Below are 72,089 nucleotides of genomic sequence, written 5' to 3'. Positions count from 1 at the left end.
TTTGATTTCCTGAAGAGGTCAAAACCCCTCTCTCTCTCCAAAGTTGTCCAAAATCATTGTACCACCTTGAAAGCATAACGGCTGTCTGTAAAAATGTTGGCCACTTTGTCTTTGGCTACTCACAGGTTTTTTGCAAAGCCACTAGCTCAGCTATTCGAGCAGAGTGACCCTCTAATCTTTGTTGCAACAATATTGTTTCCTCGGTGCAGTGCAGACTGCTATTCCTGAGATCAACTTTCCTGTTTGATCTCTTCCACAGGAGCCATCCACAAACAGATGCATGTCAGCATTGGGTATAGGAGTGTCATTTAAGTCCTCCCTAGGAGAAAGCACATAGTTAGTTACACACACACAATCATGCTCTTCACTATCCCCAGAAGTAGGCAACAGAGATGCAGGATTTAGAATAGGACAGCAGATCAGAGAAATAGATGGATCAGAAAGAAGTGTAAGTTCATATCTAGTTAGACGTGCAGTCAAGAGTGGTTGAGTTTTCATTTTAAGCAAAAGAGATGATACAGAATGAGCGACAGCTACTGTGAGATCATGCCCAAGCACCAACGATTGTGCCAGATTAACTAGAATGGCAGCAGCTGCAACTGCCCTTAAACAAGGTGGAAAACCTTTTGCAACAGAATCAAGTGCTGTGCTGTAATAAGCCAGTGAACAATAGCTGTCCCATGTTTTTGTGCAAGTACTCCTTGAGTGAATCCATTTCTTTCGTGACAAAATAAAATAAAAGTTTTATTATAATCTGGTAACTCCAAAGCTGGGGCAGTAGCTAAAGCTTGCTTCAAGTTCTGAAATGAATTTTCCTCTTCACTGTTCCAAAGGAGAGACTCTGGTGTATCCTGCTTTAAAAGATTTGTCAAAGGTTTGTCAATTTCTGCGTAGTTCTGGATCCACTGTCTACAGTATCCTGTCATACCTAAGTAAGACCAATGCTGTCTGTGAGTAGTCGGATGTGGGGCCTTAGATACTGGATCAATATGAGATGGTAACACTTGCCTGCTACCCTGGGATATTGAATAACCAAGATAACGTACCTGAGATGACCACAGTTGTAGTTTTCCTCTAGACACTTTGTGTCCCTTTTCTGCAGACATAGTCAGAAGATGCAGGGTATCCTGCTGACATTGCTGAAAGGAGTTTGATGTTATTAGTAAATCATCTACATATTGTACTAACACAAACCCACCCGGAAATGTCACATTCTCCAAATCTTTTTTTTTTAATTTGAGAAAATAATGAAGGAGATTCAGTATATCTTTGTGGCAACCATGTCCATGTATATTGGTGTCCCTGACAAGTGAAAGCAAACAGAAACGGACTGTCAGGGTGAATAGGTATAAAAAAGAATGCAGACCATAAATCTATCACAGAAAAGTAACTAGCTGTAGGTGGTACACAACTCAGTATTGTTGCTGGATTTGGAGCAACAGGAAAAGTAGGTAGTGCTGCATTATTTATAGCCCTTAAGTCTTGTAAAAATCTATAAGTATCATTTCCTGGCTTTTCACTGGAAAAAGAGGAGTATTACAAGGGCTTTTAGCTGGTATTATTATTCCTTGCTGTATTAGAGACTGAAATACAGGTTTGATCCCACAAGTTGGCAGGTACCTGCTGTAGTAACTCTCCATCTGTCTGTATGCTTCCAGCAGGCTTCCTCAGCTTCTGCTAAAACTGTCAATACTTCCCCCTTTGATTCTGTTGGAACATTTAGGTACACCCCTTCTGGGGCGCAGTAAATAGTACAACCCAGCTTACATAACAAATCTCTTCCTAGTAGGTTTGCTGGTGCAGTAGTACTCAAAAGAAAAGAATGCTTTTCTTCAATCGAACCTAAAGAAATGGGGATGGGTTCTGAAGCAGGATATATAACCATAGTATTTGTTACTCCAACTGCCTTTATCTGAAGTAATTTTTAGCACTGATCTAGTAACTCCAGTGTCCACCAGAAATGGGGTTTTCTGTAAATTTATTTTCATCTTAACGTAGGGCCCATTTTGCTCTATTGGCAGTAGAGGGTTAAGATTCACTTCTGTATTATTTTCTTCACCTAGTCAGTATGGAACTTCCTTACTCCTTCCAATCTGAGGAGGTGGTGGAGGAAAAACTGTATTATTATAATTTAGTTGCCAGTCAGTTCAAGTGTCTTGGACTCCTTGCATTTGCCTGTGTGGACACTCCCCTCTCCAATGTCCTGCTTCTCCACAATTAAAGCAAGATGTATTAGATGAAGCTGGAGGGGCACTGCCAGCTCGTTGTTGCCAACCAGCTGCACCTTGATCCCCTCAACTAGCACTTTTGCTAAATCCTCTAGCAATTCCTCTACCCCTTCCCCTGCTTCTACCTCGACCTTTTGGGTTTTCCAGCTACCCAATTTGTAAAGTTAACAGCTTATCCTCAGTATCCTTCCTTCATTTTTTCCTGATACTCTGTACAGTGATTTGCAGCACTTAATAAAGACTCTAAGTCCTTTTCTTGCCAGTCTATGAGCACTTGCTTTATTTGATTTTGTACAGGGGCTTGCAGACCCTGCACAAAGGCTGCTGCAATAGCTGGCTTAGCTTGCTCTTCTGGGTCTGGTATTCCTGAATGTCTAACAAATACTGTTTTAAGGTGGCTCAAATAGTCTACAGGGGCTTCCCCTTTATTTTGTTCACATGCCTGTATTTTAGACCAGTCCTAACTTGACACACATCCGTAAACTTGTTTAACAATGCTGTTTGTTTATCTGTTAATGCTTTCCCTTTGAGAGTGAAATCTGTTATTTCAGCCCTTTCTTGTAACTGCTTTCTTATTTCATCTGAAGTAACTACCCTCAGCAGTTGTATAAATCTGTCAAAGTCAGATTGTAACATTCTATTATAGTTTTTAATTCTTCTTTGAATTTTAATGGATCTTCTCTAATATTTGGAAAATTTTTAGACATAGTATGCAAATCAGCAGGGGTCCATGGACGATGAACAAGTTCCCTATTGTTAGCCCCCAAAATTTCCCTGAGAGGTGCCAATAGGCCCCCTCCAGAGGTTGTAATCTCTTGTTAAACCCTGTTATGTGAGCGTGTATGGTGAGATACAGGAGTGTCAAATACTAATGTCCCTGTTGGGGAAGTAGAAGCTATCTGAGAAGGATAGGAAGAAGAACCCCCCCTTGACTGCAGATGCCTGTTCAAAAGATGAAAATTGAACAGGGGAGCCAGTCTGAGATGTACCAGTATCATGCAAACTGTGTGTCCAATGGACAGTAGACCAAAAGGTAGGGGTTTGAGAAACAACAGAGTCTTGTACAGGAGGTACCCGTACTGGTGCATATGGGGGTGGGGGTGCAGTAGCTACTGGAGGATTATCATCCTCTTCAGAAGTTTCTACATTTTTGGCCATCCTCAGTTTGTTCCAAACCTGTTAAGACAGGATAAAGGGATCTCTTTTTACTGGTCTGTACTACCTTTTTAACCTCTTTTAAATGTTGCAACAATTTCTTATTAACATCCTGCAACCCTCTTAATGCTGACTCCTTTTTCCTTTTAAGTGCTTCACTGTACCAAGAATAAAATGCTGTCATTTGTTCCCCACTTACTTTGCTTTTCTTTTCTTCCAAAATACCTTTCAATGTCAGCAATTTAGTCTTATCATAAGTTCCATTTATTGGAAATACCCCACCAGCACAATTCTTAGTAAGCTCAAACCAGTCATGCAAATATTTACAACTTTCCTTCCCATAGTTAAAATACATAAAATATGCAGGTGTTCCCTTTTCAGGGATTTGATCTTGTTTGCTTATCTTTGCTCCCATTTTTTTATTTTATAAATCAGTAATAATAAAAATGTTAGGCTTACCTTACAACTCCTGGATCTTGGCAGTTCCAAAGACAGGAAATAACTGTAGTAATCCACACATCATACAGAGAGGGAAAGGTAGGAAGTCTGTCGGCATGCAGCAGCAGAGGAGAGGTTTCTATCAGCCTTTTCCCACAGCACCCCCTTGCTTTTGTCCCTGCATGAGCTCAAAAGTTACAGCTCCAGCATTGCAGTTGGGATAACAGGGTGGATAGGTACTGTGTCCAGAACTGACCACTCTTTCGGACCCTCTGTGGGTACTTCCACACAATCACACTGTTAAGTCCCAGCATGCTTTAGGCTCATGAATTTATTTTAACAATGCATACCTCTACTGCCTATCATGTAGTAGGCTCATGAATTTGTTTTAACAGTATATAGTCTACATCCCAATCATGCTATGGGCTCATGAACTTGTTGTACAGTCTACGTCCCAATCATGCGGTGGGCTCATGAACTTGTTTTAACTTTACAGTTTACGTCCCAATCATGCGTTGGGCTCATGAACTTGTTTTAACTTTACAGTCTACATCCCAATCATGCGGTGGGCTCATAAATTTCTTTTAACTTTATTTTTAACTTTTAACTTTCTCTTTCCTTTCTTTCATACATTCATACATTGACAGAAATAAAAACATCCCTCATACTTCTTACCTTTAAATCCTGAGGGTACTGCCCTTGACACAAGGTGCCTCCTTGTGTTAATTTGTCCTTTACTGTATGTGCACATACATTTACTATACTCATTTACTGTGGGGTTCTCCCACTATTACTGTACACCTTACAACCACTCAGTCAAACAAAAACACAGTCATGCACTTATACTACAAACACAGTTATGCACTTGTACTATAAACACAGCCATGCACTTGTACTATAAACACAGTCATGCACTTACATTTGCTAAAATTGTCTAAAAAAAAAAAAGAAAGAAGAAGAAAAAAAAAACACAAACCAACCCTTTTCCCCTTACAAAACAATTTCCCTGTCAAGGCTAGTATGTTTACACACCCTGAATAGCTGCACATCTGAGTCTGTGACTATTCCATACAAAGCAGTGTGAAATTCACAGAAAATCTGTGATGGGCCCTATTCCAGAACTGCCCCACAGCAATACCAAAGCTCAGATCCAGAGAACAGCACCAAATTGTTTTAGTCATAAATAAATAACATTAAGAATTTACCTTATATGCCTTTAGTCAGGAACAACACTTCAGGATGTGCAAACAGAAATTTTATTCTTACAGTGCTGGGAGTCAGTCTTCATAGACCTTGATGACGCATTCTCACTTTGCATACAAAAATTTATTTTTATACATTTTCTTATCAAACTGTTCATGCAATTTCATTACATTACAATGACTGTGTCCTGTAGAAAACTTTGCAAATGTCCTCATCCCTCGTGATTTTCACCTAAGATGTTACGTGAACATCTTCCTATACATGATCCACCTGCTTTCAAGGGGTCTTGTTTCTGACCTTAGATGTTTGAAACCTGCCCTAGCAACAATGCAGTCCTAGCCTGGAGGAGTCAGGCTAACAAATTATTTTTGTAGTAACTGCAACACATACTATTCTCTCTTATTACATACTAAAATAATGCAGTTTAAAAGACGGCAATACTGTGGCTTATGAAGCTGTATTTTTCCCAGCCCTGCATACAAGTTATATTTGCTTTTTAACAGTCATATTATAGAATCATTAATAAACTGAAATTAATATACATTTTAATAAGCTGGTCTTGTCCCATAATAGTTTCCTCCCTCTGACACTATCAGTGTCATACCATCACACATACATTCCCTGTACATACATGCTGTATTCAATAACTGCAGTCTATACAAATAGCCCCAAATGTATTCACCATCCTTGGTAACCATTATCTTAACTTGGCATATTATCAGCATTAATATCACATTTACCCCCTTTTGTTACAATGTTTCTTTGTGCCCCTTTTACATCCTTTGTTAGCATGTCCATTTTTTTAGTTATGTGTATGGGTGAATTTTGTGACTATGATTAATTATTATTATTACATCAGTCTGGAAGTATTTATGTTTAAAATGTTTCTTTGTGAGATAATCACATTTCATTATCTGAATACGTTTTCTCTGTTTATCCTCCCCTCTTACTTAAGTCTGCCTATTATCATTGTGTTCTGTGCATATTCTCCCCATGTAATTGCATTTTAATTCTTGTAATCAATTTGTTCCTCCTTCATATAAGTTGTCTGCACACTCTTGCATAATAAGTTTGCCTACAGGCAAGCCATTTTGTTTATATTGTGTGCTTGTGCTTCCCTGCACCTTTTCTTGGCTGCCAACACTGCTGCTGGCCATAAAAAGGTGCTCCTACTGCTCATAGCGCTAACATGCTTAAATTGTGTAGCCTTCTCGCTAAGCCTACATGATCGTGAATGGATCCAAGGGATATTCTTCTTTAACTTCAAAAAATGTAGGGTAATTCTTATTATCTATTTGTGTTAACTGCTCAAATTAATGGTACTAATATTTTGAAATGTGTCCCTGATTGTTTCTGATTATTTCTGGATTTGTCCCTGATTCTGGAAGTTAAGAGTTAATACTCACTGGGACTAGCTCTTGTAACCATAGGCAATTTCCATACTCTTTTACTTCTAGACCTCATGCTTGTAAATGTTATTTAGTAACATGGTCAAAGTCTGGGTTTTGTTGACATTTAGTCATCTTTACTCAGATTTATGACTAATCAGAGCACGTGTTAACAAATGACAGCATAACTTACATTTAGATGACTGCTTTTATTATACAATAGTAACAACATTTTGTTAGGTTTTGAGGAAAGCTTGTGCATGAAGCCAATAAAAGATTAACTGATTAAATATTTTATTGTATTGTTATTTTTATTTAGGACTACTGTATTATTTTATCTGCCTTGGTTAACAGTTGCTTATTTAGCAAAGGTGCAGTACAAGTTTGTATTTTATTTGTCAGTCTTCTAGAATTTCCTCATTTGTTGTATTCATTTTGTGTGAATGTGCAATGTTTGAGTCTGAATAGGATGATGTAAATAGGAAGCACCTTCACGGCCAAGATCCTGTTTCTATCAGATCATTATAGCTGTAAATGCTAGAGAAAATGAGCCTTGAGTGGAATTATAAGCAGTAAGGAATATTTAAATATTTTTGTTTTGTAGTGTTAGTTGCATAATTGCAGACAACTTTCCATTACCTGGAGTGTTACCGAAATCAGACATAATAGTATCAGTCCTGAAACTAAAACAATTTAGGTGTGAATCGGGAGAAGTACAAGTGAACTGAAAAAAAATCACTGTTCCTCATTAAAATAAATTTTTTTTGCAAAGGGCAAAATCTCCCAATCTGAAGGATGCACCTACACATTTCCACTACTTATTCTAACTCTAAGATTACTGTACCTCAGAGAAAAGGGTATTCTCTAAAATAAAGCGATTTAAGAGTTAGTTAGTGTATACTTCCCTGTAGCAGCACTTAACATTTTCTCTCAGTTTTATAGCTTATTTCTCACTATGGGCTAAAGTTCATGATTATCTATAGTAATTCATGTTTTGCAGTCACAGTTTGTGAGTACCTGTAAGGTTAAGCAGCTTCCCAACAAGGTAAGCCCACTGTACACATGCATTCCTTTTTAGGGATGTCCTAGGAGCACTGTTTGGGTAAGTGACTTACTTTGAGTCACACAGTAGGCAAACGGAGGTGGAGAGAATCAAAACCTGTACCCTGTAGTACAGTAAACAGCTTACCAACAGTTTAGAGCCTCAATCCTCTGCACTAACACTTCTTGCTGTATGAAGTAGGATTTCTCTTCTAAACTATAGTATTTGAACATGTTGTTGTCGTCGTAAATGGCTGTCTCTATCCTTCTAATATGGTACAATACTCATTGTGTAGGGGTACCCCTCACCTCCCAGTCCCATCCTTAGTACTGTCACCTTCATGCTCAAACATTTTCATGCTATCGCAATTCTTAAATATGGTGCTTATATTCCTATAATGTAGGTCTCAGCTGATTTAATTGAGTTTGTCTCTGATTTTAGGTCTGCCTGGCATACAATTTGCAACTGTGTGATGACCGAAGTCAGTAAATGATGCCAGTAATAATAGATGGGGACAGTTTAGTTTGTAGAAAATGCACATTAATGAAAACATTAATTCAACACCTACAGCTTTTTAAGTCAATAATACTAATAAATAAAAGCTGTCTCTGATTTGGAGTCTTTCTCCTAAATTATTTTTGGCTTTGTCTCTGATTATTGAGTGAAGAGGTTGAGAGACATATATACTCATTTGCAGCTAATTTTAATATTTTCTAAGCTGCCACATTATCATGGCTCTGTATGTTGGATATGACCTGACTGAAGGGTCTATATTGCAACATCAAACGCTTAAAACAGCGAACGATTATACATCGACACATTTTCAGCGAAGGCTGAAAATGTCGAATCCAAAGAACAGTGATTTCTTTCCTAGGAAAAGAAATCGCTGTTCCAACCCACGCAAAAAAAACCCAAAAAAAACACATTACACACTTCCAAACACATACACACATACCTAATCCTAATTATACCCCCCCAAAAAACAGTAAACAACTAAATACACATATGCACATAACCCAAACATACATTTAACGAAAAAAAAAACAGTAAACATTTTAAACCATATGCACTTACCTTAACCCGCACCCTAACCCTAAGGTCAGTAACTCTCGCACATTTACATAAACAGCTCCAAACACATACACACTTACCTTAACCCTAATTCTACCCCCCAAAACAAAAGTAAACAACTGAAAACACATACACACGTAACTCAACCATACATTTAACACAAAATATAAAACAGTAAACACTTTCATACATATGCACTTACCTTAACCCGCACCCTAACCCTAAGGTCAGTAACTGTTGCATAATCAAGCTTGAGAGCTATACCGGACAAGGGACCACACTACACTTCAGAACACAGCAAAACAACCCAGGGAAAGAATTCGCTGAACAGCCGCTTCGCTGTTTTGCCTGTTTGCACTACATGTGTCGATGAAAACGCATTCGACATAATGCATTTTCATTGTACTCATAGGAGCCCCTGACTGAATACATAACATACTGGAACACAATGTTGCAGTAAGAGGGGAACCAGATGCTGGGAATTACTCAAAGGTCTGATGGTGACCTCTCATGTGCACATGGCTTTGGAATATGCCCCATGTCTCTTGAATCAGATCTTTCATTGTTCTTGCAATGAAACCCTTTAATAATCAAGCAGACTGGATGCAACTAATGTATTCTTTTTATGGAAACTGACTGGATTATCATTGTCAGCCATGTTATATTTGACATTTCGGGGAAAAAAATTAAATTTGCAACACAGATTTTGCTGAACTTTTTTGTTCCTTTCAAAGTATCATTTCAGTTATATAAACTTAAACTTTGGAATGTTTTTCATGAAGTCTTCACTATATATATATATATATATATATATATATATATATATATATATATATATTTATCTGTGACAAGTTTAGGTGCTTGCCGCAGGCAGGGATGATATGTTGCAACAGTGGATTAATTTTGTAATGATTGTCATTGTCGAAATGGCACCCCAACTCCATGTGCAAAAAATGGGAAAAGGGATTGTGGATGGATGGATCTTGCATCTGGGACTTTTATCATTCTGATAATTTTATTCAACATTTGCATGTACCTTTAGGGAATTACTGCAAATAAAGCTTTCTTCTGTGATAGGTCTTCATCCTTTACCTGTCTATTGGGGAACTGGCTCAGCCCATTTTGCAGCAATAGTGTAAAGTCTTTTGGCAGTATTTCAGTCTGAAACACATTTTGTTGCCATTTTGCATTGTACAGCTGCTAGCAGGCTTAGCACATCACCTTTGTCTTAAGAGAAGTTACTTCTAATGTCATTTTATTGTTGATGTTTAGTCGAAGAGTTGAGCTAGTGTGGAAGGAATAATAATGCTGCTGACACATTCTGATACATAGAAGCTTTACTATAAAAATTACTTTTGTTAACAGAAAAATAAAATTTAGGCTGAGTTCTTAAAAGGAAAATAAGTAGTTGGCAGTCCTTGCAATGCAAATGTTTCTGTAACCTGCAAGTACAAGTAAAGTCTATGTTTTTATAACCCATCCAGGGTTGTTTAGAACTCAAAATTAGCCTATATAGTCTCTAGTTTAAAAGTTACAGCACCTCTGCAGCTGTGTGATGTCACAACAAAATTACAGTCTCTGTTGTTGGCTAAAATATAAAGATCACTATGACTTTCCTTTTGCAAACCAATCTCTCTTACTTGACTTCCAGACAGGGGCAGCAGCCCCCTCCCAAAAAACTGAAAACAAAATTGTATTACATTAATTCAGGAATTCAACGATTATTTTTAAGGAATAACTGACTTTCTGACTTTCTGTTTTGTTTTGGCTCCTCAGAACTCTATGCATATACATACTTGGCGCTTCAAGGAGATCTGAAACAAAAACTAATTAACTTAACCCAGAAGCAGTTTGGTATTAAATCTACCTGACCATTAGTCAGGTTTGGTCAGTACCATTTGGCACCGACAGAAGTGTCTCTCAAAGAACATCTCACTGGGCTGTTACATAAAGCAGCGAGGAGACCTTCTTACTAGCTTAGGCTGTGTCAGGTTACTTAGACAGCCAGAGGCAGGAAGAAGAAATTAAGCAACATGAGAGGAGACATGAGTGAGTTGAGCACAGGAATAAGTTTTTATTTTTATTTTTTTTTAAGTATATATTATTTACTGCTTTTTTTTTTTTTTCAGACACTGTGCCTGCTACTGCTAGCATGTAGAAGGAAGCAGATAAGTACTTAAAGAGTATGTGTGTGTGTGTGTGTGTGTGTGTGTGTGTGTGTGTGTGTGTGTGTGTGTGTGTGTGTGTGTGTGTTTGTGTGTGTGTGTGTGTGTGTGTGTGTGTGTGTATATATATATGTATATATATATATATATATATATATATATATATATATATATATATATATATATATATATAAAAGCCGAAAGACACATGCATACAATATATGAAGGTATGGGGTGCATTACTGCTCAACTGTCCAAACATTTACATCATATTTTGGTGTACTATTTGTATATATGTATGGGGTATATAAACGCTGAACTGTCCCTGATTTTGCTTTATATTTTGGCCTTTTTTATTTTTTTTTGTAAATGTGTGGTCTGGCAAATCAGTGTGGATAGCAGCATATCTTTTAACTGTCCAGAATTTTGCAGAAGGTCCAGATTTCTGCTTCATATTTTTGGTTTATTTCTCATACAATTTGTGTTTTTCTGGTAAATGATTGAAGATTGAAGTCACTGAATAATGACAGACATATGAGTTTCAAACTTCATATCCTTCAAAAAAATACATGCTAATTCAAAACCTGTTATTCTAGCTATTTTCTAAGTATGTTAAGGTAATATCTGTTTCTGATTTTTTCCTGTGCCCGCCTTTATTTTTAACTTTCTCCTTAAATTTTGAGCTGAGATGTTGAGAGTTTTGGTGTTTGGGCATTTGTGTGTGTGTGTGTGTGTGTGTGTGTGTGTGTGTGTGTGTGTGTGTGCGCGCATGCGCTGATATGCGTGCATGCACATATGTGTGTGTGTGTGCGCTTGCACTCATATGCGTGCACGCACGCATGTATGTGTGTGTGTGTGTGTGTGTGTGTGTTGGGGTACAGATACTCTCATCTGCCCTTGACTTTGCAGAATGTCTCTGATGTTTTGCATTATATTTTGGTCTGTCCCTTGTAAAATTTATGCTTTTCTATGGCAAATCAGTGAGAATTGCAGTCAGCAAATAATGACGACAGACATTTGTGTTTCAGAATTAATAACCTTCAAAAAGCATTCTAATGCAAATCCTGTTATTCTAACACGTTTTTAAGTTTATAAGTGCAGCAGCAGTCCAAGCATAGTAATTTGTCTACCATTAGTTTTGGCTTTCTCCTTGATTCTTGAGATAAGGGTCTGAGACATATGTGAGGGGGAGGTGCACTTTTTCTGACAACAGTGAGCTGAGATGATAAATTTCTGTATGACAGTTATTTATATTTTTAGCCATTCATTTGAAGTAACCAAACACCTGAGATATACAGTTGCAGTCAAACAAAATGGCTGTAATGGATTGTCATATCTGTTTTCGATTGTCATATCTGTTTTCTTAACTGTCTCTGATTTTACAGAATGTCTCTGCAAATGAAAGTGATTGACACTGTTCATAGGTTCATAGGAGGTTACTAGACTAATAGCTCTAGAGCCCTTACAAGCTAGCCATATTTGTCCCATGTTACCCCAATTGTCGGTGGTTAGTTGAGTGAAGTTCACAGAGATAAGGGTCTGTGGTACTTAATATTAACTTCCTCTATCCAGGAGGGACATGGGCACCACCCCAGGACTGTATATGTGGTCATCCATCCATTGATCTGAGTTGCATTTAAAGAGGGTCAAGGAGGGGCTCTGTTTCACATGAATTGGAAGCTTGTTCCAGAGAAGTGGCAGTCTCTAGGAGAAGTATCTATCTCTCCAGCATGTTGTCATTCATTCAAGTTTATCTATCATTATTTTAGCTTTGCAGAGTAGTGAGCATTTGTGTTTAGCCATCCAGTGACTATTTTGAGACAATTGGATAAATGAAGTGGGCACGTTCAATAAAATCACTGTAACTGATGAGTATTGGGACTGTCATGTGATGAAAATGACTGATTGTTGGAGAGGGGTTGTAGTGTATCTAAAAGAAGCAAGTTGGCAATACTTTTTCACTTTACATAACAATCAGACATCAGCATTGTACTCAATAAATGTCTGTGGTGGTCTGGGTAGGATGTGTATGACAGCAGCTGATCATTGGTAGAGTATTGCATCAAGTAGCATTGCCATTTAGCAGTACTTGGTTCTCTGCTTAAATTTTAGGTTATGATTCCTTCTATGTGGAGTCTGCATGTACTCTTTATCTCTGTGTGGGTTTTATCTATGTGCTTTTTGTTTCTTCTCCTAGACTCCCAGCTGCGTAATACAAGCCTCTGACCATTTGTACTTTTACTTTCATCCTAATCTAATATCAGAAGGGAATACAGAATGTAACTATATCTCTTTGGAGGGGCAGGAAGACATGTAATATTCCCAGATAGGATTTATATATCCTTGCATTTGTCTTCCCAGTTTATTAGGAAAGTAATTTTTTTTAGCTTTGAACATTTCAACAGACCATTCTGTCTCTTTTAACCCGACAAATCAGCCACAGTCATTCCTCCCCGCCTAAAGCTACAGTATTTTATAACTTTACCAAGCTACCTGTGTCTGATCTCATACTGTAAACATATATCAGCTGTGCAGTGAATTCTACCCACCACTTTTCTTGCTAGATGTGCTTAGTGATTTACAGCTTCTGATTTTCTGTTTTATACCCGTTATAAGGTAGGAAGAATCTCCATAGCTGCTCCTTGCATCAGTCTTCCTGTCAAAACATTTATATCTATGTAGGTCTCCTCTCTTTAGGGATTTATACCTCTAGACTGTTGTAGGAGCCAAGAAATAGCCAGTATTAGTTACCACCACAGTGGTTTACTGTTATACAATTATTATCAGAGCTCCTTTTCTCCAAGATCTCATTTCTGAACAGCTCATGCATTTGCACCTACCTTTCTGAGGCAACTGATGGGCACAGGCCTTGTCTGATTAACTCCCAAGAAAGTGGGAGTTATATCCTGCTTTTCTCCCTTTCCACCACAATTCCTCAGCTACCCCTGGACCATCCAGTATATCTGCTCTGCACTGATCTCCACCTATGGTCACACCCAAAGACATGCCAACCTTGTACACCACAGTCCTCAAAGTCAGCACTACCATATTATTGGAAGTCTTAACCTCCATATACAACTTCATTCTTTATTTGTTTTTCATTTTCAAATAATTATAGACAATAAAAAGGAAAAAAAAACAAATATTACTATTTACAATCTGATCATCATTAATCAGATCTCAAGTTATCTTCAGTTTTATATGATTTATCTTAACTCGGAATCAATATACATATTGCATTTCTTCATACATTTGAACAATGCTTTCAGTCTGACCCAGTGTTTATAGTTAAGTTTATTTACAGTAGATTTTTGTTCTTATGACACTCATTTCTATATGGCATACAACACTGGTTAGTTCTATGAAGCTTTTAAAAGAAGGGGGAGTTTCTTTCTACTAATTCTTTGTCATAGTCTTTCTTGCTACTGTTAATAGTCCCCATACCAAAGAGTGTTCTGATGTTTTGATACAGTCAGGTAATGGAGAATTAATCAACATTAAGGATCTTCTAACAATGCAGTTATCTGTCCATCCAGCTTTAAAAATGATTATGTATCCTCTTAATATTTTTTATTTTTTTCACAATTATAAAAATGTGTTTCTAGTTCTACTTTTAATAGTTTTATTACATCTCCAGCATATAACTTACTCAGTTTTATAACGTTTATTAATTTTATAATCTGTAATATATATTTGATGTATATATTTCCATGTAAAGACTCTTCAAGTTAATGTTGTAGTTGTTGAACTTTACTGACTTTAAAATCAAATTTCTGTTTTTTTTCCAATAAACATCTTTATTAAATGATCACATATAAGACTATACCATCCACTTTGAATTATAGGTTTCTGCTTGTGCTATGTATAGGAGCCTTAAATGTATAGCTCTGAAATACCCCTTCAAATTGGGTAATTCTATTCTGCCTTCTTCTATTGGAATAATCAGCTTATCCCACTTGACTCCTGCTGTCTTCCCCTTCTCAGATAAAATCCTTCAGCTTTTTTATTGCTATCCACAACTTCCCCTCTGATTGATAAAAATATACCTGACCTGCGTATAAGACTAAAGGGACTAAAAACATTTTAACTGCTTGTATATTACTATCCATATAACAAAGCTTCCAGTTTCTCAGTTTTTGTATTATCTTTTGTTTAATCTTTTCCCACATATCCTTAGCTGCCACACCGGAATCATTTTTAATCCATACTCCTAAATACTTCATTTTATCATGTCCCCATAAATATGGATATTGCTGAATGAATTTGTGTGTGGGTACATCATTTTCTGCTATTGCCTTTGTTTTAGCTTCATTAATTTTATCAAGAACCACTTCTGGTAAAGGCAATGTATGACTTCAGAGTACAAGACAGCAAAGATGTTTATTTAATTCAGTTAAGCGCTTTCATTCTTATTTATTTCAGAACTTCTTCATAAATAGTCCATAACATGTATTACTGTACTTAAATAATAAACTCCTAAAACATGTGACCAAATAAAACCAATAAAATTCCAAAATGCATTAATATAAAAGCACTTTGCAGTTAACTTAATTAATTACTTAACATTAAAATGCTTCAAATTTAAGATGTAATTTAAATAGCAAGCATCATTCAAACCAGGTCAATTCATTGCATCTAACTAGAGCTGCAACTTAAGTTCACAGGCTTCTAAATATTCATTTTCCCTTGCAAATCTTTATTCATTTGTTCAATGACATTAAAAAGAAATTTGTGTGATTCAAATTTAGCAATATGTTTGTATAAAGCATTAGTACTTTTCTTATTCTTAATGTCAGATATATACTCCTATACATACGATTTTTAAAATTTCTGCACATTTTTCCTACATAATATGCAGGACAAGCCACACATTAAGCTAGATATATCACATTTTTAGATTCACAAGTATAATGGCCATGAACTCTATAACTAGATCCTCTGATAACAAAACTGTCACACCCCCATGACATAAGAACATTGAGAACAAGACCCACATTTAAACGCCCTTCTCTTCATTTTGTTAAGTCCACCATCAGATTTTTGTTGGAGTCTAAATAATTTTTAATTGTCTTGTCCCTTCTGTAAACAGTACATGGCTTATCACCAATCCTTTTCATAAGACCTGGGTCCATTAGGAATGAATTCCATTTTTTTTAAAAAATGCAACTTGCTATAGCTTTACTATCAAGAGTAAAGGTAGATATAAATAATTTGTTGTAATTACCAAAGCTAAACCCTGTACCATTTTCTAATGAATCCATATTTACAACAGTAGTACCTGAAAGAATAGGTGTACAAATGCCCCTTTCTCTTCTGACAAAAACTTAATCCTTAATACTATTTAAGAATCCAATATGATAACCTATGTTTAAAAATGTACTCATTTAAACTTCATATTCTCTAAAAAATGTTTCTTCTCCCAAAATCATCCTAGCAAGCTGTACAAATTGGCCTTTTACAACTGACTTCTTTTGATGTTCTGGATGCCAACTTGTAATATAAAGATAGGAATTTTAAAAAGTATTTTTTTGATAAATATTAGAAATATATTTATGGTCTACACTATCCTTAGTAATTTTGACATTCATAAATGTAATACTATTCATGTCACATGTAACTGAAAATTTCAAAAATTCAACTGTGTTATTAATATACATAAAGACTTCCTTTTCCTTTTATAGCTTTTTTTTGGTTTCCATATTTTTCTGCTTTATACAGACTTTCATAGAATTTCTGAAATATTTGTAATACATCTACAGAATGTCTTGTTATCTTTCTTGTTATAAGCTCCCTAAGCTTGAAGACAGCCCTTTCTACTTTCTGTTGCCTGAGTTGTTGCGCTAAATGTTTTGTGCCTTATAGTTATTATAAAAAACAGTTGCTTAACTGCAGTCTTTCTAAACTCATGCATATTATCAAGGTAATCCCTTATTTTCTGTCTAGCATTGTGCAGTCACTTCTCTTTTTGTTCCATGAGATTCCCCCTATTCTGCAATAAATAATTCTTGTTACTTCTTAACCATATCTCCCTTTCTTTTATTTCCACCATATTTTTAAACTCCACTTTAATTTTTATCCCACTTACTAGCTATATTTTCAGAAGAAATTTCTATCTTTTCTAATAGCTCCTGAATAATTTCCACTACCCATTCCTTAATTTCATCTCTTTTCAACAGATAGGTAGGAAAGTGCTAGTGTCTAATTTTTATTTCATTACCCTGTGTTTTTATTTTAGTTATTATAGGTGCACGATCAAAAATAGTTATTGAGTGCATAGCAAGATTTTCAATTACATGCACATGTTCCTGTGAAATGTAAATTCTGTCTATCCTAGCCTTTTTTTGCATCTTGGGGAATAATAATAATCGCACCACCAGACCACTAAGATCCAACAACAAAAATCACTTGCAGATTACTAAAGTCAATAACTCTGCTGGTGAAGCACTATTCTATTGCACCATAGCCAAATTATGGAACTCCTTCCCACCCACAATTACCTCCATACAATCAGGCACCCACTTCAAAACTTTACTAAAAGCACACCTAAAAACATGCTGGCTATGCCCTTGCAAATCCCACTCTAATATCACCCACCCCTTCCAACCACTACCTTTCTTTCCACCCCACTAACTACCTTGATTATAGCAAGCTCGGATGCTCATAAGCCTACTACTTATTATACAGCAGAAACGTCTTATTGTAACAATTGTTAATGTCTGTTATGTACTTTGCAGATAAAGATTCTAGTTGTCTACTGATGTACTATGTTCTTCATCTGTAACTATGTTTTTACTTAATTTCTATGTTAATCAAATTGTTAAAAGCTATGTAAATCCAATGTAATTGTCTATATATTTTAACTGTGGAGCTTTTCTCCCTGGGCCTCCGCTGAAAATGGACCTACGTCCAGTCGGACACTCCCAGTCAACAAATGTAAATAAATAAATATGTAAATTCACTCCAAACTCTTAGTACTGAATTCACATCTTGTATGCCAAATATTTTCATACATTTCTTCAGAAATCTACCCTCCTTTGTTATATTTTCCCTCCTGGGCCCCCCAGACACATCTTCATTGCAGCAAATCAAGTTCCAGTCCCCAACTATAAGTAATATTCCTTGTGGAAAGCTGATTATTTCTCCCAGAATTGTATTAAGCTTCATTACAGTAGTTTTAGGTGGAATATAAAAACATGCCAGTGTAATCCTCCTTCCTTGCCAGTAGCACCTTATTACTACAAATCTACCATTATTATAGTTTTTATCCTGTTCTATCACTATTGGAGCTCCTCTTGCAATTAATATTATTACTCCTCCTCTTTTCCTTTGTTCTAGGTATTTCATTGAATAGTCACCCTGAAAACATTTCTTTATCAAATTTACATGTTCAGTTATTTCTAAGTGTGTCTCCTGTAGCATAACTATTGGCACTCTACATTTTTTATTATAGCTCACTACTCTTTCTTTTTTGCATTTATTTATGAGACCACTGACATTTAAAAACATTACAGAAAGCATCATTGTGATAAAAACGTATTATTCCCACCTTTTATGTGTAACAACTTTTTTGTTAAATGTCTAGTTCCAGCTTTTGTGTTACATGCCTACACTGTTTGTCAGGTTGATCTTTATACAGCTGTTTCTTGTCATATCCATTTGAGCTTATTTCACATTTTACAAAATGTTTTTTTTTATTGAAAGCCCTCCAAAAAATTAAAATACATATATCCCCTAAAACCTATTAACTTAATACTAACACCCAAAACTATATATGTATCCAAATATTGAAGTTTTACCCTCCTAGTAGGAGCAAGTGTCCCAGACTGACAGCCACACTCATAGACTTGAGTTAACCTAAAAGAAAGGTTATCCATGCTAAGACACATGGTGCAACTTGTGCTTCCACTAAGTGCTGTCTGGTTTTGTCTTATCTTTATAGCTCTCACAGCTGGGAAAACACTTGAATGCATTCAGAAAACATTATCTCATAGCCATTACACTTAATCAAGTTGTCTTCATGGAGACATGAGGGCCAGATACAGGGCTGCTACTAAGCAAACATTTATTTGCTAGAAAAAAGATTTATAGTATTCAATGTTCTTTTTCATTTACTTGCTTTGTCTTAAAATGTGTTACTAGATCAAGCTAAAGGCCTCAATCCAGTCATTCCCCTATGCAAGCATAAAAAAGTACATCACTTTTTCTTTTTGTCATGCTCTTTTGACCAGCTTTTTCTTCATTTTTTTACATTACAGTGCCTACATTTCTTAAAACTGAACAAGGAGAAAGAGAGAAAAGGGGGGAAATACAAAATAAGGAGCATCTGTTTACATTAGTATCCCCATTGCAATTAAAAATAACAGAGAATACTTTACTTCATAGCATGCAAAGAAAATCATGCACTATAAAATATTACTATTAAGACAAAAATTTGTTTTACTTGCAGTTAACTTTCTTATTCCTCTTCCACTCTCCTAAGTATTTTTATGAACATTAATGACATGAAGTAGGATGGGGCAGCCTCAGTGGTGCAGCGGTTAGCATTATCGCCTCACAGCAAGAGGATCCCATGTTCGATCCTCAGCTGGAATGCCTTCTGTGTGGAGTCTGCATGTCCTCCCTGTGGTTGCGTGGGTTTCCTCTGGGTGCTCTGGTTTCCTCCCACATCACAAAGGCATGCTGTAGGTGGATTGGATACTCTAAATTGGCCCAAGGCGTTAGTGCGTGCATGTGTGTGGCTTCTGTGGAAGGTTGGGCGCCAGGCTGGCAACTCAACACCATAAAACTCCACTGCCAATCATGAGCAGACAGGTGATCCACTGTGGCAACCCCTAACCAGGAAAAAGCCAAAAGAAGAAGAAGAAGAATGACATGAAGTAGGACATATACTTTAAAGTCCACTACAAGTTTAACAGAGTACAAAAAGTCCAATATTTCTAGATTTTTTTAATTCTGTCATGTTTTACAAATATAATTATTGCTTTGTAATCCCACATTTACCAATTTCCAAGTTACTATTTTTATTTCTGTTCATCTCCATCTCCCAGATCCTGTCTCCACTCCATTTCCAATGTACTCTTGATTCTTTTACTCAACTGTTGTGCTTTTTTCCTTCTATCAAGTATTTTCCATTGAAATATTAGAAAAGGTTTCACTGGCGCAGTCTCCCTCTATGGTCTTTATTATCAGAAGAACAAGAAGCAAAATCTTCTTCTGTTTCACAGTTCACTTTTGGTTGGACAAACTTTTGTATTCCCTCTTTAGCATGTACTGCATCAAAAAATGATTTTGTCCCTCCAGAAAAGAATATTTTGAAGATAGCTAGGTACAGCAGCTTAAATCTCATGCCTGCTTCTTGGCATTCCCTAAATAGTGGAATACATTTACTCCTTTTCTCTCTGGTGTCCAGTGAGTATTCATTGTCCACAAATACTCTGCTGTCTCCCACTTTTAGTACTTTGTCCTTCTGTCAGAGTTTTGTCAGAATCAACTCCTTCTACTGGTAGGATTGCATCTTTACTATTAAAGGTCTATGTTGCTTTCTTATAGCCAGGTTTGGAGCATACACACAATGCATCCTTTCAATTAACAACTCTTGCTGTGGAATACCTGTCCAGTTGCTCATTTGTGCTTTTATAAAATTAATACAGTGTGTTCCTTCCAGATTCTGTGGTACACCAGAAAATCTCAGGTTTTGTCTCTGTCCTCTAATTCTGTTATTTTTAAAACATCTCTTCTTGAATAGTGTCATGTTCAGCCATATTTTTCTTCATTTCAACCTCTGATTTTTGCAGTATTATCACCTCATCTGAACATCTGTTCAAAGATTTTTTCCACTTTTTCCCAGACTTTTGTTATTTGAATTGATATACTCCATCAGTGTTCCATTTATTTTAATCATGTCTGTGTGCAATTGCCTTATACTTTTCTGTAGGTTACTTGAAAATCATGCCTGGAGCTTGAACTTTTTTTTTTTTGCTGAACAGCTGCAGCATTCTTCCCAGTCAGTGTTTTTTCCTCATCTTTTGTAGCTGATTTTCTTTTGGGTCCTCTGTATTTCTTTTTCCTGGCATCCAGGCAGTGCACTTACTAATGAGCTACTGACATTTACTCAGAAATATAAGTCCACTGGCTTTCTTTGCTGAATTTTTGTTTTCACTCTGGGAGAGCTAGAATTAAGCTGTTACTCAATGTGCAGCCATCTTGGAAGTCTCCCTAGATGCTTAATATTAGTCTTAACTAAATACATATGTAAATTATCCATTTTAGACATATTTAGATTTTGATTAACAAATCATATTTCTGTTTTATTTTTATTAAATCACATTCTAGAAATTTTCTAAATCAATTTAGGAACATTATGTATCTCATTGGATGATTTTTCAATATTTCCAGTTGTCAATACGACATCATTAGCAATTATACCATGACCCCCCATTAATATTCCAAAATGTGCACGCTGATTGGCCAGCGTGCACATTGTAAATCGACTTATACTAATGGAAAAAGGTCCGGTCGCCCGGACTTTTTCCATTAGTATAAGTCTATTTTAAAACACTGTCTCGCTATGTTAAAAGAGTTTAACATAGTGACACAGGTTTAAAAAAAGCAACGGAGATCTCTGTTGCTTTTTTTAAAGCTGTCTCGCTATGTTAAACTCCTTTAACATAGCGACACAGTGTGTAAAAAGCAACGGAGATCTTGCTTTCTGCATTGCTTTTTTTTTTAAAACCTGTCTCGCTATGTTAAATGGGTTTAACATAGCAAGACAGCTTTAAAATAAGCAACGGAGATCTCCGTTGCTTATTTTAAAGCTGTTTCGCTATGTTAAACCCATTTAACATAGCGAAACAGTAAAAAGCAATGGAGATCTTGCTTTCTCCATTGCTTTCGGCCACAGCTCTGATGTACTGCGTAGGCATGCACAGTACATCAGAACTGCCACGGATACCAGACAGCTGCAGAAGGGCAGCAAAGAGGCATTATACAATGCCATTATTTAAGAAAAGTAATTATTTCTTTTCTTAAATAATGTCATAGTATAATAGCAATAACCCACTTCTGGGTGTGGGTAATGCGGAATTTACCCACGGTTGTCTTTGTTTGGTCCCTCGGGCTTCGCCCTCGGGACCAAACCACGCCAACCGTGGGTAAATCCTGCATTACCCACACCCAGGTGTGGGTTATTGCTATAATAATTCCTCCTTGGATTGATAAAATCCATTAAGTTTACAACTTTTTACTTTAGAATTACTTCTAATAAAAATTGCCAGTGGTTCTTTTATTAATGTAAATAATAATGGTGAAAGTGGACATCCCTGCCTTAGACTCTTATTTATATCAATCATCTGGAAAATAAATTAATCAATTTTAGCATAAGCTTTTGAATTTTCAAATATACTTTTTATTGTTTTAATAAATTCTTTTGGAAATCCATATAGTTTTAGTACTTTAAACAAACATGTCTAATTTACTGTATCAAAAGCTTTTTCTATATGTAAATGGATCACTGTCAATGCAAATCTATTTAATTTAGCATGATCTGTTATTGTTATAACCCTTTTAATATTAGCTTGTGTTTGTTTTTGATGACACCTGTTTAATTCTTCTGTATTGATTTACTTACCATTTCTTTCATTCTGTTAGCAAAATCAATGTAAAGATTTTTTAATCAATATTTAGAAGAGATATAGGTCTATAGGATGTACAGAATTCAGGAATGTTACCTTGTTTTATAAAAGGAGATATGTGAACTTTCCTCATATCAATGAAATTGTATATATAAGGCTGCCCTCTGGTGGTAAATCACAGTTTTGCAGCCCTTAATTTAAGCACTGGAAGAGTGGATAACATGTCATTCAAGCCTGGGATTTTTGAAGCTTCCAATAAAATCTGCCAGAATAGTTCTCGATATTCTAATTTCTAATTTATAATTAAATCTTTAAATAATTTAGAACCGATTCCTAAAACCAATACATATTCATAAATAACCTTTTGTTAAAATTAAAACTTAAAGAGAAATCCGTTTACTATTTGCATATTTGCATACAATCTTTGGCATGGTTGTTGATTTTTCGTAGAATATAGCATTACTCCTTTTTCCCCTTAATGAAGCAGCAACTAAAATATCATATTCTTTACAATTAAAATATTTAATATCACCCTCAAGTAAGTGTATTTCTTAAAGTAATGTAACATCTACTTTACTTAAATTTAAACACTTACAAAGATAACTTCTTTTATTTCCACCATTGATGCCATTTATATTAACCAATAAGAACTTTAAAGTATTCACCTTTGATCATTTTCATTTTTAGATTTTGTAATAAAATTGGGTCAATTATGATAATAAAATGTAACTTTTTTGAAATTCTACTACCAATATTACTTGTAATTCTGATAATCACACCCTTTTCTTTGTTTTTTATATATATATATATATATATATATATATATATATATATGTGTGTGTGTGTGTGTGTGTGTGTGTGTATATATATATATATATATATATATATATATATATATATATATATATATATATATAAAAACATTTACATTACATTTTCAGTTTAACAACTATTATCATATATATTTTATTTTTTCCAGAATATGTCATACTGCACTATTATGTTTTCAGTATGTCTAAATCAATAAATAATGTAAGTAAAATTATCTTGCAGCATAAAGAACTATGTAATCAAAAGTTGCAGCAACACTGTTTTATAAATTGTAGTTATACAAATCTATTACTACAAGATGTCTTTCTTAAAATTATGCCTTTAACCATAACAAATATGACACATTTTCAGCCCTAAACACATTGATGTACTTTATATAATGTGCTAATTCACCAGATACATACAGTCCTTCATGTTAGAAAACTGAAACTTCACATCTCTTCCCCAAATATTCCCTGGTATTCATTAACAGTTGTGTAGGTGCAGTGCTAAGCTTACATGATTTAAGCATTTTAGCAGGATGAGCTTGTTGTTGTGTCTTTCGGCTTTTCTCGGTTAGGGGTCGCCACAGTGGAACTCCGGTCCGCTAATGATTGGCAGTAGATTTTTTCGTGCCGAGTTGCCAACCCTGATGCACAACCTTCAACGAAGGTACGCCCATTCACATATGTCTCCACACAGAAGACGCTTTAGCTGAGAATCGAACAGGACAACGTCTTACTGTGAGGCGACAACGCTACCGCAGCACCACCACCGCGGTTATTTTAGCAGGATGAGCAGCAGTGCTAATTGAATATGTATGCTGCTCAGTCCACCTACATGTTTGCAAGCACCTTCTCATGGCCAGCAATAGTATTTGTGGTTGTGCAAGATGTTTGCAAGCATGAGCAGAGTATATAATCAAATCAGCTTACTATAGGCAAACCTAATATAAGAACATTAGCTGCAGGCAGAAATATTAAGTACAGTGAAATATTTCCGAAGGAGGGAAAGTGAAATGGGGAATAATACACAAATAAAATTGGTTGTACTGCCGAAGTAATTAAGAGGGTAGGGGAAATGGGGAAATGTACTCAGATAATGCAGGGAAATGTGCTGAATTGTCAGATAATCATTTGCAACATAAATACTGCCATATTAATACAATGATAATTAATCTCAGTGACAATATTTGACATATGCACATAAATAAAAACTGACATATTAACAAAGGATCTGAGACAGTCATAAAGCTACAGTGCAATGAAGGGGGAATTAATATGATATACATGTTAATAAAATGCTGAGTTGAGGTAACACTCAGTAAAGGCAGTACATACCTTATTGGATAAATGTATGTGCAATTATTGCATATGAGATGTAAATACAGAGAATGTATGCATGATATCAGACACCACTGTTGTATTCTCTGCTTCAGCATGTATGCACAAGAAGAAATTAACCTTGCAGCTGTTGTGTCATGCACATCAGAAGGGACATGTTTTTGCAAATACTGTTATCGGAACCCAGAGGAAAGGGGTTTATCATCTATAAACATGTAGTAGACAAGCATGTGTTGCAACAGTTGCATAGTCATGTAAATGCTAAATATTAATATTACACTCAACATACGTAAGTGACAAATGACAACACAGATCTGATGACATGTCACAATTTCAAGTTTTCCACTGGTAAATGGCACGCATCTCCTACATTGTTATACATTGTTATACTAGGTATAATCACAAGGACTTACAGGAAACAGTAACATAACAGCAATTCAACAACAGCAACAGATAAGAATGTGTCACAACAGAGGCCCAGTCACACTTTCTGATATCTGGCAGCATGCCATACAGTAAGAAACATTTTATGGAAGCCCTCATCTGCCATTAAGCTGAACAATGTGAAGAAAACAACTGCAGTAATAAAGAAACAGTTGGATGAAGATGTGCAATACAGAGCATAATTATTTCAGAAATAAGTATTGCTTGTAAGCAATGAATAACATAATAAACACGTGCATCTTGCCATTTTTGAACACATGCCAGAACAGATATCAGAGAGATGCATATCAATCAATGACGTCACAGAGATACACATATCAGTTATAGTATGTCATGAGAAGCACCCTTGAAGGGCTTACAGCACTTTCCTATCATAAGGGGTGTGGATACCCTACCTTGTAGGACAATGCCTGGAAAAGGTGGCCCTCTGACTGTGCCATAATTAATTTCTCTGTGTAAGCCACTGCTGTATGAAACAGTTGTCTGACAGACAGATGTTACCAGATTCAATCCCTTGCCTATGATACTAGGCTCTCTACAGACCTCTGTATGGATTGCATGTGCCACAACAGATAGCATTGGATGCTGCCACACATAACTGAAATCAATGTGTGAAGTAAGAAAGGAGTTCAGAATAGAATGTCGACAATCTGATATAGTCAGAATGCTAAAAATGAGCTATACATGTTACTGTCCACACAACAGTGAGCAGTGCAATAGCAATGCTTCTTTGTCAAGGAAGCTATTTCCATCGTGCAGTACACACACTGGCTCATCATTGAATCACATTCTATCTAAGCAGGTATGCTACACAAGCCAGTACTCAATGCAGGTGTCATAGGAGCACTCACAGTGCAACATGCCCTGGATAACAGTTTCACTGCCATGCAATCACAACATGTGATTATATATCATTATCCAAAATAACAATGGATATGAATAATGTTTTTACACAATGTCACTGCATTCATATAATGTTGCCCTTTTCAGAAATTGAACAGTAAACTATGTAAGTCTACTGACTAATGACAAGTGGATGAAACACAAGCTCCACAGTGGTAGTCTTGACACTCCACGTATTATAAGACATTATATTATATGATTGCATCTCAACAATATCTTTGAGATAAAGGGTCTCTGGGAGGACTCTCCCACTGTAAATGTACACATTGTAACTGTGGTGGATGCCATTCATGTAATGAGACCACACAATGCTAACTGTCACTGAATATAGATTTTGAACATCTGAGCATCTGACTACAGAAAATACATGATATAGAGAATGAATGCACCATCGTAGAAGTGTCACTACAATTTTGAGTTATGTCGGTATTTCAAAGCATTACATCATGTTATTGCTGCAAGGGATATGTGTGCCTGTAATTGCTGTAGTAAGGCAACAACATACAGAATATTGTCTCACTCCCTCATGCTATAGGAGAAAGTTTACTACAGATGTTCTGTAAGGAAAATGTAATCACATGTCATCATTACTCTGAATAAAAGCAACAATAAGTGAGAAATTATCATAGCCTTTTGTAAAAGGAATCAACATTTATACGTATTCACAGCAGATGTGTTTGACAACAGTGTTACAGTGACATGTACAGTCACAATAAGACTGACAAACTGTAGTCTGAGCAGTAATTGCTGGATTTGAACTAACTACCTAAGATCACAAGCTAAAGATTAGTGACTGAATTGCAGCCACTATACGACATGTTGCTGTACAACTGTGACAGTACACAATTGAATGGATAACATCACCATTGTTTGTTAGCCGAATGTTTATGCTAAAAAGTGGTTGAAGGGCACAATAACACTGTACAGCTACACATCATATATGTATTTGAAGAGTAGTCTACACAGTATGAGACAGAAAGATACACTCACAGCTGGACTCAACCCTCCTACCTATGTAGGTACACAATCTACAAAGCACAGTGTCAAAGTCACACACCACAGAAGTCACACTACCACTGTGAGATGCTGCAGTTATGTAAGCAATATGTAATTACTGTGTTGCCAAAAATGTATTTTCTCTGGGGGTGCTAGAATTTGCTAGTTTAACACTGTGCCATGGAAAATATATCTCATGATTGGAAATGTACATAACCATGGTTGTGAGGTAGCCAAGTGCATATGACAGTAATCACAGTCACATTATTTAAGCAAGGATGGACTCAAACCATCTACCTATCTAGTTACACAAACTATAGAGCACAATACCAGCAGCCAGCTCTACAGGAGAATTCTGAGTAGAAGTGAGGCATACAGCATCTCCGAAGGGATGACATCAGTAACATCAACAGTGTCTTGCCAAGGAGATATGTGTGAGTTGAAATTATTTCTACATCCATCTGGGGTTGTAAATGATGCCACTACAAAAATGTGTTAAGCAATTCTGAATTCATTTACAGTCACACATACACTCTTAGAAGGTAATCACTGTTGTTTGTAAAGCTCCTACCTATCTAGTTACACATGCTACAGAACAGTGTAAGAAATGCTGTGCCACAGGAGAATTCTGTTCTTTAAAGTGTGATAGTACACTATAGAAATAAAGACATAATCAGTATTTTGCAGTGAAGATGTTATCATGCAAAGTGGAATAAGGGGATGGGGGAACTCATCTACCTGTCTGAAGGTTTCTCAATGTGGAAGTGGATTTGTTTCAGCTGCTGTGGGAAGTTATACTTAGCTGACTCCACAGCCCCACATAGACATGTTCACCCCTGTGAAATTTGAGCATAGTAACTATCTGGTTATATAAGCTGCATGTCATTGCATTAAATGCACAAGCCACAGTAGAAGTCTGATGACAAGTAAGACATACAGCATATTTGAGGGGATGAGACCACCACTTCATTGTAGAAACACTGCTATGGTTAAAACTCAATAAACTGATGTTAGATTACAGTTCTAGGCAAAACATGCCACTTGAGTGGATTGATACACTTTGCAAGTGTGAGTGAAAGCATTATGTGTTATAAGCTCTATTTACACAAGACAGTCAGTGCTGTATTTAAACCATTTACCCAACTAGTAACACATTCTAGAGATCACTGTATGAACCACAAGCACCATAGGAGAAGTCTCACTTCTGTAATGTGAGAGTGCACTTTTGAAAGAATGACCTCAACAGTGTGTTGCAGATAAGCTGTTGTTGTGAAAGGTGGGATAAGAGGATAGTGGAATCATCTAGCATTTTAAAAATGTTTCTCCAGAGTGGAAGTTGAGCACAACTGTGTTAGAGGACATGCTCAACTGACTCTATAGAACCCATCACACACACACACACACACACACACACACACACACACACACACACACACACACACACACACACACACACACAGGTTTCCCATGGTGGGCATCAAACCACCTATCCATCTACTTACACAATCTAGAGAGCAAAGTATTATTCAGAAGAACAGCACAAGAAGTCTGATTCTTAAAAGGAAAGAGTACACTTTTGATTGAATGACCTCACCATTTTGTTGCAGAGAGTATGATTCAGTTAAAAGTGGGAGAAGGGAGCCATATGCAAAGTTAACTTAATTCACCTCAGGGGTAGTAGACCCAGCAGCAAGCATCACACACAAAAGTATGTCACGTTGAGCATTGAACCTACTCTCTATCTAGTTGCACAATCTAGCTAGCTCAGTATTACTTGCAAATGTCACACAACAAGTGTGCCTTTTAAGGGGACAGAGTGCACGACTGATAGGATGACCTCAGCCTTGTGTTGCAGTGAGGATGTTTCTATTAAAATGGGATAAGGCGCAGAGAGAGATGAGTGTGAAGTTATATGTATTTTCCACAGGGGAAGTGGACACAGCACCTTTGACACTGAAGCGTTACTTACCTGACATTCCCCCAAGGGGAGAGACATACACACACACACACACACACACACACACACACACACACACACACACACACACACACACACACACACACATTTTTTACCATGTGACTCAAACCTCATAATTGAGACAGCACAGTATTATTTGCAAGCACCATATGAAATGTCTGAATTTAATAATGAGAAAAAGCACAGTGATTATTGATAAAAACCCACTGTTTGGAACAGATGGTACTGTGCATCACAGATTTTAGAACAAATGTTTATGTGTGCACAGGACAAGATAACAACCCTGTGATTGTCCCATGTAATGACATACTTCTCTTCTTAGATTTATATACTGTCCTTCATGTACGTTGAGTTCCTGGGAGGGACATGCACCTGTTTCCCAGTATGGGATGCCAATGATAATCATAGCTGTAAACCAGTGGAATATCAGTCAAGCATTCCTGCCAATTTATTCTGGGTTGACTGCACAGTTGTTTTATCTCATGTTTGCATGATGTGCAGTGACAGTGAAAACAGAAACTTCCTAAATAGGACAGTGCACTGCACAGTAACACTGATGGATTATGTGTGAATAGGTTACCCAACATTGTAACACAGTTGTAAATATAATCATAGGATTGTAGACATACATAACAAACTGACTTACTTGAGACAACTCTGAAATCCAGATAAGTTGTCAAAATGCAATACAGACATGTAGATGCTGTGCAGCCTAAACAAAGAATTATTTGTTGTAAATTTATTTTAATGTCTGCCTAAAGAGCAGCACTGCCAAGCTCTATTGTACTGCTGACAGCAAAATATTAGCATATACATAATCATATCTTGAGGTGTTGGACTTAGAATGGGAATTACCAGTAGTCTATGGTGCTCTGTGCTAACTTTCAATCAAAGAAGCATTATAGGCATACAACTATGTGTGAATGTGATACAATACAGAACAGAGATGTGTTATGGTCATGTTTCAGGTGTCATCATTTACACATTTGTCATGACAGTTGCAGTTAGTCAATCCTTATATGTATGTTACAGGTATATTATGAAACACATGAGGGACCAATCATATTATTGCTGGTGGAAACAGAGCTTTTGGAAACATTTGTGAATCAAAGAGGTTTATTGGATGACAGAAGTGCTGGAAAGAGGTTAACAGTTGGTGAAAGGAATACACAATACAGACATAGTAACACATTAATTTATGTTTCTTTTCAGCATGTATTTGTGTTGTTTTACTGTTTGCTTTATCAACATAATTACTCATGCAAGATCTGTACAAGAGAGGCTTCACAATAGGGAGCAAGTACATTAGTATAGCAGCAGAATAATGGTATTTTAATAAAAGGTGTAGCCAACATTTACACCCAGAAGAGTCATATAAAACATTCAAAAGCATTTGGATTTGAACCTTGAAAGCATTGCAATAAAAATCTTCACATCAGAGTATTATCTAAACACACCACATAGGAACTCTTACTTTTCAAAGTTCCCATCTGACAACAGATTACAGAAAAGGAGAATGTATGTGTTACTCTTCAATATCATCATCACAACTCTAAGCTGTACAATCAACTCTTTGGCTTGTTGAAAAATAGATTAAACAGACTATACATAGTTAAGCACAGCAACATGAAAGGTGCTGGAGTAATGAATCTGAATGCAAAAACTCACAAGATTTTGCCTTAAGGTGTGAACTTCCATTTAGCTCAGTTGCAGTTGGTGCTTGGCACCAGACATTGCACAAATGCAGAGGAGAAAGATTAATGACACATAAGGGAGAAGATACATACACAGGGGGAGAGGGAGACAGGGACCAAGTAGCTTATGACAGAAGCAGGATATTGGTGGCTCATAACAATGTGTAGTCAACAGCTACATATAAACTAGTGTACTAAAAAAGATAGTAACACTTAAGTAATACTTGGATTATAACCCTTGAAAGTAGTGAAAAAAACTATTTATACATGTATTATCTTATCACACCACAAAGTAATTACTAATTTGCATCATTTAAATAACACAATTGAAGGGCAGTGACAACTTACTGAAGCAGAAGGGGTGAACATAGAGAGATAAAGATAGACGGAGAGAGGAATAGCAGCAATATTTTTGCGGGATATGTTGGACCATCTGTATAATGTGTTACTCTTACATTTTACCTCATAAATAAGTTGTCATGCTCTATACAATAACGTGCTTGCTATAGGGAGCAAAAAGGGGTAGAAGACTGCAATGAAAGGAAAGACAATAGCAGGATAAAGTTGGCTTACTACATCACCCTGTTAGGCTGCAATGTTTTTGCAAATGATTTATTGCGACAGTATTCAAATGCTATGTTAACAAAATGTTGTAAATAGACAGAAATACAGATGTTTACAATTGACTATATGAAAGGTATACAAAACATCATGAAATAATAATTTGACCTACAGCTGTAATCAAATCCATGACACTATGCAAAAACATCAACGTGCAAATAGGGAAATTATCACAACATGCAACATAGGAACTCCTAGCTCATTTCATCCAGCAGCCTAAGAACAATTAAAGTAACTGTTTCACAGCACTGCCTTTAGTCTGCCTTTACTGTGTATTCCCATACTGCAGTAGATTTAAGCACGTTATCATGAAAGTAACCTGAGTATGCAGCTGAAATTAAAATCTTCAGCTTTTTTCATAGGAAATTAAACAGCATTCAGCATCACTCAGCATTGGTGCACTATACCAATCTCCATGCAATGCTAAGAACAAAAAATGTAGACTTTTCCATGGGCTATTTCTTGCCATAGGTATTGTGTGTGATTGTATTTATTGACCAGATTAACTATGTGAAAAAGGGGGTCTACCTTAGATAATCAAAATGCCATGTACCTGACTTTGTAAATGCTGTGATGAAAGTACCAAATCTTTAGTTAAATGAACACATGCATCATCAACGAAAAACTCTAGGTAAGTAACCACTTGCCTGCACCACAATGAAACACAAAAACTGAACCACGTTAAACCCACCCATGTGGGGGTCTGCACCCCCCACACTCCCAAACTAAATATACCAACTCCAAAATTGCACTACAGTGAGTAAAAGGAAAAAAATCACCATGGTGGGCAAGTGGTTACTTACCTGTAGTTTTTCATTGGTGATGCAAGTGTTTGTTTAAGTGAAGTTTTGGAGCTTTCATCTTGGTATTTAGAAAGTTGGGTAAGTGGTATTTCAATTATCTAAAGTAGACCCGAAAAAAGCGTTGATAGGACAGTAGTGAAAATGGGAGGCCAGAAAAGGGTAGGACACAGAGGAAAAGAATACAGGAATTTTCATGAGGGTGGTGGCAGACTGCTACACCTATCCACTTTTTTCAGAACATAACTGTAGAAGTGTACAAAGAATCTCATGCCTTTATAGAATCACCAAACCAGGAATGAGTAACAAAAGAATAATGTTGTATAGCCAATTGGACCAAATCATTTGTGTCAAAAAGGCACATAGTTGAAATGGAGAGCTATGTATGGGGTGTATTTTTTTTTGTGGGACAGGTGCCCATTTTCTGTATTTTTCTATAGAAACAGGAATGCTGGGAAAGGCTTTTGGAAAGTCAGGGTCAGGCTGGTAGGGCAGGTTAGGAAGCAGCCATAGACATACAGGACATACAAGACAGACAGGGATGGTGATGGACACAGAACAGGGGATCCACATGACTTGGGATCTGTAGTAGACATCAGAGGTGCACCCACTTCCAGCTTGAGAACAGTGAGAATCTAGTTCTCACCCTCAGATCTGTCATCAGTGTCTCCTGTGTCAGCTGCCTAGGTTAATGCTGGACATGGCATCAATTTTGCAATCCTATGCAGGACCTTTTGAACCCCACTGATTCAAGCACCAAGGCCTCTCTCCCTTATATTCTCTACTAGCTCAGTCAGCTCGTGTTGGGTGTCAAAATCACCACCATCACTTGTACTGCTCCCAGAAGGTACCACTGCACCAGCAGCTGGGACAGAGCTACTTGATACACCTGGAGCTGGTAGGGCAGGGGTGTGGAGTCATGCTGACAGCTTGTGAACCTAAAGTGCTGGGTGTTTGTGCTGCCATTTGCAGAGGTGTGGCGGGCCAAGCCCCAGCTATCAGTCTACACCCTCTCCCCCATGCTGGTGGTCATCTTGTTTTCAACAGCAAGGTACGCAAACAGCAGAATAATACATTATAAAATAAATAAAACAAAAGAGTTAGGGTGGTGAGAACAAAAAATTATAGAGGATTAGATACTTGGCATGTCACATTATTTTATTTTTTCAATACACTTTTTTCAATACATAAACAAATATGATAATTGACCATTTCACACATTTGCCATGTCTAGATACACTGACAAGGTATTAATGTGTCATAAAATAAAAAAAAAATCTGACCGGTAGGATATAAGAAATAGCAGTCTTTTTCCATGGCACATACGCAATAAATCCACAAAAAATAGACCAAATAGACCAAACAAAAGCTGGTGCCTGGACCCAAAGCCACTCTTCTTGAAAAATCCAATGAAAAAATTCCAAAAAGTTAAAATTCAAACACTTTAATGGCGTAAAAACAATAAAAAGTAAGCACTTCCATTTAAAACAGTGTTAAACTTCATCAGACCTGAGTTTATTGTTTCTACGCCATTAAAGTGTTTGAATTTTAACTTTTTTGGCTGTTTTTAATTGGATTTTTCAAGAAGAGTAGCTTCAGTCCAGGCACCAGCTTTTGTTTGGTCTAAATAGCAATATTTATTTCCCTATGCCATATAGGATATATGCATTAATGTGTAATAATTGCAGTTACCATAACTGAATTGTTCTTGACATTCATTATTGGTGTTAATATTAATATTTTAGAATATACTATCCCTGTAATAAAACCTAATTGCTGCTTTTCAGTATAGAACCCACACACACAATTAAGCTAGTGTTTTCATCATCTAATGCAAGAAGCAACGCTATTTCAGAATGCATGCATACTTAAAATAAAGGTTGTGGTATATCTGCTCAAGATGCTAGGGAGTGAGGGGCTGAAAACCTATCTGGCTTGCATCTGGACCTGAAGCATACTAATCAGGTGCCTCTCTGAAGTGAGCTAATCTCTCTTGGCACACCTCAAGGTTCGTTGTTATTTCCTCTGCAGCTATACAGTAGAAAAATAAAAAATATATGAAAGTAACCAGTGTCTACTTTAATTATGCAACATTACCCTGCTGGATAATTAATGCCATATCATAGACAGGTTATGGGTCAGTATACTTACACAACTCAGGGGTACTTGTAAACCTAAAGTCATCTTCCCATCAGCTTAGGAGATCCTGCTTCTGATTTTTCAGGTCACTGTCATGGTGATCACATTGTTCCCCAGTGCTTGGAATGCTAGGTGCACTGGAGACAGCCTTGACCAAGCTATCCTATGCCTCGGCTTTATAGTGAGACAAGGTAAAATCCCCCTGCAGCAGCCTATGGTTGGCAGCACTTCATGAGGAGTCTGAGAAAAATCCTGGACTCCTCAACAACTCAGCTTTGTGCTATAAATTTATCACCATTCTATCCATTTCTAGCCATGTTTGCAGAAGTCAAGCCAACAATATAGGTCTAAATTGGTGTCCAATTCAGATCTCACAAGTAACAGGTTGTGCGCAAGGATACACAACCTTTCCAGCTGTATTTGTGCAACTGTAAGCATATGGATTCCTTGGCAGACACATGGGAAATTCTTCCATCAAATAACACTAAAGGTGTGAAACATGGCAGTGAGATGTTCCATGTGTGATGCTCAACCTATTGACATATTGCAATGTTCAACAATGAAATGCATAATGGCTTGGCTTATAATGCTTAGTGTTTGGGATGATAAATAGGATGAATTGTGACATATTTTGATGTTGGGACTTACACACTGTTAAATTTGTGTTTTACCATGTGGGAATTTAATCCATTTGATAAAGAATGCAAATATTGAAACTTAGCTTATTAATTTTCATGGCCACAGGAACACATACTTTTAAGCAAAATAATTAGAGATATACTAATTTCAGAATGAATGGAGATATACTTCAGAGAGGCCTGTATGTTTGTGTGACTTTAAGTAGTCCTGGGCTTGTATTACTATGTAAAAGGCAATATTATTGTTTGTAAATGTATTTCAGATGGATGGAGTTGCATGACCTTCATAATAAAGATGGGGGTATGTTATAGACATACTGTCCTAAACACATAGAATATGTGATTAGTCATGATGATTATAACAAAACTATTATGCCATTCATACATATGCATGTGCATTTTAAATTAACTATCCTTGCGTCATGTTTAACAAATTTTACAAATGTTATCTTTAGGTTATATATCAAGCATATGTGATATATGCTAACTAGAAAAGATTAGTTATGCAAGCATGAATGATATATTTCTTGCAACAAACATATTTATCATTCTTATTTGTATTTAAATTTATATTCCTAATCAAATGTTGTGAGAAATGTCATTCTGACAACCTTTGTAAAAGTATCTGTTAGGTGGATTCAAACTCTTAATCACCTATGCTCTTTATCTAAACTTTCTGCACTTATACCTTGTGCCACAGAGATAAGCATGTGATGAATGGAATTTATACACTCAGTACTGCCACAGTGCCAATGTCCATGCACCATTGCCAGGTGTGTTTGCACTATAGAAGGCTGACCAAGTTAAATTTTTCACTTTTTTCTTTTTGGCAGTAAAACCTGTCAATGTGCAAATGAAAAAAGCAACAAATTAAAAATTATATGAAATTTTAATGACACTAAATATTAATTATTTATAATACTTTCAACATTGGCTTGCAACATCATAACTTGTATTACAACTCAAGACTGGGTCAGGTAATGGCAATTATTCATAAAAGGGAACACAAAGAAATTAACATCATCTCATTTGTGATACACCACATACAAATCATAGTGACATACTTTGAAAAGGGGACTGTCTTGTGTAACGAGTAATACTTAGGCTATGCGGATAAATATTCTGTCATATACTGTACTCATGTAAACATTCATCCTGTTCTTACATATCTGTTCTCACACATTTGAAACAGTTTTGACATTATGCATAGCAAATGTTGTTATTAGCAAGAAGTATAGATGATTTTGCTAGTACAACACACTGGCAACAGCAAGTCACAAAGATGATATGCAATATATTCAGCATTTATAATACACACTAAGGGTGTGTATTGTATTTCATATTGCAAAATATGTGACTATCCTTGCAGCTGACATTATCAAATTATCATTACTACTGATATGAAGCCCCCAGCAACTCATTGTTTTCTCCAAAGTCACTGTTCTTACAGCTTGTGCCACAGAGATAGGTAGATAACAGGTGCATTTTATGCAGTCAATGCTATTGGGCTGGTTTGCACAACATAAGGCAGCCCAAATTAAAATTTTCACTTTTCTTCCTTAGGCAGTGAAGCATGTTTGTATGCTACTGAGCGGAGAACAAATGCTACTGGCACTGCAAATAAAAATACAGATAAAAATCTAACAGGAAAATGAATTCAGTCAATGGGTTTACTTTCAAATGCACAGAGCAATAAGTACATTCAAGTGACACATTCATCCTTCAAGCATCTCCTTGCAACATCAGAAATGTAATGTCTGTGACACATTAGCAGACTTGTAGTTAATGACAAATAATGTGAAAGCAGACTGACAACAGCTCATGTGTTGTTAGCAATAGTGAGAATAGTTGATTTTTACACAAGACAGTGATATCATAAAATGTGAGTAAATATGTATTTGGACCACCCTCTAGAAAAATTATAAGTTAACTGGATTTGAATCATGCATCAGTTGTCCTGTTTCTCTAAGCTCACTGCACTTATACTTTGTGCCACAGAGAAAGTTACCTGACAGGTGCATTTCTTCAATGAGTACTATCCAGAGTGCTGAGAACATGCAACACCACCAGGCTTCTGCGTGCTACAGAAAGAAGACTAAATTACATTTTTAACCTTTTTGCTTAGGCAGTAAACCATATTTGCACACTGCACAGTGGATAGCAAATGTTAAAGACATTAGAAAAAAAGATATAAAAAAATTGATTCAATCATTCAATCAATGGGTATATCCAGCAATGGCCAAAGTAATAAGTGCTTTCAAGTGACGCATTTATACTTCTCACATCTCCATGCAACATCAGAAATATACTTTGGGGAACACTTTCCCCTGGATTCATGAATCCTCCATGTAAGACTTAATAAGTCTTACTCGGAGCCTGCAGTTGAACGGTATGACGTCAGCGTGCCATGAATATGCATGAGGGCACGCTGACTCAACCGTAAGTCTTACACGGACCATGTAAGAAAGCAGGGGGCTTGTCTGACTGACAAGCAGTCTAAATGTCCACGCCCCTGCAAGTGTTTAAAATAAAAGCAAATAAACAAGAGCGAGTCCGCACAAATGTCCCTGCACCCAACACCTCACTGTCTGATATTGTAAACCCCCATCACAGTTCTAAAATGCATAACATTAATTTTTTTTTAATTCCCAAAATAGCTGCCCGTATTTGCGCGTGTGCGCGCGGGTGTGCCCATTGCTTAGCTACAGTTAGCAATTCTGACATGGAAGAGCATAAGAAAGAATGTTTATGAAAATCACACCAAATAGCAATAGCGTAATGGTAGAGCATTCGCACAAAGAAGAGGCATTCACGGTTCGAGTCCCACCACTCCCTTTAGTATTTATTTTTTAAATCAGTATATGGAATAATACCTAACAAATATGTTTAAACATAACTAAAAAGCAGTGAAATGGCCACTGTATCAGTGAACAAAATAAATATTTTAAAGGATCCCAATATAAAATTGCCTGCAGTTAAGCAGCGCTTCACCCAGCTCAATAGAGTTGCCCATAGTTCAATAGTGCTTTACCCAGCGCAATAGAGTTGCCCATAGTTTAATAGTGCTTTACCCAATGCAATGTGTTTGCACGGACATGCGCACCACGCCAACCAGGGTACCAAGGAGCAACGTAGAGCAAAGTTGCTTAAATGCAGCCACACCCCCTAGCCTGTCTGGACAGTATGAAAATAAAATGAATGACAAGGTTCGAACCCAGGACTCTGTGCATCACAAGCAAAGTACAGAGCCACTAAGCCATGACAACATAGGGGAAACAGCCACTGTTAACATTCATATACTTACTAATGATAGTTTAACCATTACTAAGCAGGTCTGCAGTAGCCGAGAATTCTACAAAACTGCCAATCACAAAAAAGTGCGGGAAATGCGGCATATTTAAGCCCCACAGGCAGGAATACACACCATAACTGATTGTAGCTCACATCTGCAGTTAGAATATCTGGTTTCGGAGAGGGAACATGCTTCCGAGTGCAACGTTGGGGCATCGAGGAGTCGAAATACATGGTTTGGCTCCTTGTCCACCGTCATGAGACAAGACTCCTGCAGGGCCAGTTCCAAGGGATGGAGTACAAGGCAGAGGCTTGGAACCGGTTAGCTCATGACCTCACCAGTGCCTCAGGTGTTCCTCGGACTGGTGAGCAGGTCCGTCACCACCATGCAGACCTGAAGAGACGATAGCAGGACTGCCTGAACCAATGGATACAGGAGGCCCATGGGATGCGGGATGCCCCACAACTGAGTATGTAGTCATGGAATGTAGTATGTAAGAATTGATAATGGAGTATGTATAACAGATAGGTATGTCTCAATATCCCTTCATTTACTTTACAGCTGCAGGTGACTGTGCTGCAAATCAGCAAGCCTATGCTGATGGGCTGCTAAGGCTGTGCCACCAGGCATGTTAGTGATTATTCTGCATGTATTTTTATATAAAATATGGGAGAGAGCATGAAAGAAAGTGTTGTAGTCCAATAATACAGCCATAAAATTGCCTGAATAAGTCCTCTGCATGTACTGTCAGATAAAAACGTCAGAGAGGCAGAAAAAGAGTGTAGTAACCCATTAAGAAAGGTAACATATGTCTGGAATAATATCTCTGCAGGCACTGTCATATAAAATAAGTGAGTGATCCTGAAAAAAGAGTGTTCTAACCTATTAATAAAGGTATAATATGTCTTGAACATGTCTGCCATATACACCGTTAAAACAAATAAAGGAGAGAGCCTGTGGAAAAGTGTGTAATGTCATTAATAAAGGTCTAAAACCTGGAGTGTATCTGTGTCACAGAGTTTGAAATGTTGTTGTACCCTTGCATTATACAAACAGTACTGTTTGAAAAGGTGCTGGCAACCCAGAGTTGTACAGTCCCATATAAAGTGGGTGATGGAAGTGTTAGTAGCTGTGAAACATATATACAGTCCACAACAGTCAGTTACTGGCTGGCATGAATAAGTAAATCTGGCACACGTGTAGCATGTTATTTTTCCCCAGAAATGTGAGTGTGTCATGAAATGCAGGGTTCTGTACAAATCAAAGTGAAAATGTCATGTGAAAATGTCCCAGATATGTAGATAAAGAAATATAAATGCAATCAAGAAATATGTAGCAGTAACATCTGCATCCTGGACAGTTAGTATGTCAGATATAGGTCAGGCATATATTGAACTAGCCAAACCCATTACACAACCTAATGTATGGTGGCAAGTATAATAATACATGTAGGGGATATACACTTGCAGTCACTAGGAATGTAGTGTAGACAAAAAGGTAATTATAAGATGTTATCCAAGGATTTTTCTACACCCTACTGTATGTGCATAAACCATGCAATTCCACACCTCAATGGGTATGTGTAATTTTAAATATTTGTTGGGACATATGTCCTATTGTTCTATAAATATTTGCATTCATGTTGATGCATGTGCCCTGTTTAAACACCACAATCATGGTGGCCTGTTGCTACCAAACATCCTTGGATGCTGTTGGAATATCCACTGTGGTTCAATATATGCATGTGTTATGCTTGCTGTTCAAATGTTGTAACCTTGGTGTGTTGAGTTAATGGGAATATTACTGCATGCTGTTACAACTAATCTGGAATGCTGTTTTGCTTATGTTGTAATTAAACACACCTAATCACAGAACGTATGGGAAGGCCGGTCCCAGCGGACCCACCTGTCCCTCCTCAGCTGGCGAGTGCACCTGGCACCAGCAGGTCCGGTGCCCAGCCCGGGCTCCCCTCCTCCGTTGGTCCTGTGCCACCTTCGGGTGGAAGCACTGCAGGGGATGGGGCTCGCCCCCCCCCAATGCAAGTGTGGGCAGAGAAGGGCCACCTGTCGCCCTTCGAAGGGTCCGGGTTGTGGTGCGTAGGGAGATCCAGCGTTCAGTCGCTGATCCCCTACGCCAGCTCGAGGTGAGAGTGGTGCATCTCACAGGTGAGCCTGCCTGTCCTACGCAGCCCCCAGCACAGCCACCCTCGGGGCTGTGAAGGTTTAGTGGTGACTGCCCATGGGTGGGGATCTCAGTTCCACTGTTACCATCTGTGGGCTTAGGGGCTTGCGATTTCCAAACATCCGACCCCGTCAATTGTGTTCACCCACCCCATGTGTCATACACCGCCCCTGTATGCGTCTTGTCTGTCTTTTCTGTTTACCTTCCCAACCTACCTCCCCGGACATACCTACTTCCTCTACCTCACTTCCCACTCTCACCTGAAAAAAAAAAAAAAAAAGGGCAATCTGTACCCACAAAAAAAATACGCCCCATACATAGCTGCCCATTTTGCACACATGTCCATTGGACATGTAAGCTGATAATTAGAATTGGCAGTACAACATACTTTGTTGTCCTCACCACTCTCCCAGGGGTAGAAGGTTTCAAATTTCACTCCAAATTTATTGCATATGCACAGCTGTTGCTGTTAAAGAAATGGGCAGCTATGGACCTTCCCTACACCTGTCCTGCACATCCCAAGCTTGTTTACCTACTGTCTGTCCCTCGTTGTGCCCCCTTTTTCACCACTTTCCTATCTCCCCATTTTCTTTTCTTTAAAAGAAATTAGCAAGGAGGGTTAGCGGGAGTAAACACTTTTAAGCATTAGTAAGCGGGTTTAAGCGAGTGTGCGCATGTGTGCGCTTAGCTAAGTATTGCTAAGCGTCACACAAACCTGTGCAAACCCGCTTACAACTGCTTAAAAGTGCCTTAGTCACTCTATGGCAGGGCCCTTGTTCTGCTGAACAACAAAAGAAAAAGCCTCTACCAGTTTCAAACCCCAGACCATTGACACAATAGACTGCATGAATTACCACTAAGCCACAGCAGATATACAAATAACTTGCTTCTCACATACATATATCATGCATTACAATGAATGTAAATGGAAAATAGGAATGGTATAACACAAATCCTGCTCTGTGGGTCTTTACCAGCAGTTGTGGAATTGCATGACATGACTGTGAAAGGAGAACCAGCCATCCTAGCAGGGAATAATGTTACAGTAGCACCTTACAAACACCACACAGTATCAGACCAGGATAAATACTGGCAAAGGTGAATAGGGCAGAGGCCAGACACCCCAACTGTAACTGATTTACAGGGATGTCCCTGATTTGTAAACCAATGTTAGTTGTGCCCCACTGAATCACTCCGAAAAGTACTAACTGTAGGCAGACAAGCGTGGAATCACACATAGTGCATAATGTCAATAGGTGAGAGTAGACACTGCATGCACGTCAGAAAAGGTGTACTTATACATATGCTCTGATTCCCAAGAAAGTCTCAACTGCAATATGTCAGTAATATGTTGCAGGTATATCTCACTTATACGTACCTTTCACTGAGGCCGTTCAAATATATACCCAAGAGTATGTGAGGCCTGGCAGAGGCACGAACACACAGGCATATCAGCATTACTGCTGTTATACATTCTGCAAATAGCTTTGGAAGGAGTTCCACAAGCATGCTCTTATGTAGGAGTACAACACAGAAATATCACAGGATGTAGCCATATACTGCTAGTAAACAACCGTGACAATGCCAATGTGCCACTGCTGAAAAGACTGATGAGGTGCACAGACAAAGTATACTAGGCTAACCTCTAGCTACCAGCCGGATATGTCCACAGGTGTGAGCTGCACAGACAGACTACTTGCTTTGATAGACTAACAGGTACACAGCAACCCTGTATGTCCAGCAAGATAAACCTCACATGATAATAAAAAATGTTCTTTGCAGTTCTGCACCCCTACCCAAAGGTACAACACACCTGTGTATTCAGGCAAAGACCAGGGTGTAGGTAGGCATACTCAGTACTGAAATATGTCCAGTTGTGTTGAGCAGCCTGTGCTAATGTCAACAAAAACAAACCACAAACTGTGCAGAAGGGAGTAGCATAATAATTACAGTATAGCAGTTCACAAACACTGCATGTGCTACAGGAATACAGTGCAATAACCACATTTGTATGGCAGTTAATTGTGTAAGTGAGAAAAAAGTACATACTCCCATGTATCCTGTGTTAGCATTTGGAGGGGTGCGTACATGTCTACACTGAGATGTGTGTACTGGAAGCAGCAACATTCAGGTTTGAGTACAACATGCATATAACTGGCTACAACCCTAGCATCAGATAAGAGACATATACCAACCTTCAGACTGACACAACAGCGTCCAGAGCAAACAAGCATGGGCCCCACCTTGGAAAGCTGAAAGGGCTATGCCTACCTAACCTAGCATTTTATAGCAGTGGGCTGCAATCACAGTGAGTAATGCAATCACCAAACAGCAGGCTGCATGCAATTACTGAATGGTGGGCAGCAATTGGTGCAGAGGCTGTCACATGCACAAATGCAGATACCTAGAAAAGCAGGCTGTACCTGCAGTCCACACATGCAATTATATCATTGCAGGTGCTGTGAGATAGAGAGTGAGAGAGAGAGAGACACGGACACAGACACAGACTGAGACAGAGACAGAACAGAGTGAGAAACTGAGACAGAAAGATAAATAGAGGGCGAAAATGCAAAACAAACCACCAATAAAAAACAAACTACAAAACTGTAACACACGGAGCAGGGAAATACAAAGGTAAGGTATGTAACTCACATGTATGTGTTGGCATGTAGTAGATGTTCCTGAAGAGTACTCTACACACTGCAAATCATCCATGTGTAGCAGCAGTATGTATCTATCTGTATCTGCACATGTGCATAGGGCAAGGGACAGATTTGTCAGATCTGCTGTGTTACAGCCAGTGAGGCCTGCTAATGCTACAAGGGCTGAGGACACCCACATGCATTCTGCACAACACTGTGCAATTTAATCACATACTGTACATCCCACAACTGTCGCATAAGTGATATCCCCACCATGAAAGGTGGACTGTACATGTGCCTATATGTACATCCATATGTACAGCAATGGATGTGTACATGTATGTGTATATATATATATATATATATATATATATATATATATATATATATATATACACATATAGAGTGAGAGAGAGAGAGACACAGAGAGACATGGGGTCATATGTACCACAACAGGTGTGTGGTGACCAAGGCATAGACTGTAGACAAGTGTTGATACTGCAGTGCCATTCCACCTTCCCAAAACAGTGTACCCATTAACTACCACATAGGTAGAGATCTACCTAACAGTGAAGGTGTGATAAGGGAACATGGGACACAGGTGGACAGTAGTCTCCACTTTGATGAAGACAGTGCCACACTACACCTGTAATCTGTCTGTGTGGTATGTGTCATGACAACAGGTGTGTCATCTATGGAAGTATAGGGTAGAGTCCCCTCTACTCATCACAATGCCCTGTGTGGTATGTACTTCACATGACAACTACGCCAGGTGAACAGGCCACAGACATACCTCTCAAAGGGTAATACTGGCCGCAAACAGATGCCCTATACAGACTGACTCACAAAACCACAACTACACTGTATTGCATACTGGCCACACAGAGGTGACCTCTGCCGGACATACAGAGGTATGTCACACCCATAGCTGGGTGACAACCACCATGGCAACATATCACAATCCCTCCGGGATACACGCTCTAGGGCCCTAAACCTTGTCAGCTCACTAAACAGCACATGCTGGAGGGATAGGTTCCCATCTCAGAGATATGCCATACAATGGAATAGACCACATAGCAATAGTAAACAAGGCTCCTCCTTAGCAGTTGTTATAAATACCCCTGATGATTGTGTGGGAGATTGGTAATACACCCCAGGAAACACCTCTGTGGTTCTGGTTGGCAGAGGCAAGTGAAATCAAAGTACATGTGTGTCAAAGGCCAGGGTAGCATATGGCTAGGCTGCAGTAGGCCCTAGGGCCAATAGCATATTACCTACCTATGACACTATGCACTCACACATGTACTTAATGCAATAGCTGCTATGTGAGGTTGAATAAGTGTAACGCTGAATGTGTACAAGGTCTGTAAAGGTGTGATAGCTTAGTGTGACATTGTATCTGACATGGTAGTGCCTATCCTAGCTGTGAGGACAGCAACTGATGTGTAATGTACTGTTAGGCAGACATAGTAGTACGGCATATGATGTGACGTAGTTCTCCATCGACGAATGTAGTGTCTCATTGTAGGCTAAAGCAATACATGTATGCTTAGTGAGTGGTACTGCTGGTGAATCCATCACCAATATGAACTGTAGTACTACCTGAAGCTGTAGGCCTAAACAGCACAGTATGGTGTGTGTTCACATTGCTTGGAAACACTGTCATATGTGTTTCCTGTAGTCTGCACAGAGGACAGAATGTAGGGGTGTGTAAGTAGTGGCACACAGTACCGTATGGTACACAGGTAATGCTCATCTGTGTTGGCATACAGTGGTGCATTGTATGTTTGTCTGATGTGTGTGTAATTATGCCTGTACAATGGCTGCAATCATATGTGTGTTACAGGGTAAACGTGTGTATCCAGCAACATATATACTCTGTTACAGCAGTATGCCACCTATAGTAACAACTGTACACATCTGTTAGGCAGGGCTATGGCATCAATGACTAGGGTGGTTGATTGGTACTACTATACCTGTACTTTACATCCATTGCAATGGATGACATCTCTGTTTGTGCATTGGTGTGATAAACACCCCTGTCTTGAGGTTGTGCAATGTATCACAAACAGTGTGTCAGGTACTGTTGTATAGTGGTGTGATATATAGAGTGTGCCAGGCAGTGTTAGTTAGTTGTGGCCTGAGAACTAATAAGTGGTATTGAACGTGTGTAACCTCTGACAGACAATAGGATGGTATATATGTCAGTAAAGTGATATCTGTGGGTAAAGGTGTAAAGTGTGCCACAGGACACTCTCACACATATTGTTCATGTCTTTTTCAGCCAGATGGCCCACCAACGCAACCCAGCGTACACAGCAGATGAGGAAGAGGTGATACTGCAAAGCCTATTGCAGCAGTACCCAATGCTGTTCTCCAGAAGCAGCCAGCACCAGCAGGAGCAGACTGCACTGTGGCAGGAACTTGTTTGTTGGGTAAATGACATAGGCATGCATAACCGGACATATGAGCAGGTACGCCATCACTGCAGTGATTAAATTAGACAAGTCCGGCGGCATGCATCTGATATCCAAAGACAACAGCTTGCCACAGGTGGTGGGGTGGCCATTCATCCCCCCCTCACCAGAGTGGAGGAGCTGCTCCTATGCATGGTGGGTCCTGGACAACAGCTACATCAACCTCTGACATGTGTTGTAATGGAGGCCGGAGCCACCCAGCACATCCACCTGGAGCAAGCAGATAACATGCCCTATCTGTAGACTACAGTTAACTGTATTGTTAGATTATGTCTACGTGAGATGTGTACTGCATGTTTAGCAGTTCCGCTGCCTAGTGTTGTGCAATACAGATAGTTTGAATAATATCTCTACACCTGTGACTGTTGACTGTTGTTGTACTGCAGTTTAGCATACCCACTGTAGCAATGCCACAGTTGTAGCCACTGACGAACTCTCTCATATTCTCGTAAGTCCCTCTGGTGCGATGGCAGGGCAGCCGATCCATGCTGGTGAGTGTGTTATACCTGCAATGTTGGTAATGAAATATGCATGTCATAGGTGAGGTGTAGGCCATGTACACGTAACACACCTACGCATAATGCATGCTGTGCATGTTTGCTGTGAGACGTTGCACAGCTCAGTAATGTCAGTAGCTGCCTCAATGACATGCAATACACAGAACATGACACACAGTTGTGGCAACCCCGTACTGCACATTGGATAGGCATAGTTGCAACACCTGTACACAACATAACACATTTATCACATGCAGTACACAAAGTCATGCTACATATGGCGTAACCACAAACCCGCTGTAAGGTCACACTTCAGTATCCCACATGTCATCCACACACACATGATGTACCTCAGGAGTAGAGATCTGTCATGCAGCTGTGCAACACTCTTCAACACATAACACAGTCATGTTAGGCAATGCTCCCTATTGGGCACCTCATACACCCATGTACAAAGTGGCTGTGTAATAGTGAAAGTAGCCACGGCACTGCAGTTCAGGTACAGCATGCTAGGCGGTGGTCTGTCACACAGTAGTAGCCGTGAGTGACCACAAGATGCATGATGATGATGATGGCACATGGTACTACACCCCATCCAGTTACAGTGAACACAGTACTACACATAGCGGTCTTTGCTGTGCACCTCATTGTTCTGCGTGTGCAAACATATGCACCTATACACACTATGCATAGCATGTTGTGTGTGTGCTTACATATGCCAGTATACACATTTTGCACAGCAGTCACCATCTGTACAAAGAGTCACATATATGTCCTGGAATGCTATTGGGTGTATAGGTCACATGACACACATTGGGTATATGTGGTATTTAATGTTGCAGTCGTGTAGCATGCCATATCATGGCTGGCACTGACATATCTGCAATATGTCCCACACTCACCATAACCACTGTACAATGTCCATGTTGAGCATTGGGATTCCTTCACGTCTACATGCACCACTCATCCCATGTCTGTACATTGCATGTATTTGCTACACCTGTGCCCCCTATTATGTGCTATGGACACAGACACTGTCATCAGACATGGCAATCTATGTGTCACACAGATAACACATGCAGCCATGGTATGTATACCATTGAGTGATGGTGCACATGACATTGCAGAGCAGATAATACTTGCACAGCAATGTTGTGTCCATGTACACATTGTGTTCCAGGGTGTAGCCAATCACAGAACAACTACACACATGCATCAACGCCATGTATAATGTCATTAGATCGGGCTGTCTACACTTGCACTGCATGGTGTTGAGCAACACATAGTCTGCATGCTGACACGTGTGTGGTGACTGTTTGCCTTGTGATACTGTCACCCACTATCACCCACTATTGTATATGTGTTGGATTGCTGGTGTGTGTGTGTGTGTGTGTGTGTGTGTATGTGCTGTGGTGAGCAGTGTATTTCTGTGCATGTGTGCATGTGTGCATGTGTTCATGTGTTCATGTGTGCATGTGTGCATGTGTACATGTGTGCATGTGTGCATGTGTGCATGTGTACATGTGTTCATGTGTGCATGTGTTCATGTGTGCATGTGTGCATGTGTTCATGTGTTCATGTGTGCTAACATCATGTACAGATTCTAAAGTGCGTTTCCTGTCTTCCTTCCACAGGTGCTGAGTTAGGGGTGGCTGAATGCAGCAGGGAACTTGATGGCACCACCACTAATAGTGGAGATGATGAGACATGTATTGTGGCACAGGAAGGTCTGACAGGGTCTGTCGTTGGTCCACCAATCGACAGTACATAGCGGTCAACCCCATCTATGTGCACACTCATACTGCCAATACATCCCTCATCACCAATGGCCTTAGCTGAGGGACAGCATACAGTTGGCATTGACCAGGAGAGTGTGGTACCTATGGCACATGCATCCCCTCACATCAGCCATAGCCGGATTACTTGAATGGTACCACATAGGCGGATGTCAAGGGGGTCTCGGGGGAGTACCACTGGTCATATTGCCCCTGGCAGATGTGCCCCCGGAGGTATTACAACCTCCAGTATGTTCCGGGCTGTAATGCAGGCACAGGCACGTATGGAATGGTACATCCAACAGGGACTAAGGGAGCAGAGGGCCCATTACACTGCTATCAATGACAGCATCCGTGACCTTGCCGGTGCCATCCGGAATTACACCGAGGTCATTGATAGCCATTGGAGGGAGACATTAGATGTCCTCCACGATGTGTTAGCCATGAGCCAGGACTGTGCGGGATGGATGAGAAGCTGACACGGATGCATGCCAGCAACAGCATCAGCTGGCAGTCATCGCAGATGGACCACAGATCACAGCCGCTCCCGTAGTGGCAGTACCAGCCCCAGCAATGCTGGGGCTGGCCTGTCCATTGACCATCCTACTAGACCACGTGCACTTGGCACTGGCGAGTCCCAGCAGGGACATGGGTCCAGTCATCATACCTCTGCCTCTGATGATAGCACCCAGTCAGGGTTGGTACCCGATACTGCCCGTAGCATCCCTGCTAGGCACAGGTACTGTGTCCGTGGCCAGAGACAGTGATCTGTACAGCCTAGCAGGTACAGTCTGTGGCTCTCCCACAACCACCCGTATATGGCAGCCACATGGTGGAGTTGTGTGCATGCAGACACACACACATTTACCATACAACTAGGGCTCACACATACACACACACATTACATCAACATTGGCCCATGCAGTACTGTTGTCCCTCACACACACACACACACACACACACACACACACACACACACACACACACACACACACACACACACATGCCAATTGGATGGGTGAATGTCGGGCTCTGACAAACCTACAACACACCCTGTGCATATGATGACACCTGTGCCACCTCCTGTCATCTGTAACATTGATGCAGGAACAGGCTAACATGGTTCTGCTGCACAGGGTGACATTATAGCAGTGTAGCAATAGTAGCAAGTTTCCAACAGGAAAGTGTAATGATATCCTTGTAGGTATATCTGAGCAGGCATTATGCATCACAGCTGTGATAGTCATTGTAGCATTGTTTACACCAGTGTTAGGTCTGAGTATGTATTGTCCACCCATGTGCCACATGGCTGAAGTGTACAGTGTTGCCAGCATGTGTTAGTGAGTGGACAGTACGTGTGTAATGTGTGCATTACAAAGTAGTGGGTGTACATCTGTGAACATGGTGTGTGCACACTGTCTGCATGTATGTGCATAGTGGACACATGGGATGTGCAACATACCCTGTTCTACACATTGTTAACATCTCATGGTATCTTTTGATGGCCAGTATGCATTCTACTACAGATATGTACTAACATGGGTACACATGTGTGTATGACATGGGTTGGCACTATGATGTGGGTGATACTGTTGATATCTGTCAGTGATCTGCAGTCTGGTAGTATGCACCACCTCAACAGCATGACTATAACCAATCATTAGATGATGTCCTGACAAAATGACTGACAGTTGTAGGGAACTCAGTAACAGTTGGATCCTTCCAGTACTATACTATAACAGTAACCAGTGGTATTGACCGCCACACGTTCCTGGGACCACACCTGTGTGACATATAGCCCTCTTAGGTACATGCAAACACACTAGGGATATGTCCATCCACATCTGGAAATGCATGCATTGGCCCACACTGCATTCCCTGGATGGGACGCATATCCTACACAAGGGTATCATACAGACAGATACCTGTTGTCCAATACATGCTGTATAGCAGTAAGCTGTCTATGGCATAGTCATCCACATTTACTATACATACTATCCCGACAGTACCACATAGGTGGTAGCCCTGAACATGTATGTTGGGTACCAATGTGTACAGACAGACACGTGTTATGTCATCTGTTCCTTGGTATCCACATATGCATAGGTATTGTGGGGTCCCTCTGTGTTTCACATAACACATTAGGGGCCTGCATGCATATCCACAGGGCTGGTGTACACCTATAATGACTGTCCATTATTGCCAGTCATTGTTGTGTATGAACACGTCAGACATATACCCCGGCAATTACCCTCACTCACAGTACTCTATAGTACGTGTCATGGGGTGTGTGTGGCAGAGATGTCCTTGGCCACGGATCACTACATTGGCCGGGCTTGACACATACATATGTGACTTATGATCTGAGAAGCAGCGGCACAATCTGTCGAAGGTTAAAAATGTATTCATGTAGTATGCAGGCTTCACACCTATGTACTGATTGAGGTCACATGTAAACAAATTTATTTGACATGCAGATACTCGATGTGTGCAATGCACATACTGTTTGAAACATATGTCATACCATAGTAAAAGCAAAACCCACACTCCATTGACCACCTGCGGCACACAAACACACACACTCAGCATTTGCAGGACTCAAATGCCTAATTAACTATGTTATGATACTACAGAGATACACATTAACACGGCATGCTATATTCAACACTGGGTGGCTTCTGTTCTCCTTGAACATTTGTAGGATGCTGACATCATCGAACTTTCCAAAGAGGGATGTACCTCTCTTAATGTGTTTTCCGTGTCTCCAAAAAGGCTACTCCTCTAAAAGGAAAGGACACACATACCCCCACCCACACACACAAACTTGGCGTTTGCAGGACTCAAACCCCTACATAACTATGTTATGATATTAGAAACATATGCATTAACACGGCACGCTATATGCATTACTGGGTGGTTTCGGTTCTCCTTGAATATTTGTAGGATGCTGACATCATCAGACTTTCCAAAGAGGGATGTACCTCTTTTAATGTGTTTTCCCAGTCTCCAAAAAGGCTACTTCTCTCAAAGGAAATCACACACATACACACACACCCCCCACACACACTTGGCGTTTGCAGGATTCAAACCCCTACCTAACTATGTTATGATACTAGAGAAATACACATTAACACGGCTCGCTGTATGCTTTATTGGGTGGTTTCTGTTCTCCTGGTATATTTGTAGGATGATGACATCATTAGACTGGACATGGCAATGTGTGTACAAATTTTTATGCAGTCCCAGCAATGATCCATGTAGGTCGGCAGGTATCAACAGCTTGTACAGGACCCCGTGAGTCTCACCTTGTGTGATCTATCTGTGGACACATTGACATCCCTTCATATGTCAACACATATCTATGCACAGATTGTTGGTTTTGTGGATACGACATGTGCCTGTGATGTTGATGAAGAGCTGTTCAAAGTCTATGTGGGACATGTGTAGCTCTGTTCCGTGATGTATGTCCTGGGTGGCTGCCTTGCAGACGGTGTAGCATGCTTGGGAACCATGATCTGCACATGAACATACCACAGTTGTTAGGGTTGTGTGTTTGTCAGTTTCCAATAGCTCTGTTTATGACTTCTGCCATGATGCACTCCATGGCCTTGCAGATCAGACTTTATAGGCTTACTGGACTATACTTCCCATGGTGTGTTGTGCACCCACACATGTGGGGAGTGCCATATGTTGCTGTAACACATTTGACGGTTCCAGGTCCTGTGGAGTGGGTGAGGCTCAGCAGACTGTTCAGGTGCACGTCTGTTTGTTCTGTAGTGCATGCATGACACATATTGGGAAACAATGTAATCCAATTGCTGCCATGCTTTTGGCTTTGGGGGGAGCTGTTCAGCCATTCTACACGTGATATCTCCTGGTATGATGTCAGGGACTATCGTCAGTGGGAGGTGGGTATGTATACATGGGACTGTCTGACAGGATGTCGGCAATGTCAGTAAGGTACAGTTGTCCCTGACTCTGCACATATATGCGTGTACATTACTATTTATTATATAGCTGAAGGACATGTCATGATTCTCAGTCTGGACTCCTACTCAGCTACTCTTTACAAAACACCGACAAACCTGAGCACTAATCCCGGTTATACTCTTTTACACACTTAACACCCTACTGATCCTTTGTGATCAGGCTACACAGTATGTCATCATAATACACTGGCATGTCCAGGGGTCGGTTTCATGTGTACTCTCCAGTCCAGCTAGTGAATATTGTGGTTATGACACAATGTCACATCTGCCTCATGTACACAGACAACCCTCTCCTCCTCACATCACACTCACATATATGTGGGAGCTGTAACAATATTGACATACAGGACGCTGAGCTCTCTCGACCCATGACTGGCATAGTCTATCAGGTGGTGAGGGTGACCACACACTCCACATATCAGTCTCAAATACACCGATAGTGACAGCAAACAAACCACATTATCACACATACACATATTCGGAGGCTCTACATACACTCTGCCTAAGCAGCAGAGACCTCCAAAGCAGACACACATACAACTGCTACTCCACTACAATGCCCACATGTCACACAGTTCACAATGTCAGTGTGCCACACAGTCACTGCCTTTTGGGCTAAACAACACACCTGATACACTTGTTATAGGTGACACTTAATATCAAACACACTGTCGTCCCACTCACCAGGCCAAACAAGGGAATAGTCACTTTGAGCTGTCTCTCAGGTGCCAGGATCCGCCACATAACACATGCACTGAGGTCACTCCAAAGCAAGTCCAGGACTGGCTCCATCATTGTCCATGCTGGTGCGTACAACCTTAGACGTTCCTCCCTGGACCACATGACATGAAACATAGAGGAACTCTGTGATCATGTAGCCCAGCCCAGTATTACCCTGACCTTGTCTAACATCTTACATTCACCAAATATGATGTCCCAGTATACCAACAAACTGATCACGTTTAACAGTTGGCTAACATATTGGTGTTATTCAAAGGGGATACAGTGTCTGTCACCCTGGGATGACATGCCCAACATGCCACGTAGCTTCCCTATGGACAGCTTGCACCTGTCACCCTTGGACTTTTGAATACTGGCTAGGGCACTTGCTGCCACCATACTGCCTTATTTAAGTGGGGCTCAAAGGACAGAACCACCTCCATAGACATTACAGAGTACACGACACTGAGGGTAATGCTGCTCAACACCAGATGTATTACCCTCAAATTGCGCCCACTCAGGAATCTCCTCAGTATGGAGGATAGCAATATCTGTGCACTAACAGACACATGGTTCAGGCTCACACATGCACACCAGCACTACCAGGTTGTATTCCGTACCATGCTTTCTGACCACATAACTCGGAATGGCCAACACAAATAGGGGGAGTATCCATATACATCACAGATACATATACCTCCGGGTTGGTAGCACTGCACAATGCATCACAGACCATACATATGCACCTAACATTGTGCAAATCTGCATTTTGGTTTGTTGCCTGCTACAGACCACACTCCCCAACTCAGCAATCTCACTCAGCTTTCCTGGGAACATTGGACAATATGAAGGTCTCCCCAAACACCATTATACTGGGTGATGTCAAATACCCACACATTGACTGTGGATAGTATTCAGGCCCCAACACCCTCACCCAACAGTTGCTACTATTTCTAAAATCATATGCTATGGCACAACTGGTCACCACACCCACAAGAGGGGACAACATATTGGACATGATCATCACCGACATGGGGACTCTATGTTCCAAACCTGTGATATACCCCTCATTGGTAAGGTCAGAACATACTTTATCTCACTGGACATCCATATCCCGTCCCCACACCCATCCTGGGTAATCTTGGTGAACTTCCCAAAAGCAAATGTCACATTCCTCCAAACCTCGGTGGTATCCTTCAGAGACCCTGGGTCAGTGGTAGGTATGGCTCAGACTGCTGAATCCTTTACATACACATTCTATGGACACCTAGTGGACCGCATGGTCATTACATCCAAAATAACTACTGGACTCACTCCTCCAATGGCAGTGGACCTGTCTGGTAGATCCCAGCCATTAATACGCTTTACAACAAATGGAGGAAGCTACTACATGATAGAGCACAATCCCAGACAGGGAAGGCATCTGTGATCTGTACTAGCAGACTGCTACAATCACTCGGGTATTTATGTCAGGCACGCTTCTAACGGACAATTGCACCAGACACGTTGGACACTCACAAGGCCTTCTTCAATTAATTCAGGTACCTGGCTGGACACTCACTGATATGCTGTGTGTTACTGCATACTGACTAAACATACCCTGAACCCACTGACATTGCCATCATCCTGGCAAACAGGTTCAGTGCAGATGTCCCCCCATTCCCCCTAAGGTGGTACTGTCCATACCAACAGAGTGTAACCTCCCAGACATCATGAGTAAACAGGTGAGTGCTGCCCTCCCCACAGCGGACAACACAGCATCAATGGGACCAGACGGTGTCCCGGCCTGTGTCCAACACAGCCTTCATGACAGACGTAACACTCACATTACATCACTGTTCGATATAAGAGTTACTGCAGGATATGTACCCACGGAATGGTGTACAGCGATAGTGGTCCCGCTCCACTGAATACTGCCACAACAGACCACAGACAATATCAGCCTAAAAGGCTAACTAGCCTGTTCTGCAAAGCTATGGAGTGTATTATAATGGGACTCATGCACATAAACATGGGAAACCTACAAACACTGGGTCCTACACATTACAGCATTGTTGTGGGCAGATCTTGCCTGTTGGACCTGTTCATATTCTTTCAACAGTTACCAGATCCATCAGTGTTGGGATGGTTGTCCACACAGCCTGCCTGGACCTTGCACAACCCTTCAACACAATACCCCACTCGGCCATTATGCATAGGCTCACCAGCATCAATATCGACACATATCTGACACAATGGATTGCTACCTGGATCAGGGATAGCACCCACATGCTCAGTGTTGCGGTGCCATGTCTAACTATACAGCAGTTACACATGGCATCCCACAAGGCTCAGTCCTGGGACCTCTCTTGTTCAGTATATATTTGTGTGATGTACAGGCTATCACAGGAGGGATATGGCTGCCCATGTTCTCACATGACTGCAAACTGGGTGCCATAATCAGCTCTCCTGCTGGCACCTGCATACTCATACAGGGTCTCACAGAGATAGGTTGACTGGTGCCTGAGCCATGGCCCATGGCTACATGCCATTAGTTGCATAGTCATCCCCTTTGAGGATGACAAGATGCTGACACATTACCACATAGGTTGTAAGCCATTACATACAGTAGTAGTTGTTACAGGTTTGGGGACATGACCTGTTCGTGCTCTCGCCTTTGACAATCCTATTGCCATAGTGGTTAGACAGTACGTCTACATAGCCCACCATATCCCACATGGTTTCACATGTTGATCACATGTGGTCATTGTGCCCCTATACTCTTCACGACCATGCTTGGTTACTATGCCACATTTGGGATGTACCTTACCTGACACCTGCAGCAACTGTAATGGCCACAAATGTTACTCATCGTGCAGATGTAGGGACTCACACAGATGCCCTGCACAGTTCCGATACAGTATCTCCAGCTCTACTCAGTCACTTACCACCTACACGGATGTGTTGTTTGCCTGTAGTTGAAGGCAATATCTGACCCAGACTTACTGGACATGCTCCAACTCAGGATATCCGACTCCCTTGGTGCTACACACTCCAGGGACATATACCTCAGCACTGATGTTAAAAGGACATGCTGGGGGGACAGATTATTATCAGAAAGCCTCCACTCACTCCGGAGTGTAGTCCCGGTTTTGCATAGGCAGAGCCACCCACTGACCACCTACAGGTGACATCTTGACAAGTGAATGGGTGATCACATGTTTACCCAAGGGGATATCTTCTGGGTCCCTGCTAGACAGAGGCACAATACACTGAATGTAAATGGGCTATCTTGTGTGACCTACTATTCACAGGCACAGTGTTCTGATTTGACTGGGTTGCAGAAGCCAAACACACTCTGACTATGCTTGTACATGCCCTAGGGCAGATAGCCTAGTATCAACCTCTGAACCTATGATAATTTTCATGATGCACAATGTTTATTGCTGATACTGTTTGCAGGTTTTTATCATCTTTGCTTTCACTCTTTATATGAACCGCTTAGGTATCTGCAGAACATATTTGCTTATGGTAGGGTTCCACTAAATTATATACGTGTCTGTTGTCATATAAGTGTGTGCACAGGGCAGATTGCTGTGTAGTGGGAGGTTCCTGGGTTAACACATGCAACTACCTGCTATGTGTGGCCCAGTGCTGTACTCCAACATGGCCTAAGTGTGTGAGCATGCCCAGTTCAGACTGTCAGTGTTCTGTTGCCTGACATTTGTCTCATGTATTCAAGTGTGTGAGCATGCCCAGTGTGACCTTTCAGTATGTTGCTGTCTGAGGTCCACTACATTTGTTGATGTATGTCTACATGTCCAATATTAACATTTGTACTGTGTTTGTTGAAAGTCAGGTTCTATTCTTACTGCAGGACTCACCTTTGTGTCATAACTCGACAGGGATTATGCTGTGCCTACAGGGTTTCCGTGAAATACTTTACACAGACTTATCAACATTTCTTCATACAGGCTAACCACTGCACTACTGTCATGGTTTAGTGGTTCAGTACTATGACTATAGTGCACAGTATCCTGGGTTCGAGGCCCATTGCCGCTTATATTTTCATACTGAGCAGACCAGACCAGACTGCTTAGGGGCCAGTAGAGCAAATATGAGCATGTTGGCTTTTGTTCAGCTATGCCCTACCTAGACCCAGCTTGTCCAACATTGCTCAATATTAACCATCATTGCTGGACATTGGCCAATAGTACTCTACATTGACCACATTTGTAGTAGTTGGTGTGTGCAATTTTGTTTACATTGACTTCATGATGGTAAATGCCGTTTAGCACTGCTTTATATTGCTTAACACATGGCAATCATGCCTCAGGTGTTGATGCAGGGCTGCCTATGTCAGATGCACATACTACACTCCCTATACATGTTTGAAAGCAGGTAGTGTCAATGTAGGCATCCCTTTTACTATATGTGCAGGTCAGAGAGAGGTATCATTTCCAGAGTTCCTACTGAGCCAGTGTATGTGCTATGCGTTGCCTCTTTGCCAAGGCCAAAGCATACTGGGCATGCCTCCTTCTGCCTACGGGGGCAGGCTCAGGTTGTTCCTCCTCCGAGTCATGCTCTGCCTGTGATGGCCTTGGCAATGGTGGAGGGCTGTTTGGCCCAGGCCTATGCTGGTCCTGCTGCAGCTGTTTTCACAGGATCATATTATGTAGCATAGCACATGCCATGACAATTTGGGTACATGTAGTTGGTGAGTACTGCAAGGCTCCACCAGATGTGTCCAGGCACCGGAACCGTGGCTTGAGCAGCCCAAACACACGCTTGATTACATTTCGTGTTTGTGCGTGTGCCTCATTATGGTGTTCCTGTTCAGGTGTGTGTGCATTTCTGATGGGTGTCATCAGCCACGGCTCCAGTGCATAGCAAGCATCCCCCACTAGGTGATCATGTGGGATGTCCCCATTGGCAAATGTCTGGTACAGCTGCTTCAGATGCCAGATATGGGAATCATGGTAGCTTCCAGGGCAGCCAGCACACACATTCAGTATTATGCCCTGGGCATCACACACGACCTGGCAGTTGATGGAGGGGAATCCCTTGCAGTTGAAGTAGACCCTACCCTGCTCACCGGCTGGTGCTTTGATGCGTATGTGCGTGCAGTCCATTGCACCCACTACCTCAGGGTATTCCACTGTTTGCTGGAAGAGACACATATTGCTGGCCAATACCTCATGGGAATTGGAGAAATATACATGATCACCGACATGTGCTGACATGGCATCCAGGAACTGGTGCAGTACCCTGGATACTGATGCCTGTGATATCCCCATCATATCACCAGTTGGTCTCTGGAAGGTACCTGTTGCTAATATTCTTAGGCCAACACATACCCTAGTTTCCACTGGGATGGGTTCCCCTCTGTTGGTTCTGTGTGTGAGGCGTGGCCTGCACAGCTCAACAATTTGCTGCAAGAGGTCTCTGTCCACTCTATTGCGCTCCACTATCTCCAGCTCATGTAGCCCCTGGTAGGTAACCCTGGGCCTGTACACTCTTCTCCGTCTCCTCACTGTGGATTGTCCAGCAGCATTTGCATTATCACCACCCTCAGCATGTTGTATATGCTGCCTTATAACAGCAATGGCAGCCCCTAATATTTTTTGTCTTAGTGAAGCCTTTTCAGTTTTCACTTCTATTAGCTTACTGCAGTGTTGCAGTGTCTCAGAGAAACATAATGGACTGTTGTTTGCAGAGTTTTAAGTGCTGGGCTGGGCTGGACTAGTGTTCTGCCTGGGTAATTGCCTGATTCTGATTGTTTTCACCTGTTAGCTCTGCTAGTACTCCCTGGTAACTTCCACTATTTGGTGTGCTTCCTTTTTCCTTACTGTTTCCTCAGGGGGGACCGCCGCGCACACAAGCGCAAACATGTGCACAGCAGCTAACACGCACGCACACATGCTTACACGCACTAAAGCTTGCTTATTCTTCTTAAAACGCGCGCACACTGGTGCAAACACTCTTACAGCTGCTTACACAGCCTTACATATGCTTACTCAAGCCTACATGCGTGCACACATGTTTACACGTGCGCACACTGTCTTACTCGGGTTTACTGGCACACACATGCGCGCATGCACACTCAGCAAGAAACTTTGGTGTTATCCACGGCATACACCTTCAATTTCTTGACTTTACCTGGCCTACCTGTTGACACACCTCTTTCACTATTATGTAAATGTAAGCTGACACATAACACTCTGCTCCAATGAGCTTCACTCCTTTCATACATACCCCCCTCGTGATGTCACCTATCTTTACTCTGTTACTCCCCTTATCCTACTCCTACATTCCACTGACTGTACTCATTTGCTATGTAAACTTGCGATTCACTATCCTAACTCTCATTTGCATAGGATTGCCTACTAATGCTTAGTTACAACTCTTAGACTGAGCTTCCCCCCTTAGCAACCTCTACTCAGTGGCCATGTTGTCTTCAGCCTGCCATTCCCTTGCATTGTAAATTCATTTTAGCTATAAAATCCACATTTGTGGATCTTAATTATTAATTTTCTGCTTTTTAGGGCACAGCGCGTTTGTGCGGCGCTGCGCTACAGCTAAACCCCTGAGATCGGGATAAAAAAAAAAGTTATTTTATTTTTAATTTGCATCACTTCCCATTGCCAATGGCTGTATTTTTTGCCATTGGCATGCTTCCTCCTGTAAATGCATGTTTTTTTTCCAGCTGACACGGCTCCGTTTTGCTATTTGCAGAACCGTACTCAGTTATCAACTGAGTACATTTCTGCAAATAACACTACTCCTACTCGGACAGGTTCAGGTTTCCTGGATCGCAAATTTACCTCATTTGCATAGCTTTCACCTGCAATTGAGGTAATTTGCCTATCCCAGCCCTGTCCGTGTAGGACTAGTTTGGAGAGCTCAGTTGCACGCCCCTACTGGCTGTTCCTGGATCACTCGGAGGACATGTTGGCTGCATGGAGTCTTACTCTACTCTAAGACTCCGTGCAAGCCTTCGTGAATCCAGCCCATTATCAGACTTGTAGTTAATGACAAATAATGTGAAAGAGGACAGACAAGAGCTTACATGTTGCTTGCAATACTGAGAATATTTGATTTTTAAACAACTCAACGATATCACAGAATGTAAGTAAATATGTCTTCAGACCACCATCTGTAAAATTAATAATTAATTGTATTTGATCCTTGCATAACCAGATTTACTTCTCTTAATTCACTTCACTTATACCTTGTGCTGAAATCATGTTATATGATCGAATGATTAAAACATCGAACCTCACTTCAGCAAGATGAGAGCATTGAATGCCTTAATTATTGAAAGCTGACATCTGCGAATCTCACCTCATCAAATAGCAATAGTTGGCCAACAGCTGAGATGTTAGCATCTTACTTGTTACATTTGCTGTAGATAACACAATGGGAGAAATTATGGATATTCTTTCCAACTTATGCCCAACTGTTGGCCAACTATTGCTATTTGATGTGTTGAGATTTACTGATGTTGACTTTTGATAATTAAGATGTTCAGTGCTCTCATCTTGTTAAAGTGAGGTTTGCTGTTTTAATCATTCGATCATATGACATGTATCCCCTTGTGCCAGAGGGATAATTATCTGAGATGTGGAATTTATTCAATAACTACTATCCAGAGTCCTGATGTCCATACACAATTGCCCAGAGAGTTTGCACTATAGAATGCAGGCCAAATCAAATTTTCACTTTTTCTCTTCAGTAGTGAACCCTGCTTGTGCACGGCTGAGCAGCACACAAATAAGAATTATAAATAGAAAAAGGAATAGTTATTAAGGATAATTGAAATATGATCTCTAAAGAGGATTCAAACATTGCATAAGCTCTCAATTCACTTCATTTACACATTGTGCCAGAGAATTGGGCATCTGTCATGTGCATTCTCTGCAGTTATTACTGTCTTGGGTGCTGATGGCTGTGCTCCAAAGCCAGGCTTATTTGGGCTATTGAAGGCAAGCCAGATTAATTTTTTTTACTTTTTTCCTTAAGCCATGAAACTTGCTTGCATGCTGCCAAATGGAGTGCTAATGCAGAAGGCAATAATAATAAGAACATTACAAAAATTGTTTAGATAACGATTTAAAGGAACAAACTAAGAACTACAATAAATGCAAAAAAAAATGCAACCAGGTCACAGGAAATGATGGAACCTCACTGTAAAATCCACACACCTTTTAATAAACTGATTTAGTGCTTTTGTAAGACATGCTGACTTCTTCAGAATCTGGTTAACATTTTTAATTGTTGGTGCTTGTGTAATATTAACCAGATTCTGATGATCCAGAAAGGGTGCCCACGAACAGAATCCCAAGGCTCGGACAACGACAACTGGATGGAAAAAAACACCTTTATTTAACAGAAAGTCGCAACATAAACAGTTGAATAAGCCAAATAAAATTAGAATGAATCAATTGAAATAGTCACTAGGTTAAGCGCTTTCGTCTGACCACCGTCAGACTTCCTCAGAACCATGAACCAATGTCAGAAAAGGGTTTTTAAATTCATTTTGGCGGCAACTACTTGCCAACCATTTACTAATTAAAAGGGCAATACTATACCTGGCGATAATACGCCAGCAGTTGCCAACCCACAGCATATGCCAAAGTTCAACATGTGCAAAGCATGCTAATATTATTTACATAATAAAAACTGATAAATAGTATTATTTACATAGTATTATTTACATGATAAAAAGTTGATATGACAACTAACTACAATTCCTACTGCTAATACAATAAGATATGCTCTCTAACAATGTATAATAATGTATAATAAAACTAAGTGTCCCTAAAACGTATCCTATACTAATTGTACATGCAACTTAGTCAAATACTGCAGTACCAAATTTACATAAAAACATAGTATAAAAAATAGTATAAAAAATATATATATTGAAATTAGTAAGGAAAATGTTAATTAGTAAGGAAAATATAAGAGCATAGGTCAAATTGTCAATATGAAAAAAGTGACAGAATGTAAAATGCATCAATACAAGAAATGCATCAATACAAGAAATGTGTGTACCAGTCAACAACGACACAATGTTACAAAAAATATATATATATATATATATTACTAATTACTTGTTAAATAACTACATAATTGAACAGTAATGACGAACAGGAAATATCGAATGATACATGTTGAGAACTATAACCCCTAACAGTGTGTCTTAAAATAGTGATATCTCAAGACAACACAGGGGTAAGTCTCACCCTAAAATACATAATAATCATAATAATATATACATATCAAAAACAATTGAAAACAAATGATGATCAATCTGTACCAACTGGTATGGCTCCCTAGTGTGTACGCCTGATAAGAATAACTAGCACAATTAGGATAAGTGTCAAAATATGCCACCAAACCGTTGCTCAATAAGCAAGCTGTTTAAGGTCATCATACATTAAGCTGTAAAAATGGCTTTATACTAATAAAATCATTCAGCCCTGGATGGGAAGTAGAGTCACAAAATATCTGCCATCTACTTTCAAGAGCGAAGTTTGATCTTCCAATTCACTACTTATTTCCATTGAGTCTATGATGGCAAACTTAAAGCTGTGGTTGTTACCTTTTTCAGATATATGTCTACACAAAGCGTTTTCATCTTTCCTCTGAATTCTATACAAATGTTCGTATATCCTAGTTTTAACTTCCTTTCAGTTTTGCCTATATAATAGGCGAACAGGATGGCTATGTAGACCACCCTTTGTGTGTTACAATTACCTTTACGTGTTTTTATTTTCGTCTTCAACACATTATCCAATTTAATATCTGTGCTAGTATTGATAAAGTTACATTGTCTACACGTACCACATTTTCGTGTACCTCTGCAGAGAATCTTAGTTTCCCTTGAATGCTCAAATAAGTATTTCAAATTATGAGACATTTTGTACACGATTTTTGGGGGTTCATTGCCTATTGCACCCTCCTTATCAGTAAACCTAAAGGTCTCCCAGTGTCTGTTTAAGATTTCTTTAACTAAATTAGAGTACTGATTGTATCTAATAACACATACTCTCTTGTCATCAAAACCTTCAGCTCTATTCAACTTAGGTAATGGGATGCCTAAAAGGGGTAAATATTTTTTCCCCCATTCACTGTTAACATATTGAGTAAGCTGTTTAACATGTCCTTGGGATAACCACTCAAAAACATGTCTGGATATTGTTGTTCCTTTCCATAACATCTCTTTCTGAGGACATGCGGCTGCGGATACACTGCCCTTTAAACACGTTACAAAACATGTAAGGAGGATGATTACTATTAAAATTTAAGTAATCATTGGAAAAAGTACTTTTTCTATGTATACTAGATGTAAAATTCGTACCGTTATTACTAATGTACGTGTCTAAATATGAAATTCCTGTCCTATCTGTACTGTACGTAAATCTCAAAAACTGAGTAGTGTTATTAATAAAACCAATGAAATCTTTAAGTTCGTCTAATGAACCATTCCACAGAATAAACAAGTTGTCCAAAAATCTAGTGTACAAAAGTATTTTACTAAAATGTACACTTTTAAAAACGAATTCTGTTTCCCATTCCAACATAACCATGTTGGCATAGATGGGGATGCACCCATAGCCACCCCCTTAACTTGTTTAAACACCTCTCCTTGGAATTGCACATAATTGTGATCAAGGACTAGTCCCATCATGTCTACAATTAAATTGACCTTGTCACTGCTTAAATTGGAGAATTTACTGAGACTGTTGTGAAAATATTCAAGTCCAATATCTTTGGGTATACTGGAATATAAGTCAATAACGTCTATTGTGAGAAATATAACATCCTTCCTCCATACGTCATGAGTAAGTTTCCCCAAAAAATCCCAGGAGTCCTTTGTTAAGTGATTGACCCTATTGTAAACATGCTTTGTCCATTCATCAATGGTGACTCCTATTTTAAATGCCTTGGATAGAGATCCAGAAATAATCGGCCGAAAAGGGGGGTGTTACAAATCTTTATGAATTTTGGGTATTCCTACTATCGTGGCCATTTTTGGAAACTCAACTCTAATGAACTGGTAGATGTCATTAGTAATCCTATTGTCCAAAAGATATTCCTCTATGGCCAAGTCAATATATATATTTTTTATACTATTTTTTATACTATGTTTTTATGTAAATTTGGTACTGCAGTATTTGACTAAGTTGCATGTACAATTAGTATAGGATAATACGTTTTAGGGACACTTAGTTTTATTATACATTATTATACATTGTTAGAGAGCATATCTTATTGTATTAGCAGTAGGAATTGTAGTTAGTTGTCATATCAACTTTTTATCATGTAAATAATACTATGTAAATAATACTATTTATCAGTTTTTATTATGTAAATAATATTAGCATGCTTTGCACATGTTGAACTTCGGCATACGCTGTGGGTTGGCAACTGCTGGTGTATTATACGTTGTAGTATAGTATTGCCCTTTTAATTAGTAAATGGTTGGCAAGTAGTTGCCGCCAAAATGAATTTAAAAACCCTTTTCTGACATTGGTTCATGGTTCTGAGGAAGTCTGACGGTGGTCAGACGAAAGCGCTTAACCTAGTGACTATTTCAATTGATTCATTCTAATTTTATTTGGCTTATTCAACTGTTTATGTTGCGACTTTCTGTTAAATAAAGGTGTTTTTTTCCATCCAGTTGTCGTTGTCCGAGCCTTGGGATTCTGTTCGTGGGCACCCTTTCTGGATCGTTGAAAGTGGTCTTTTCAGCTTGTTTGGTTCTGCAGTTGCCCTTTTCAGATGGCGGAGTCCTCGGAGGTTTCTCAGGCTTCATTGGATAAGGACGAGTTGGTGTCGCTTCGGTCGGAAGTGACGGCTCTTCAGTCCGACGTGAGTAAACTGCTCACGTTGGTTAGCAAACTTACTGAAACTATCAGTATGGGAGCAGCGTCTTCTAGTTCTCCTGTTGACTTGCATTCGGTGCATTCACATTCTAAAGCACCGGTTGCCAAATTTAGTGGTACAACGGATGTCAATCCTGACGGGGATGTTGATTTTATTCCTAATGGTCAAGGAGACAAACAGCAAGCCGATACGGACTGTATATCAATCAAATCTTCCGGGTTTAAGGACATAAACTTGTCACCGGAGGCTGAATTCACCTTTGATTTCAGCCTTTACAACACAGACAATGTATCCAATAAAACGGGAACCAAACCAAAGTTGAGGGAAGGTTGCAAGACGTACTCCAACGTTATAAGGACATTTGATGGTCCACAAGGTACTGACTTTCATTCAGCTATTTCTGATACAGTTCGTAACAAAGACCTTAAGGGTCGCAGTTTAAAAACTTTTAGCAAGAATAATATAGATGCTTTTCTTAACGATGATGTCAATTTTAAAAGGGACGACCAGTGTTATGACAATCAGCCGAAACAAGGAAGACTTTGTAGTACTAATAAGGACAATATTAAGTCCAAGATTGTTTTACTTGGCAAAAAACTTATTCAAATTAAAAGTGTCAAAACAGACAGTGCCTATTTGAAACATTGTCTGAATCTAAAAATTGTACCTAAGGGGTTGCGATTTTTCAAGCTCCCTTTGGGTATTGACTGTAACAACACTATTATTACTGATTTTAACAACATGTTTGATGACTTTGGATTTGTGTATATGAAAAGACTGTTGAAATATAATGAAGTGAAGATGGTGGAACTTACTAAGGACATTGAAACATTGAACGAAGACATTATTAATGACATAGACTTTGACCAATGGGGGGATTTGTACCATAGACAGTTTGCTACAGCGGAAAATAAAAATACGCTTATTTTTAATAGGAAATTAAGGAAGATAGATAGGGATATGGAACTTTACAAAAACAACAGGGCCTATGTATGGCCCAATATGAATAGGAGGGAAGGCCCCCAACCGGAGAAGCAGTTAGTATTTAATGAACGGACGGATAGAAATACACATGACACAAATTTTCAAGGGGGGAGATTCTTCCCTGCCCCGAAACAGTTCAGGAGACAATTTTAGAAGGGGACGGGTTGCGTGAATTAAAATCAAGTCTATGTAGGCAGGATGTACATTTTGACAATGATAAGGAAGAAACTATGTCCCCTTTAGGTTATGTGGACGTCAGTTCAGCTTCTGTGGCGGAACCACCACCAACCAAACAAATCACTCATTCGGTTAATGGGTTTAATGTGTTCAATTACACGGACATGGTGGTCACGCAAGGGCATGTTTCCTTGTTCACTAAAGGTATGAAATTCATTCCTACCAGTAAATTTAATATAGTGGATACCATTAAAGAGGTTAAGTTTTTTAGTCGTAGGATTAATTTTTCTGTCTTATTCAATAGTAAGAACCAGGTTCAGAATATGACCGGTATTAATTGTAGTAAAAGACTCACAAAAAGGAGTGTGATTGTTCCGGCATACCATCCACAAGTCCTTCTTTATGAAAAACTTGTTTCTAAAGATATTTACAATTTGTACAAGGACATTAAAATGAGTAAAGATTACACGAAAGTGTTTATTGACAGTTTAACTAATGAAGAAAGGGACTGTCTCAGACACATTAGAGAAAACCCTCACATTAGAATAATGAAACCCGACAAGGGTGGGGGGATAGTGTTATATAATACTTTAGACTACAACAGTGAGATTTTGAATATATTATACCATTCAGGAAATTATGAAGTCATTTCCACTAATCAAGTATATATAGGTCACAAAAGAATTGACTTGGCCATAGAGGAATATCTTTTGGACAATAGGATTACTAATGACATCTACCAGTTCATTAGAGTTGAGTTTCCAAAAATGGCCACGATAGTAGGAATACCCAAAATTCATAAAGATTTGGAACACCCCCCTTTTCGGCCGATTATTTCTGGATCTCTATCCAAGGCATTTAAAATAGGAGTCACCACTGATGAATGGACAAAGCATGTTTACAATAGGGTCAATCACTTAACAAAGGACTCCTGGGATTTTTTGGGGAAACTTACTCATGACGTATGGAGGAAGGATGTTATATTTCTCACAATAGACGTTATTGACTTATATTCCAGTATACCCAAAGATATTGGACTTGAATATTTTCACAACAGTCTCAGTAAATTCTCCAATTTAAGCAGTGACAAGGTCAATTTAATTGTAGACATGATGGGACTAGTCCTTGATCACAATTATGTGCAATTCCAAGGAGAGGTGTTTAAACAAGTTAAGGGGGTGGCTATGGGTGCATCCTGCGCTCCCATCTATGCCAACATGGTTATGTTGGAATGGGAAACAGAATTTGTTTTTAAAAGTGTACATTTTAGTAAAATACTTTTGTACACTAGATTTTTGGACGACTTGTTTATTCTGTGGAATGGTTCATTAGACGAACTTAAAGATTTCATTGGTTTTATTAATAACACTACTCAGTTTTTGAGATTTACGTACAGTACAGATAGGACAGGAATTTCATATTTAGACACGTACATTAGTAATAACGGTACGAATTTTACATCTAGTATACATAGAAAAAGTACTTTTTCCAATGATTACTTAAATTTTAATAGTAATCATCCTCCTTACATGTTTCGTAACGTGTTTAAAGGGCAGTGTATCCGCGCAGCCCGCATGTCCTCAGAAAGAGATGTTATGGAAAGGGAACTTAACAATATCCACGACATGTTTTTGAGTCGTGGTTATCCCAAGGACATGTTAAACAGCGTTACTCAATATGTTAACAGTGAATGGGGGAAAAAATATTTACCCCTTTTAGGCATCCCATTACCTAAGTTGAATAGAGCTGAAGGTTTTGATGACAAGAGAGTATGTGTTATTAGATACAATCAGTACTCTAATTTAGTTAAAGAAATCTTAAACAGACACTGGGAGACCTTTAGGTTTACTGATAAGGAGGGTGCAATAGGCAATGAACCCCCAAAAATCGTGTACAAAATGTCTCATAATTTGAAATACTTATTTGAGCATTCAAGGGAAACTAAGATTCTCTGTAGAGGTACACGAAAATGTGGTACGTGTAGACAATGTAACTTTATCAATACTAGCACAGATATTAAATTGGATAATGTGTTGAAGACGAAAATAAAAACACGTAAAGGTAATTGTAACACACAAAGGGTGGTCTACATAGCCACGTGTACATCCTGTTCGGCCTATTATATAGGCAAAACTGAAAGGAAGTTAAAAACTAGGATATACGAACATTTGTATAGAATTCAGAGGAAAGATGAAAAAAACGCTTTGTGTAGACATATATCTGAAAAAGGTAACAACCACAGCTTTAAGTTTGCCATCATAGACTCAATGGAAATAAGTAGTTGCGAAGGGAATTGGAAGATCAAACTTTCGGCTCTTGAAAGTAGATGGCAGATATTTTGTGACTCTACTTCCCATCCAGGGCTGAATGATTTTATTAGTATAAAGCCATTTTTACAGCTTAATGTATGATGACCTTAAACAGCTTGCTTATTGAGCAACGGTTTGGTGGCATATTTTGACACTTATCCTAATTGTGCTAGTTATTCTTATCAGGCGTACACACTAGGGAGCCATACCAGTTGGTACAGATTGGTCATCATTTGTTTTCAATTGTTTTTAATATGTATATATTATTATGATTATTATGTATTTTAGGGTGAGACTTACCCCTGTGTTGTCTTGAGATATCACTATTTTAAGACACACTGTTAGGGGTTATAGTTCTCAATATGCATTATTCGATAATTTCCTGTTCGTCTATACGATTACTGTTCAATTATGTAGTTATTTAATAAGTAAGTAGTAATATATATATATATATATATTTTGTAATATTGTGTCGTTGTTGACTGGTACACACATTTCTTGTATTGATGCATTTCTTGTATTGATGCATCTCACATTCTGTCGCCTTTTTTCATATTGACAATTTGACCTATGCTCTTATATTTTCCTTACTAATTAACATTTTCCTTACTAATTTCAATATATATATTTTTTATACTATTTTTTATACTATGTTTTTATGTAAATTTGGTACTGCAGTATTTGACTAAGTTGCATGTACAATTAGTATAGGATAATACGTTTTAGGGACACTTAGTTTTATTATACATTATTATACATTGTTAGAGAGCATATCTTATTGTATTAGCAGTAGGAATTGTAGTTAGTTGTCATATCAACTTTTTATCATGTATATAATACTATGTAAATAATACTATTTATCAGTTTTTATTATGTAAATAATATTAGCATGCTTTGCACATGTTGAACTTTGGCATATGCTGTGGGTTGGCAACTGCTGGCGTATTATACGTTGTAGTATAGTATTGCCCTTTTAATTAGTAAATGTTTGGCAAGTAGTTGCCGCCAAAATGAATTTAAAAACCCTTTTCTGACATTGGTTCATGGTTCTGAGGAAGTCTGACGGTGGTCAGACGAAAGCGCTTAACCTAGTGACTATTTCAATTGATTCATTCTAATTTTATTTGGCTTATTCAACTGTTTATGTTGCGACTTTCTGTTAAATAAAGGTGTTTTTTTCCATCCAGTTGTCGTTGTCCGAGCCTTGGGATTCTGTTCGTGGGCACCCTTTCTGGATCGTTGAAAGTGGTCTTTTCAGCTTGTTTGGTTCTGCAGATTCTGATGATGTCAGTGTGTGTGAACAAGAAGTGAATCAAAGTGTACATCTAGCAATGAACAAAACTATCAGTCCATTATACTGACACATTCAGCATTATCACACCTACTTGCCACGTGCTACTACCATTTATGCCTTACAATATCAAGACTTTAGGTAATGCCATGGTAATGGAAAAAGGGACAGGGAATTTCAGAAATGCTTTCATTTTTCATGTAGCAAACACAATTAATAGGGATATAATTTTAAATGACGTATCTGTCAGGTTTACTCAGAACTGAAATTACTTGAGTTTTCCAGCTCATCACATTTGTACACCAAAAAGAGTGCCAATATTTATCATGTCCTCCCTCAGTAAAATGATCTGGCAACAGGTTTCAAACCCTGCATCACCTGTACTGTTTCTCTAAGCTTACTTTATTTATACCTTATGGCACAAAAATAGGCATGTGCCAGCTTGAATTTCTTCACTCAGTACTCGCCAGAGTGCTGAAGAAAGAGCACTAATACCAATCTCAATTCTGCTAATGATGGCATTACCAATTAAATTTGTCAGATTTTACCTTAAGAAGTGAACTGCCATTCAATGATACTGATTGTTGCCAGTCAACAAAGCACAATGCCAAACAGCATGCAAAGGATAAAGGAAAAAAAGGATACATTTTCAAACAAGTACTTTAAATGTACATTTCTGATGCTTGTTCAACTTTGTTATCTTGCAACAGCAACCTGTATGGATATGAACCATCAAACCAAGGTATTAAAATTAATTTCAGATTATTTCCCATAGTTGCTACACACAAACACATATATTAGCAAGAAGAAAAGCGTTTAGGCCTACTGAAAATGTGACGTATCATGTCACATTGAAAGTGCAACAGAAACAAGTTAGGAAAGTTGTCCTTTCTCATTTGCCAGTAAATGTCTAGATGAGTGGGATACTGGCAACAGTTAGGATGAATCTGTACTCACGCAATATTAAAGAAAGAGTGCAGCTGTAGTCCTGTCTTTATTTAGGGTGACTCATTCACTTATCTATGTTTTCCAAAAAGAAATGTTATCTCATTTTTATTGCATACGGTATCTGTATCAGTGAGTAATGCACTATCTTGCATATGCACAATATTTCTTAGTAGTAGGAGGTGGTAACTGTGGTCATAAAACAGCATTTGAAAGTTAGGAATGTTGCTTTCCTAACTCAGTCAATGTATTTTAAGACTTTTTGGTAAGCTGCTCTCCTTGACACATCCTCAGTAATTGTACATCAAAGGGGGAAACTGTGAAACATTGATTGTTCCTGCAGTCAGATTAATCATTGATACCTGCAAGCCATTAGCAGGTAATACTTCTCAATGCTTATCCTTGCAGTGCTAGGGTGTGTGCATGCAATTGTATACTTCCTTACATCGTTTACCTTCCCTGCACTTAGTGCAGATTGTGGTATTCAGGAATGCTAATGCTTTAACACCACATTTGCATACTCATAATGTTCAGTAGGCTGAATCTGCACTATATAAAGGTAATCATGTAGCTAAGGAACTTGTATCGTGTTGGCTGGACTGGATCCAGAGATCCTGATACTACTAAATACACTGAGGAGATTTATCTTCTTTTTAGATGCCTTTTTGGCAAGGTATGGAGTGCAATGGCCAATACAACTATTGTTTTATCTGTATGCATTTATTATATCATTTACTTTTGGCATAGCACATGTATATCAGTTATTTGTCTGCATTACAAAGTTTGATAAGCAATGCTACCTGATATAATTGTGTATGTTTTATTTTCTGGGAATTTGAACAGTTACTGCAGAATAGTGTACTATAACTTCATAGCAAGGTAAGGTATTTTTACATGTGTAGCCCAAGGAATGTGTTACAGTTATTGTATCTACCTGGATGCCCTCCAAACTAGTGGAGATGTCACTATAATAGTTTTCTTCATTTCTGCTTGTATATTGTGAATTAATATTCTTAATGCTGCAGTGCATTACATGGTTACACAAACATTGCTGCATTACATAATTGTTATTTCATGAACATTGTAAGGGGAGTGTCTTAATTATTAAATTAATTATTATAAAATATTCATAGTCATAGGGAGTATTACGGGTCTATATTAAAAGACCAAGAGGCGTTTAATCGAACACCTCTTCGTCGACACATAAAGAGCGAACCCACTAAAGTGCGAACGCTCAAAACAGTGATTTCTTTCCCTGGGAAAGAAATCGCTAGCACACACACACACACACACACACACACACACACACACACACACACACATTTTCAAACTTAACAACATGGGGGGCTTCGTCCCCCATAACCCCCAATGTGGGGGGCTGTGCCCCCACCCCCCAACTAAATATACCAACACCGAGATCACACTATAGTGGGGAAAGGGGCAAACACACAGAGATGGCCAAGCAATTTCTTTCCCAGGGAAAGAAATCGCTGTTTTGAGCATTCACACTTTAGTGCGTTCATTCTTTGCGTGTTGAAGAAGAGGTGTTCGATTAAATGCCTCTTCGGTCTTTTAATATAGACCCTGTATTACATACATACATACGTAAAAATATTTCAAACAAGGGCATCAATGCCCTTCTAGCCTGCCACTATACCAAAACAGTTGTTGCTGTAATAAGTGTCCAGGTTGTTCTAAAAAAAATATTTAAACTAGTGCTTGCTTTAATGTAATTTGGTAGTCTATTCCATACATCAACTGCTCTCTCAGAGAACCAGTTAGTAGACTTTATATTCCTATAGAATCTTCTATATACGTTGTCGAATGATTCCCTACTACTTTTTGATAACTCCAAATATTCCCAGAGGAAGTGTCTCTAAATGCCCTATATACCTGAATAAGGTCTCCTCTTAAGTATCTATATGAGACAGGTTCAGATATTTTAGTCTTTCATAATAACTTAAATGTTCACCTCCATGGATGCCCTTGGTACATTTCTGTCGTACTCTTCATTTTATTCATGCATGTTTTCTTATAAGGTTTCCATAGTGTTATTCAATATTCAAGTTTGGGTCTAATGTTACTAACAAATAATGATTTCATCATTCCTGATTTCGTAGCCTTTATAAATCTTTTTATACAACCTATAGTTCTATAACTGTCATTAAACAATTGATTGATATGACTAGAAAAACACAAAGTTGGATCTACCCATATACCTAGGTCCATAAATGAATCTACCGTCTGCTG

Source organism: Protopterus annectens, chromosome 2.part0 (assembly GCF_019279795.1).
Source record: "Protopterus annectens isolate FY-2018-M chromosome 2.part0, PAN1.0, whole genome shotgun sequence".
In the NCBI taxonomy this organism is placed as follows: domain Eukaryota; kingdom Metazoa; phylum Chordata; order Ceratodontiformes; family Protopteridae; genus Protopterus; species Protopterus annectens.
Note: the sequence above shows the minus strand (reverse complement) of the source record.